The following is a 72,089-nucleotide window of genomic DNA, read 5'->3' on the forward strand; positions in this document are numbered from 1 at the left end:
GCAAGGGTTTTTAGAGGGGTCGAAGTCAAAGTCTGCGAACTTAGACCCGAACAATCGTTTCTCCATCCTATCTACGTTCTCGGATGTATCAGAAGTATATATTAAATCCAAATCTGAACATTTTTACATTCCGATCACGTTGAAGGGAAAGAACCGACAAGCAGATGTGAAAGCACTGGTAGATTGCGGTGCATCAACATTATTTATTAGCGAAAAGTTTGTGAAAAAGAACGAAGTCCGGTGCCATAAATTATTAAGGCCCATTCCGGTTAAAAATATTGATGGCTCGTTAAATGCCGCTGGATCGATGACTCATTACGCAGAATTAGGTCTAAAGATCGGTGATCATGTTGAGGATCAAGCAGCCTTCATGGTTACAGACTTAGGAAGCGATGATGTTATTATTGGCATAGATTGGCTAAGATATCACAACCCGGAAATAGATTGGAACGCTGGACGTTTTGCACTTTCTCGTTGCCTGGTTAAATGTATTACTAAAAAAGAACAAAGACAAAAAAATAAAGAAAAAAGAAAAGAACAAAAAAAGATAGAAGAAGTGCCAGATCTGATTCCCACAGAAGAGGATGACGAAGAAGACATGGCGATGAAAAGGGCGACAGTTGAGGAAATAGAAGACAAAGAGTATCCTGGAGAATGGATCAAATATAAAGCCTCGGTTGCCACGGAGCAGAAGGTTGCAGAAGAAGCAACAAAAGTGAAGAAATCGGTCGAAGAGATGGTTCCCGATTGGCTTCACGAGTACCTGGGAGTTTTCTCAGAAGAAGAATCTAAGCGCTTCCCTGAAAGAAAGAAGTGGGATCATGTGATAGATCTTAAAGATGATGGCGATCTTCCGCCAAATGCGAAACCATATCCCTTATCACCCAAGGAGATGGACACTTTGAAAGATTGGTTAAAAGCCGAGACTGCACTGGGACGTATAAGAAATTCACAATCTCCAGTGGCAGCACCTTTCTTCTTTGTGGCCAAGAAAGATGGCAAATTAAGACCGGTAATGGACTATAGAAAGCTCAATGAGAAGACGGTTAAAAATGCATACCCGCTACCGAGATCTCAAGATTTGATTGATGCTTTAACCGGTGCCACGATGTACTCCAAGATGGATGTAAGATGGGGGTACAATAATATTCGCATGAAAGAAGGAGATGAGTGGAAGGCGGCCTTCAAAACGCCGTTTGGTCACCATGAACCAACTGTGATGTACTTCGGTTTAACAAACTCCCCTGCCACGTTTCAAACCATGATGAACGAGATATTCAGAGATTTAATTGATGGAAAGACCGTAGTTGTCTATATCGATGATATCCTCGTATTCACGAATGGCAATAGGGAGCAACACCGAAAAGTTGTACGAGAGGTACTAAAACGACTAAAAGAGAATGATCTGTATCTGAAGCCTGAAAAGTGTAGCTTCGAACAGACAGAAGTCGAGTTCCTCGGGTTGATAGTGGAAAAGGGTGGTGTTCGAATGGACCCTGTAAAAGTAGAAGGAGTAATGAAATGGCCTGTATCTAAATGCGTCAAAGATATCCAAGCATTTATGGGCTTCGCCAACTTCTACAGAAGATTTATCTTCGGGTTCTCAGACATCGCTAGACCAATGAATGATTTACTACGGAAAGATGTTAAATGGGATTGGATGGAGAAACAGCAAGATGCTTTTGATGAACTGAAGTCAAGGTTTACATCAGCTCCGATCCTAGTAATGCCTGACGTTGAGAAAAAAATGAAAATAGAAACCGATGCTTCTGATTACGCAACTGGAGCGGTTCTATCTCAACTGATGGAAGATGACCTATGGCACCCCATAGCGTATTACTCTAAGTCAATGAACGATGCAGAAAGAAATTATGACATCCATGACAAAGAGTTACTCGCAATCATTCGAGCGTTGGAGGAGTGGAGGCACTATGTGCAGGGAAAGCCTCACCATGTGGAGATCTGGACGGATCATAAGAATCTTGAGTACTTTATGACGAGCCAAAAGTTGACAAGAAGGCAAGCCAGATGGAGTTTATTCCTGGCGGAGTATGAATTTACGCTCCAACATAAGCCTGGTGTAGTCAACGATAAGGCCGATAAGCTTTCTCGGAGAGAAGACCACAGAGGGGGGGTAGAAAACGACAATTCTGATCGTATTTTGTTAAAACCGGAGTTTTTTACTGTAAAAGCTGCTAAAAGAGGTCAAGTTCTAGTGCAAGGAGAAAAAAAATTGCTGAGAAAGATAAGGCAATGCACAGAACGAGAGCCCGAAGTCACTAAAGCACTACAAACGCTAAAAGCAGCACCGGTACAATTGCGTAGAGGAGTTGAAGAGTGGAATGTGGAGGATGGATTGGTGTTATTCCGAGGACTGGTTTACGTTCCAAACGATAAAGAGATCCGCCGAGAGATATTGGAGTTGTTTCACGACTCTCCACCGGCTGGACACCCTGGACGTGCCAAAACCTTAGAATTGATTTCCAGAAATTATTGGTGGCCTTCAATGACGAAGTATGTCCACGATTACGTAGATGGCTGTGATAGATGCAGAGCAACGAAGATTCACCCAACGCAACCACATGGTCCGCTTAAACCAAATGAAATACCAGCAGGACCTTGGCAATCAATCACTTGTGATTTGATAGTAGATTTGCCTAAAAGCGAAGGGTTCAACTCTATTTTTGTTGTCGTCGATCGATACACGAAACAAACGCACATCATGCCTACGAAAAAGGAAGTTGACGCTCGAGGAATCGCGAAACTTTTCCTAGATAATGTATGGAAACACCATGGAACTCCGAAACAGGTGATATCGGACAGAGGGACACAATTTGTTTCCAAATTTATGGGACAAGTGTCGAAACGCCTAGGCATAAAATGGAACATGTCAATGGCTTATCATCCTCAGACAGACGGACAAACAGAGAGAATCAACCAAGAAGTAGAGCAATATCTGAGAATGTTCACGTCTTACCGCCAAAATGATTGGGTAGACTGGCTTCCGATAGCAGAATTCGCTCACAACAACTCTGTCACTGTAACGGGTCATAGTCCATTCAAAGTACTCTACGGATACGATCCAGAGTTTACTTTTTCACCAATTTCCAATTCTAAAGTACCTGCAGCTGATGAACGAGTGGATGTAATGAAAGAGGCGAAGGAAGATGCAGAAAGTATGCTGCGAATGGCGAATGAGCGGATGAAGAGATTCTACGATAAAGGAGTAAAAGACGCACCACAATTCAAGAAAGGAGATCTGGTCTGGCTCAATGCCAAAAATATCCGTCAAAAAAGACCAAATAAGAAACTCTCCGATCGACGACTTGGTCCGTTTGAAGTGCTAGAGAAGACGGGTGATGTAAATTACCGCCTGAACCTTCCAGCAAAATATCAGATTCATCCGGTATTTGCGTAGAATTACTCACTCCGCATTCCCCCTCGACCTTAGTCCAAAGACCTCCACATCATCGTCCGCCGCCAGAGATCTTATCAGAAAGCGATTCCGAATGGACAGTACAAAAAGTCCTAGACTCGAGACTGCACAGATCAAAACTCCAATACCTAGTAGAATGGGAAGGATATCCGATAGAAGAAGCGACATGGGAACCTGAGGAAAACCTTGAGAATGCACGGTTGAAAGTTCAAGAATTTCACCGGCAAAATCCGAAGGCATTAAATCCCCGCAAAATTAATAAATCGGTGTTCGAAACCCAAGAGTTTTTGGAATGGCGCAAGAAGTTTATTCGTCCTAGTTTCATTCGCGATGACGCTCATCCTAGAGAGGGGGTAATGTCACGAGTTCCAAATACAAATCATTATTCGTTCCTTAATTCTAAGTCCTTTAAGCGCCCAGTCACAGCGCCTGTTCCTAAAAATGTATTTACTGTTGAAGAAGTTCCTATTATTGCGTCTATTGTAGAATTACCAGAGTCACGTGATCTATCGGACAATGCCGAAGATGTTGATGTCATGCCTCGCGATACTCTTGGAATGTTCCAGAGTCTTACTGCGGCTGCGGCACATGTTATGACATCATAGTTATATATAGAATCGTACGATACCTTTAATTATTCTGATTGGTTAGTTAGTTCATACTCAGTTTCGATCTCAGTTTCAATATGTGTATATAGGTAGCTCGTCGTAGTCAGTAGTTCTTTAGTTCAAACCTCTTGTATCTCCAAGTGAGCAATACCAAGACGTACCTGCTGCCTACTTCCTCTGTGTGATTATTCTTTGTTTGAGTCCTAGTCTCTGCCCAGCGTTAATTCGTTATTGGATTGTGACAATGCTCTTCATTGACTGCCATCAAAAATACAACCCACAGAACCTACCAATGCATACACACGAGGAAATGGTGGCACAGGGATGCGAGGTTCAATTGGCACTGACAGCTGCTGAAGCTGAACATCTTGCCAAGTCATATGGTGTCAAGGGTGTTTCGATTCTTACTTACCTCTCCTCAATTCCATTTCCAAAATCTTTTCCTCATGATTTTATGCATCTGATCTGGGAAAACACCGTTAAAAACCTTATTCTGCTCTGGACGGGGGAGTTCAAAGGCATTGACACTGGTTGCGAGTCATATGAGCTTGGTTTAGAAGTCTGGGAAGCAATTGGGAAGGCAACAGCTGCTTCAGGAGGGACTCTTCCTTCTGTGTACTGTGCTCGCCCACCAAATCCAGTAACAGAACGGTCAGCATGCACAGCTGACTCCTGGTCCTTTTGGACACAATATTTGGGTTCTGTCCTCCTCTGTCAAAAGTTCTCAAAAGCAAAGTACTACAAACACTTTGTGAAGCTTGTGAAGATACTTCGTGTCTGTCTCCAATTCAAGCATTCAGCACAAGATGTCAAAGATTTGCGAGTTGGATTTGAATCTTGGGTCAAAGAGTTTGAAGAGTAAGTGTGAGTTTGTTCTTACATTATTTAAGTATATCTAACTATGCAAGATAGAATATATTACCAGAATGATCCTCAACACGCAGGAGTATGTCCGATAACCATCCATGCCCTCCTCCATATTTCCAATAGCATTGAGGAGACAGGCCCCGTTTGGACATCATGGGCATTTCCAATGGAACGATTTTGTGGTCATCTTCAGCCCATAATCAAGAGCAAGCACCATCCAGATGCATGCATTGCACGATACATTGTTGAAGAGGCCCAGCTCACACAGGCATCACTAATTCATAACATGGCAGAAGAACTCTCGTTACACAAGCCACTGAATGGAATGGTGGCAGGGCAGTTCACACACGAGTCCTGTGCATGATTACATGTGTTTCTGTTCATGTGTTTGTTACTAACATTGTTGATTGGACTAGATCCTACCTGTGTGCTTCTCCTGCCACAACAAAAGGGGCCCGATGTCATAGATGATTCACTTTACAGCAAGATCATCAAGGCACTTGCAACACAGTTGGATACTACTCCCACTGTCCTCAAACAGGTCGTTTTTCGCAAACATATGGACCAATGGGGAAAAGTTCATTGGCTAGAGGGAGGAGACATTATGATATGTGCAAGGCTTGTTAACAAGCAGGTGGATTCGCGTGATGCAACTTTTGTTCGGGTGAGCACATGCATATGATCTACTTCACTGTTAAATGATTCAATGGCACTGTAGTATGAATCTCTCGTGGATAGAAATACTCGTCAGTGAAACATGCCATCAATCTTTGAGAAACAAACATTTTACGGTCAGCTCCAGTACTTGTTTGTCGTCAATGTGCCTGCCAATCCAACTATTCACCTCGACGCACCCTTAACAATATTCTTTGCTGCATTACTTCCCTGTCTTCTGACTGCCTCATCAGCTCACCTGGATGTGCTCGACATTCACTTCTACTTGGCAATGGGAATATCTTTGGATATCGTAGACATTGTCTGCATTCAATGTTTGGTAGGACGGGTGCCACTCAATGACAATGGTCGAAGCTGGGCTATAATTGACCGCAGTGGTGATCTCGCTCGTGCAGTATTCGAAGACTAACTTCAAGAGGCAGAATGTGGTCTTCATAGCTTAATATTCAATTTGATGTAAAGCTTGTAATGTGAACAAATACAGCCTCTAGGAAACATTTATGCATGAGGAAAGTTTTTTACCTCCAGGAGTTAAGCCTTGCACTGCGCATCACACAGTTCCTTCTGAGCTTGCCATCGTGCCATCACGATGGAATTGATAAAGTCTTCTGGTACCTGGAGCATTTTGACCAGCGGAGAGACTCGGATAGCAGCCTGCTCGTGCTCAGCCTGTTCGGCGAGGATGGCAAGGTATTCATCACCTATGGAGATATCATTGGTCACTTTGTCATTAGTAACACCCAAGAATGTAAGACATACTGAATTCAACAGATTTGGAGGCATTGATTGGTAATGTATAGCGTCGGAACATCTGAGGCCTGAAAACAGGCATTGATCAGCAAATACAAAGAGGAATCATGAGAATCACTCACCATTTTGGTGCACTGGGAGGATTTTCAGATGCCTGCTCACCACCAAAGACATTTTCATTGCTCGGATCAGTGAATTGAGGTGTGGGTAACTCAGTCTGTTCACTTGTGATTGAGTTGGAGTCAGAGACAGTGCAGGCAGTAACGGAGGAGACAATTTGTATGCTTACCGTTTGGCTGTTTGCAAGGAGGCTCGTGGTGTGGCCATCATGATCGAGTGTTGAATTGAGTAAGAGTCAGTTAGAGTCAGCTGAGGATCATGATAGTTAGAGCTGTATTGGCCACAGAGCGAGTTGGGACTTACTTGGTGTACTATAAATACTGACACACAAAGAAAGGTGATGAGGTACTTAGCACTAGTACTAGTACTGGCGATACCAGTGCAGATAAGCCAAAAATTGTCATCAGTCGACAAAATTAGAAGGTGTTGAAGGCCACTAGCAGAGCCGGTGATGTTCAACTAGCATCTCGCAGGTGTAAGGGTAGTGTTGGTAATCACCTGACAACACAGTGTTGCAAAATCACCTGTTAATCACCTGTCACCATCTCATTACCTATTTAGTAGGTGAAACGGACATTTCACCTGTGGAAGGGGTGACAATAACCTCCTTCTGGTTTCATAGTGTTCATGTACTCATGATATGGTGGTCTTCATACATGTCATTTCACACCAAGTAACATATATTTACATGCTCCCTTCACAAGCACTTTGGCTCTGCCTTGTAGGAGCATGTTTAGTGAGGCATATGTGCCTCTGTTTCTGGTTTTGTAACTTAGCTTTCCACAATGCACTACCACTATATGGTTCATCATGATGAGCCATAGATAGTAGTGATTGGAATATAATAATCAAGAAGTTGATAGAAGAACCAAGAAGAAAAGTCAAACTGGACATCTGTATAGTTTTGTAAACTATAACCACTTGTCTGAACACAACTCTGACAAGCTTGTAAGCAAACTGACCATGAGCATATGTAAAGGTGTGGTTTTATAAAAAATAAAATATATCATTAGTAGGTTTCAAACCTGCACAGTCCAAGAGAAACAGATTTTGATTCTGTCGTATTAACTGCTTGGCTAAGAACAATTAGAAGCATCTTTAAAGAAAACATTCAGAAGTGAATTTGCAAGACAAGTCCACTGTTCTCTGTCACTTACAATGTTTCCCTCAGCTAAAAAGATGAATTAAATATAGACTGCAATACAGCACTTTCAAAAGCAAGAGGATAGCAACATGATGATGAAAGGCTCTTAAACACAGTGTACCTCAACCTTATACATGAGCAAATAGTGGTCAGATGGCTCTTTTGAATCTTTGCCTTGAATCTCAGCCTTGACAGATGTGTATTCTTCCTCATTACCCAGGTCATTGGAATCAAACTTGAAAGTTTGATGTGTAATCTGCTTTTCTTCTTCAACCAAGTCAAGACCTTTGGAGAGAATTAAATTGTTCTTGTGCTTATCATTCTGAGCTTGCATCAAGACTTTGGTTATATATCAAACTTTGCATCAAGGATAAAAGAATAAACAGTGACTATGCTATTGAAAGAACTGACAAAATGCAGATGAATGTGCCTTAAGGATTCACTTCTGAATGAGTTCATTAGAAGTGCATCTCACTAGTCTTAGTCAAGCAGTTGATGTGACAGAATATAAATCTGTCTGTGTGGGTTCGAAGTCTGCCAAGGATCAAATTGCCAAGTAATTACCAGAGTCAAAATCTGTTTTTCTTGAAATGTGCAAGTTTAAAACCTGCTAATGATAATATTTTTATTCTATGAAATTGCACCTTAACATTTCCTCATGATTGATATATGTTTTTTTTTTCCTGTTAGAACACACCTTGATATTGACTCATGTGTACTTTCCTGAGAGCTTCATATCACTGGTCTTAGTCAAGTAGATGTTGCAACAGAGTCGAAATCTGTTTCTTTCAAACCATGCAGGTTCAAAATCTGCTTGTAAAATATTTTGCAGTGTATAGATTCTCAGAGACCCAAGTGCAAGAAAATAGGGACAGTTAGACATTTTAAAGTATTCATCAAAGTGATATCATTCATGTCTGTTTTATCTTTTCGATGCAGCCCAGTAGTGACTGCTTTGTACTAGTTTTGCAGCAGAATGTAGCAAGAATGCTTCGCTTGCATCTATACATTGTGGTCTGTAGCTGAGAGTATCCTTCAGCATGACATAAAAATAAAATGATGAAAATATACTAGCAGTATTGGATTAGACAATAGATGGACGTACAATATAGGGCGCACACAAAAATGCAGTGCTTGGTATGGGACAGGTGTGATTTCATGAAATAAAAATGTCATTATTAGCAGGTTTCAAACCTGCCTAGTCCAAGAGAAACAGATTTTGAATCTAATGATCACTTACAATTTCATCTTTGACAGGTTTTGAACCTGCACAGACAGATTTGGATTCTGTCATATTAACTGCTTGGCTAAGACCACTTCCAATGAATCCATTCAGAAGTGAATCTCCAAGGTGCATTTATCCTGCATTTTGTCAGTTTTAACATTAATTTCTAACATCCCCCTTGAGTCCGACCATATGCAATCCTTCCATTGTCAGTTGTCACTCAACCTGCTGATGATGATATTTTTATTCTATGAAATTAAACCCTGGCATTTCCTCATGGATATATCGTTTTCTTCAAAACCATTATAAATTCTCTTTTTCACATCATTGCCACAATAGATTCAAAATATGTATGTTTCAATCAAAGCCTACAGGTTTGCAATCAGTCATAGCTCAGGAGTTATAAAAGTCAAAATCTGATTTTCCTGGACTGAGCTGGTCAAAAACATGTGTCACTCAGCATATTTCAAGTATGCACAGTCCAAGAGAAACAGACTTTAATTCTGTTGTAATAACCACATGCCTAAGACTGGTTATAACGAGTTTTTGAGACAACCATTCATGAGCAAATGTTTGAGGTATATTTCAATGAACAATAAAAAATGCAATTATATAGGTTTCAAACCTGCTTAGTCCAGGATAATCAGATTTTGAATCTATTATGGGAATAACATGACCAAGACCATTCAAGATGAATTTTTGAGAGAACTCTTTACAAGGAAATGTCAAGGTGTGATTTCATAGGATAAAAACATTATTATTGGCAGGTTTTAAACCCAATAAATACATTCAGTAGTGAATCCTCAAGGCACATTTATCTGCATTTTGTCAGTTCTTTCAATAGCATGATCAATTTTTTTTATCCTGCTCAAACCCACCAATTGCAACATTTGTTTTGTATGAAAACTATGCTCTAACATTTGCTTGGGCACAGACATTGATTTCTAACATCCCCATTGGATTCAACTGTGCAATCTTTTTATTGTCAGTTTTCACTCATGAGCCCACTGCAATGGTCTGCCATCTGCACTTTTTCAAGGAAATTGTTAGGTAAATAGGTCTTGAAGTCAAGAGCCCCAGCAGAAGTCTGTGTCTTTTGCAATAAGAGCAGTATACAAGAATCAATGGTGACCATACTATTCAAAGAACTGACAAAATGCAGATAAATGTGCCTTAAGGACTCACTTCTGAATGGGTTCATTGTAATCAGATCCAACTGCTCTTAGCCAAGCCATTAGTGCGACAGAATTAAAATCTGTCTGTATGGGTTCAAAACCTGCCAAAGATGAAATTGTCAAAAGATCGCCAGAGTTAAAATCTGTGTGTCATGGACTGTGCAGGTTTAAAACCTTTCAAGGATAATTTTCTTTTTCTATAAAGATGCACCTTGACATATGCTCATGATCGGTTCACTTTAAAGCCACTGAGACTAGTGTTTAGCCAAGTGGTTGTCATAGCAGAATCAAAATCTGTTTCTATTGGAGTGCAACAGATTTGAAACTTGTCAAATGTCACATTTTTTTCTGTAAAAAAATGCCTTGAATATTGAATCATAGACGGTATCTCAGACACTTATCTTCATTAGTCTTAGCTGAGTTATTGCCAGAGTCAAAATCTGTTTCTCTTTGAACTGTGCAGGTTTGAACCCTGCCAATGATAATATTTTTATCCTACGAAATCACACCTTGACATTTCCTTGTGAAGAGTTTTCTCAAAAACTCATCTTAAATGGTCTTAGCCATGTTATTGCCATAACATCCTGCACAACACTCATAAACCTTCATCACCTACTAGTACTTCCCATTATGCAGCTCACCTTTTCAGCCACAGCCAAACAAGTTATCAAAATGACTGGGAAGGCCAAAGCTGCTCTAGAAGAGCAGACTATCAGAACTTTGTTGAAGAAGCATAAAAACAACAGCAGTGGAGATAGTGGGAACATGAACCTGAAACAGGCCAAAAAAAACCCTACTGCCTAGTAATACTCCCACCAATAGCGCAGGATCTATGGATGAAGATGAGCCAGTTGAAAAAAATGGGCCTCTAACAGCACCATTGTCTCTATGTCCAGAGTTTATTTCTGGTCAGCAGGCTGTTGTGTGTACTGAGGAAGAAGAGAATGCATCGTACAAAGATGATGAGACGACAGAAGACAAGCTCTGTATATGCAATAACCTCAATGCAAATACCATATCAATCAAGTACACAACAGAACACCCTATGAGAGATTTGAACTCACTGGTCTACGCATTTTTTGATCCAATACCACAGATTATTGAAATGGATGGCCACTGTGCTCATGAATTCAAGTGCCAATGGCAAAGAGAAAGTTATGTACTCCAACCATCAACATTCAGGGATAATGGACGAGGTATGTGATGAAGATAGATTTGTTGATGAGGCTGAGTTGTTACATGAGGGTAAGTGTGTTGCATCACACTGAAGAAAGGGATTAAACCAGTCAAGTTAGTGCTTGTCAAGGTAAGTGCATGCAAGACAAGAAAACTCATCATTAAATTCAACTGATTCCTCAGGTGCGCAAGCTTGCATGAAAAAAAAGATCGATGTCTGAGATACTGTTTGTGAGCAAATATGAAAGCCATGTTCTTATAGAAAAAATGTGATGTTCAACAGGTTTTGAACTTGTTGCACTGCAATAGAAACAGATTTTGACTCTGTTGTGACAGCCACACGGCTAAACATGACTTTGATCGTTGTAAAGATACAACAATGCTTGATACTATACAAAGTAAGTATCCAGCAATATAAAAATGATGTAGTGGTCTTGCACAGCCTAGTGTGCTATACTTGCTAGACAAATGTGTTTGACCTGAGGGGTTTGCTATTGGATTAGTCTGTATTTAGTCAATTGACTGTCAAAAATCCAAGCACAAGAAACAGAATCCGAAGGTATAATTACGAGTCTGATGCCAAAGCGCCAGCCAAATGTTTTCGGGTTTAGCAGATTTGTGTCAGGTTAAGAAAGGAACATCAGGTATAGCGAGTGGTAAGTGGATTAGTGACAATGGTAGGTGTTTCAGATAGAAAGAGCGGTAATATTCACAATGGCAACTAAGAACTACAAAATATTTGGTTTGACCACAAAGTGTCGGGAAGTGGCTCCCTACTACTTGGATGATGAATCTGCTATGTGGAAACTGATATATATATATATATAAGTATGTAGAAATCCGGAACCCAATAGGCAAAAGTAGTGGCCAATAATTTTCAGGTCTGATGTATATGTAAATAAACATGAGGCGCTGTGGACTATGGGAAAACATGTAATAGCACTGGCTACGACATGAGTAATGTGCGAAATAATCAACTACTCACCTAGTGGGGCTAGCTGACAAGAAGGGACACAGATAGGACAAGAGTGCAGGAAAAACATCGGGTCCGATGTGGCCAATGTATTGGGTCCGCTAGTCAAAGTGTTGGGTTTGGCAGATATGCATCAGGTTGCATCAGGAAGTGGATATCGTGCGACGGACATTTGATGTGATGCGTGAAATGGCCGAATATGAGCCTAGCATGAGCTCAAGTGCTACATCATTGTAGAAACAACAATACAGCGAGGCGCTGTCTTCTTAGATAGATGATCTATAGATAAACACCTATAAAAACAAATATCTCCACGGTCAGCGATTCAGACAAATACCAATGACTGATAACGTGGTCGTTCGTGGGTGGCTAGTTGTATACTACCCAAGGTATGTTCAGCTAAGGATACTTCTGCAAGATCAGTAATACGATGGTCAATCCAATCTTTGGACTTGACAGGAAAACAAACAAACAATGGTCAGCCCGACAGTATGGCGATGACCAAAAGAATATACGGGTTTCTTCCTCAAGTTCCCTTTCAACAACAGTGCTTCGTACCAACTATACTCCAAAGAAATGGTGCAGAATTACAATGATAAACCCCCTCAGCACAAAACAGGTAGAATCAAAGGTCAAGACTAATCAGATGCTTTATTGTAGAACTCTTAGCTCAATATTGAACCTGCTGTCAAGGAACTCTTCTTTGAGTATTCAAACAGACTCAGGAACGGACGTCCTTGGGTTTACTACCAAGTCCCCTCTTCAACGGCTAAAGCCTAGCAGGCACAGAATATCTTGGCTCAGTATCACTACTCAGATGAGTGAGGTCAAGCTTCACTATCAATTCCTAAAGTCTCCCCACTATGCTACTTCTGAGTCTTAGGTGGACGTAGAGACAACACAAATATTTTGGAAATATATTTCTGGACAAAGACCACCAAAGGTAGGTGAAAGTAAAAGAAAAGAAAAAGAATAATACAAAATCAGAATAAAAGTGTGGCTGTACCTTGCTTGCTGGTTGTTGCACACAGTGAGCTCACAGCGGGTCGTTCAGTATGATGAGCTTGCAGTATTACTGTCTCTTGAGAATGTTCCTCTCAGTCTTGAAGCAGTTCTTGACACTGGTACTGACACTTATCACACCTTACTTCACAACTTAGTGTTAGTTGGGCTGAGAAACACCCTACTACCTGCTGGTATCTGCTTGCTTTTTTTATTTCAAAAACTGAGGTCATTATATACACAATAAATGTGGCTGTGCTACTAGTGTATTCAAGAGTCATCAAGAGTCATAATGAGTCATATGTGCAAGGTGAGTCATAGTGAGTCATAGTAAGTATCTAGAGTGAGTCATAGTGAGTCATTGGGTATTTGCTAAGTCATGTGACCTGTCCAACCCCTGATGACAAATCCAGAAGGAGAGTAGGAAGTGTCACATGATATGAATCCTGTGCGTGGCTGTCTTTGCTTTGCCTTGTTTGAAGGGTGAGAATGACGCGAGCCTAGTATTTAGGGGTTTACTAATGTTTTTCCAGGACAACATATGTGGGAAATATTTTTCACAGTCACCTGACATGTGTGGGATTTTGTCTGGGTCATCACCATGGCTGACTAAGCAAAACTCATCGCAGAATTAAATGTACTAAAATATTCAGGCTGCTGGCATATAAACTTGAAAAAATAAAAAGAAAAGCAAAAAATATTCCCTTAGCCTCAGTCCAACTTCAGATAAAAGGGAAAAGGGTTTCATAGTGGTATTTCAGGGTATTTGACTCATGAGAGAGTATTGGTCGTCCATGCACCGAACCGGTTTGGTGCAGGTCAGCGCAAACAAGGCTCCTGACTGTATCTATAAATGTTGTAAGGTTGCGTGTTGCCTAGTCTGCTATACTTGAGACAACAAGTGCATTTGACCCTAAAGGGGAAGCAAGTGCAGCAAGGATCTAGAAGTATGCACTGAAGCAAAGCACAAGAAAGTGCAGGTGTGTGTGAGGCATGAAAGTGCGGGAATGCGTGGGAAAGTGCGTGCAGGTATGCGGAAATGAGAGACTAAGTGCTAGTTTGCTTAAGTGATGATAAGACACTAGACAAGAGATGAGAGATGCAAGGTGCCAAGGAATGGATTTCTACTATGTTCTGCTACACCACCAATTGACATAAGCATAGAATCTATGTTTTTTTTTGGCAAGATAGTAACTATACATACACAATGCCGATACCATAATTTTCATTGTATACACATGCTATACATTTTCTCAGTATATGAGCTATATCTGAAACTGTGGCGCAGACCTTGGCAAATAGGTATATACATGAAAAGCATAAAAATCAACAGGATTCAAACCCTGGGCTTCGCTTTGTGTAGGGAACACCTTTATGACAGCACACAAACCACTGAGCCATTAAACCATTGAAATGCACTGTAAGGAATAATATTTAGCAAGCTACCATGAACTTGGAGAAATTTCGTATTGCAGCTGTAGGGCCCAGCACAACAGCTACTATGCAGTACTAATGTCATTATTCTAAAGCTTGCCGCATAACTCATATATTAAATATGTCTATCTTAGTGAATATCACCACTGGTCATGGTGTAGGTGGACTGTGGTATGAAGACCTTGGAAGCTGTGAGATAACTCAATATATAGATTCTATGTCTGGGCGGCATCCACTATATACAGGACCAGTGATTGTAATGTAATTATATCCTCTTACCTCACCATTGTCCCAGAAGATATACAGAAATTAAAAAATTATCAGTATGTACCAGACCCTGTATATGTATAGGTTTTATATTGATACTACACATCCAAATTATTTTCGTCAAATATTCAATGTGTGAAATTGACCATTGGTGGTGTAGGTAGATAGTGGTAGCCAAAAACTAGTTGGTAAGTTGGTGAGTGTAGAGTAAGTCCATAATAGTATGTACTGCTGGCATTTATATATGGCACCTAAGCACTGTCATGCAGAGCCGAAGCGCTACTGAGTAGGGTATTTAAAGATATATATAAGTAAGGGTCCATGATAAAAATAAAGGTGGAACAATATGCAAATAAGGGAAATGGAAATATATGCACTAGAGAACTTGGTGGACAGTGGATGGATGTGTCTGGATCGCTGGCACTATAGGGCGCTCAAGTGCACTCAAGTGCATGCGCAAATACATCGTGAAGTGCGGTGTAGAGACTCATGCCTCTCATGGTGTGATATGGCACTTTTCACTAGGGAGTACATAGCATGAACTTGCAGCACCACTCTGTGTGCTATCCACAGTTATTCCTATATGAGGCGCAGCTTTCTCGCGCAATGTGCGCCATGCGTGCACCATTCCCACGCTTCGCGATGTATACGCGCGCGCGCGTTCCCATGCTTGAGCGCCCTATAGTGCCAGCCATCCAGAAGCATCCATCCACTGTCCACCAAGCCCTCTAGTGCGTATATTTCTATTTCTCTCATTTGCATATTGTTCCATCTTTATTTTTATCATGGACTCTCACTCATATATATCTTTACATACCTACTCGGTAGTGCTTCGGCTCCGCATGACCGCGCTTAGGCGTGTTATATAAGTGCCAGCAGTACATACTATTACTTACTTACTTTTCCTACCTTTTTACTTACCTTTTCACCCAACTTTACTTACATACTTAATACCTAGAAAGTCACAGTAGAAATCTATTCATTAGCACATCGCATCTCACATCTCTTATCTTGCTTTATATCATCACTTAAGCTTAGTCTCTCATTTCTGCATACACACGCGCACTTTCCCATGCTTCATGCAATACGCGCGCGCGTTCATGCCTTGCGTGCACCTGCGCTTTCTCGCGCTTCGCTTCAGTGCGTACCTCTAGATCTTCGCTCCACTCGCTTCCCCTTTAGGGTCGAATGCACTTGTCTCCTCAAGTAACGCAGACTAGGCAACACGTGACCTTACAATTATTTACAGATACAGTCAGGAGCATCATTTGTTCCTCTCAGTATTGTTGTTTCTACAACTGGAGCCCACTGCGAGGGGAACAGTCAGCAAGATCTAGTTCTGCGCATCTTCGCACTTAGCGCCAATTAACACATACAGGTCAATCTCTTTGCATATCAAAAGCTAACCATTTTCTAGTCACGCATTCTCGCGCCTTGCGCGCGCGCGCAATATTCCATTCACTTCTGAATGGGCTCATTGGTAGTGCATCTAACTGGTCTTAGCCAAGCAGTTGATGTGACAGAATCCAAATCTGTCTGCATGGATTCAAAACCTGCTAAAGATGAAATTGCAAGTGATTGTCAAAGTCAAAATCTATTTCTTTTGGACTGAGTAGGTTTGAAATCTGTCCATGATAACATTTTTATTTTATGAAATCACACAATCAGTGAGATGGTGCTCTCAGAAAAGTACACATGTGTCCATTTTGAGGTGTGTTTTAACAGGAAAAAAACATATAGATCAGTATCTGAGATGCTGTCTATCAGGAAATATTCAAGACATGTTCCAATAGAAAAAAATGCAACATTCAACAGGTTTCAAACCTGTTGCATGCCCACAGATACAGATTTTGATTCTGTGATGACAACCACTTGGTTAAACACAACTTTGGTGAGCGTTGAAGCAAACCAACCATGAGCATATATCAAGGTGCATTTTTATAGAAAATGAGAATTATCCTTGGCAGGTTTCAAACCTGCACAGTCCAAGAGAAACAGATTTTGACTCTGGCGATCCCTTGGCTATTTTTCATTGGGTAGGTTTTGAACCCACACAGACAGATTTAGATTCTGTCATATCGACTGCTTGGCTAAGACCAGTGAGATGCACTTCCAATGAACTCATTCAGAAGTGAACCCGCAAGGCACAAAAGTTCAATGTATGACAAAGTCTTGATGCAACTCGGAATGATGAGTACAAGAACAATTTAATTCTCTTTAAAGGTCTCGACTTGGTTGAAGAAAAAGAGTAGATTAGACATCAAACTTTCCAGTTTGATTCTAATGACCTGAGGAAGTTCTGAGATAAAGCAGAAGTATTTAGACAATAGTGCAACATTCTGCGCTTAGATGCTTTCAAGCGCTCAGTGTCAAATAGCAGTTATAGCGTATTTTAGCCTTTGAGTCCCACAATATACAAGATGGTGATGGAAAGTTGTTCAGAGTCACAAGATACATGGTGCTATGTAAGTAATTCTAAGTGTGTTCTCAGTGTGCAGAAGCAAGTCAGGAGCGCAGCAAATAGGCAAAAGTATGTAAGTCACTTCTGAATGGGTTCATTGGGAGCACATTCAACTGGTATTAACCAAGCAGCTGATACAACAGAATCTAAATCTGTCTGTGTGGGTTCAAAACCTGCTAAAGATGAATTTGCCAAGTGATCATTAGAGTCAAAATCTGTTTCTCTTGGACTGCTCAGGTTTAAAACCTGCCAATAACAACATTTTTATTCTATGAAATACAAAATGGTGGAATGTGATGAATCATGAGGTAATGCAAAAGATACATCATTATATAGATTACAAACCTGCTTAGTTCAAGAGAAATATATTTTGACTCTGGCCATCACTTGAATAAGCACAATAAAGAATCTCAGCTTTAATAGATTTGTGTTTTTCCTAATTCCCCAGGTTATTAGGATCAAACTTGAAAGTTTGATGTGTAATCTGCTCTTTTTCTTCTTCAACCAAGTCAAGACCTTTAGAAAGAATTATATTGTTATTGTACCTATCCTTCCGAGTTTGCATCAAGACTTTGATGATATATTGAACTCTGTGTCAAAAATACACTGTGTGATCCTTTCATTGTCAGTTTTCACTCATGAACCCACTCCACTGCGTGACGATGGCTATGAAAGACTTGCAAAATGCAGGGAATCCTGCTAGCCACTGGCAATGTTTCATGTGGACAATGAATTCCTTTTGTGCTATGATGGTCAGTCGGTTTAATTTGAACTTCAGCCTGCACTGATAGTAAGACACTAGAGTTCAGTATCTACATCAACAAGCATGGTGCACCTAGTCACAACACAGCCACCATTAAATGGAAGGACATGGCTGAGTGCATGGTAATCCACTTGTCTTACATATTTCTCTCTCTTTATTAAAGTCAGGTACATATTGACTGGTCTACTCATGCAGATAGTTCCTGCCACTAATGACTCATGTCTTGTATATCCTTGCACTATTTACTATAATGGCAGGCTTGGTGGTCTGCATACCTTATTTACAGAGTCTCAGCAAGTGCAAGTAGAGTGGAAGCAGAAAACCAAAGTCTTCAAGCTGGAGCCGCTCAGCACAAACACCTTCCTCATGTTGTCCTATACTACAGTGGCTCAAAAAAGTGTCCTAATATTTATAGCTTTTCATGTAATTGCTATATCTTGTGTCAAGATGTGGGAATATGACTAAGCCATAGGGAGGTTTTGGAAAGGTCTACTTCTCAGCTTCATCTCAGTTCCCTATACTGTGGGAAAATAATGACATTGTGTGAAGATATGGTTATTTTAATTTGATGACTCATTGGGACACTTTTTTGACTTTGAGTTTAACTAATGTAATCTCTATAATTCTAGTATTTTGTGTGACCTCCTTTTGCCTTGATCACTTCTGTCACTCTTCTAGACATATTCTCTATCAATTTTGGGTATTCCTCTTTGGTATTTCCATTATACTCTGCTGGAACACTGTCTCATAGTTGGAATAGCCCCTATGGTGGATCTTGATATGCTACAAGCAATTTCTTGAGTGATTCTCAGGGGTATTCAATAGGGTTAATGTCTTGGGTCTATGCTGAACATGATAGAACAATATTATCATGGTCTTTAAGTTATTTGGTAGCTAATCTAGAAGGTTGCTCTATAAGACTTAAGATCTCTTAATTACTATATTCTAATTAGGAAGGCTGCTGATGTTATTCAAGTGACTCAATTGATTATTTCCATCATCTCTATGACTATCTCTACTTGAATAGTCAGTCAGACTCTCAAGACAGCCCATCTTAAAGCTATAATCAAGAAAAACAGATTCTTCTGTCTCCAACCTATAAAAAAAAAGACAAGATGCTGCTTTGAAGTACAAATACTGGACTGCTAATAGCTGAAAAAGGTTTATCTAGTTAGATAAGGTTAAAATCAATAGGATGAGATCATATGACCAGGAATTTATATTAAAATAGATAGGACAACCATTAAGATAAAGAAAAGTTGAATGAACACTTAAGTTTCAAGAAGAAAACCTGATGGTATAGGACTATACGAGATAAAATGGAGTGGGAATTCTCTATGAAGCAAAGGGGAGGATGAATACAGAGTAGTAAATGCTTATTTGACAGGTGTGTCTGCTAAGAAGCATGCAGGAGTTATGAGTTAATGAAGAAGATACTGTTTTGTGATTAGGGAAACGCATAGGTACGGGTAACACCGTGGTTTTTCCTGACAGGTTTCATGGGTACAGGTACAGTGTTGGATATTCATACCCATGACCATACCGCGACCCTTTACCACAGGTTAACAGTGTTCAACAGGTATGACTTACCAAATCAGGAACCTTGACAGCCACTGAACACCATACTATAAGTCTCCGTGTCAGCTTACTCTGAGTGATTGAGGATCACAACCCAATGCTATACTGATTTCTATCATGTCTTTCGTGCCCCTGTGAATCATTCTAGCAATTTATCGAGCTGACACTTTGCCACAGAGAAGCTCGAGTCGCTACCATAAAGTCAAGGCAACAACTTGAGACCCGTAAGTCTACCAAATTGTCTCCCCATGAAAACCAAGCTCACAAAGAAGGCATCTGATGTCTGGTCTATGCAGTCACACTCATCATCTAAGTCTATCTCGTCATCCATCTCCAATAAGGCCAAGTCACTCAAAAAGGCCATCGCAAAGGGTCCTAAGGCCCTGGTCTGCCCCTTAAAGAAGGTCAAACAGTCAATTGCATCTCAGTCTGCTCGATCGAAACCCACAGAAACTGTTGATCTCACATGATCAAGTACTGATTCGCTGGCCAGTGACGACAACAAAACAATGACAGGTGCATCTGATCCTGATCCTGATCCCACTGCAGATCTTGGTGTGTTTCTTTTCATCGATTTTTGCATATCTGATTAGGTGATGATACAGACGCTCTCCAGAAGACTTGGCGGTCACCTATCTATAGCTTCTTTTCAGCTGATGTTACAGTCCAATACCACAATGGCTGCTTGTGTCATTTTTTCCCATGTGGTGCATGGAAGTGTAAGACAGCTTTAGGTGGTGTGCACCATTATCAGGATACAAAGGATAAGTCTTTGACCACTAATCTGAAGCACCATGCCATCGGATGCTTTGGCGAGGATGCTGTCAACAATGCCATGAAGGGCAAAGATGCTGGTGTTAATAGTGGCTCTGTCTATGCAGCATTTGCACGCCAAGGCCAACAGCCAGTCCATTACTCCCATCGGACACACAAAAATCCGGAAGTTTGGTAAATGATCTAAATCTGTGTACTTTTACATGCTAACAATGGTTTCAGTGCTTGTCTTGTGAAATGGATCACTGAAAGTAATCGCCCAGTCAATATAATCAATGACTGTGAACTCCGCGAGCTTCTTTGTGCAGGTCACTCAAATATTGAACTTCTATCACCTGATGTACTGTCCCACAATATTAAAGTAGCAATTGAGAAGTGCAGTGAACACATCGGACAGCTTCTCCATGTAAGCCTTTTGCTGATATCAGATATTTGGCTAACACAATGGTTAGGATCACCCTGGACGCTTACACTTTGCCACAGATGCTTGGACTTTATCCAACCATTGTGCCTTTGTAGCGTGGACAGTCCACCTCGAGTATGAGGGTAAAATGTTTTCATTTCTACTCGACATCATTGAAGTTGCCAAGGTACGTTGCAGGCCATCCATATCAAATGCTCCACCAATCTTCACATCTTAGTCACATACCAGTGCTGCGATGGCAAAAGCCTTTCAAGCAATGCTTGAACACTTCGGGCTAACAAAGAGAGTAAGCTGATTCTAAATATTGCAGAAATCATGCTAACTTGAAGATTACAGATTCTTGCAGTTAATGCTGATAATGCGACTGCAAATGATACTCAAACAATGAAGCTCGCAAGCCTTGATAACCCATTGATCGCATAACAAGTGATAAAAACCTCAAGCGAGCTAAAAAATATGAATTGGATGACAATGAGTGGAAAATTGTTGCTGACCTCATCACAGTTCTCTCTGTAGGTCTTCCTCATCATTCATATTTCCTTGTCTCACTTATTTCGATCCTTTTCGATCCACTAGCAATACAAGAAGGCTACCTTGTTCTTCTCTCAGGACTCAGCGAGCATTGCAGCTGTGATACCAGCGATGGACAAACTCGATAGCAAGCTCAATCAACCACATAATGCAGTGACATATCTCCCTACCTATAGGACAGCCCATGTTGACAATGCTCCCTAAAACTCGGGCCAACCCACCATGGGCCCACATATGGAATTGTACCCCAGTATAGTGGGTGGGCCAGAGGCTAAAAATAACTGAGGCTCAAGGGTGGGCCTACTATATATATATTATGGAATACAAAAATATATAAGATAGTGGTATTATGATGCATAGGCTATGTCTGGTAGGTTCTACTCGATGGTGAGGGGTGGGCCCATAAACACTCACTGACAGTTTTGCATATTTTGGGATCACCACAGGAGGGCAGCTGTGGCACTGCTGAAACTAATGTTGCAGGGTGATTGCCCCATGCTTCCATAGAATACCTCACTATGCATGCATGCCGGTGACATAGTACAAGGCCTGTGGCACTGCCAAACATAATACTGCAGGGTATGGATTGTCACCGGCAGCAGCTGACCCATGCATGAATATGTGGCGAGGGATCACCTGGTGAGGTATGTTAAGGAAATGGTGTTAAACAGCTGCTACTCTGCTTTGGCCACAGGCACTGTTTCATTGTTGAATACTGGCTCTGCAAATTTACAAATATAAAGTTGCCGGCGACACCAGGCACTAATTGCGGCGGTGCTTGCGCTGTGACCTTGTCAAACACCAGCTCGGCAAGCATGTGGCACATGCATCTACAGGATGACCACTGGTCCCCTTCACATTTCACTGATTTCATTACATATAGGGAATTAGATCAAGACAATGCACAGTATGCATGCCTCCTTATGTTGATCCTCATGTTATCAATTTTGTTAGTTGATATGGCAGTCACTCTTTGTGTATTTTATGTAACCGATGTGCCGCCAGATTTATGTAACCAGTTTGCTGCCAGACATATATAATCACAATGCCTAGTACATTATATAGAAGCCATGATTCATATTCCTCCTGACTGGGCCTTGGCCACAACCCATATTGCTAGTGAATATGTCTCTCGCCAGTTCCTTGCACTGATCAGCGGATGGCCCAATGCTATTCCTCCGCTCGAACTAGATTTTGTCATGCTCATGGCATGCTCAAAACTGGCTAGTACCCTAGCCGATGCCTATCAGAACCCTGGTATGACTCTTTCAGCAGCGCCTTATGTGATCTTTAATCCCATTAATATTAGTCACTATCAACTTGGATGTAACCAGAGCCCCTTCAGTGACAAATTCCGTATTATATGGGCCACCCAACCTCCATAATATCCCGTATGAGACGGGCCAGCAGATCATGGACCCATGTTATGTATATTCTCGATGATGACGGATGGGCCGGGACACATATTATTTCTGATGGAGATGGGTGTGCCCATGTATGCCAATGATATATATATCCTTGATGTTGACGGATGGGCCGGAGGAATATGATCATTCATGGAGATGGGTGGGCCCATCTGGGTAATATGTAGAGTAGGATATTATAGACAGCTGGGCTGAAGAGAGATGTAAGGCAAATATTGTTATATAGACAGGCGGGCTGACAAGGGGAATATTACATAGATGGGTGGGCTGATGTGGGGTGTATTACATATACAAGTGGGCCGACATGAAAAGTATTACATATACAGGTGGGCCGACGAAAGGGATATCAAATAGATGGGTGGGCTGAAGGTACGATAAAATATTTATTACATAGACAGGTGGGCCGAGGTGGGGTATAATTATATAGATGGGTGGGCCGACGTAGGATGTATTATATAGATGGGTGGGCCAACATAGGATGTATTACATAGACGGGTGGGCCGAGGTGGGGGATAATACATAGATGGGTGGGCTGACGTGGGGGAATTGTACATAGATGGGTACATATATGGGTGAGCCTAGATATGTTCCATCAAGACATACAGCTGATGTAGCCACCAGCGAATCAAACACATAGGATACATGTACACTATAAGTGCATATACCTACCATTGACCACCAAGTCTAAACCCCTAAGCACAAAAACATGAATCGACCATGTGTGGCATTGAGCAATAATCGAGGACTGAAGTGGAAAAACCCCACACCTGAACCCTGGTGTGCAACATATCCTATTTCTAAGCATGGACACCAGAAGCACAACACTCACAAAAATATATATGTCAAATTTTCAGTGCCAAACCCCAAACCGAGATGTACCAACCCCCGAACCCCGAAACCTGAGACTGCCGGGTCTTGGGTTTTGGGGAGATCAATAAAATTTGATTGACAATCGAGTTTATTAACAAACACATTGATTTACCCATTTTTAAAAAATATTTTTGTTCTACATACCGGGTTCCGAGTTCTGGACCCCCGAACTCCGAAACCCGAGACCTGGCAGTCTCGGGTTTTGGGGTTCAGGGGTTGGTACATCTTGGTTTGGGGATTGGGGGTTAGTAAAATGTTTACAGATATACGTAGGTTGATTTAAACATTGTCTGAGAGATGTTGTTCATCTCAAATGTCAAATCCTTAGTTCCGAATTTCGGGACTCAGCACCCAGCACCCGGGACTCAGGGTTCGGCACTGATAATTTGACATTCAGGTGTTTAGGTTTTGGGTGATATCTACCTCAATCTACAGTTTCGAGTTCTGGATATCGGGACTGATCATTGAATCATTCAATTGTGGCATAGGTAACATGCATTGAAAAAGATTTATGTACATCTATCACTGAGCAATTATGTAGCCATTTCAACCTCCTCACCAGGAAGATCAACCTTTCCCTCAACATCCATCTCCTCATCAGAAGAAGCATATTCTGGCAGGAGGTTACCTGGTTCATTAGGGACCACAATATCGCTGGAGGATTCTGGCAAGAGGTTGCCTGGTTCATCCTGGAGCACAATTTCGCCGGAGGATTGTGGACCCTCAGGCTGAACTTGGGTGGGCTCAACCATGGGACCTACCATAGCAGATCCATGCTCAGGCGTCAAGGGTGTGGGTTCCATCACTGAAATGTTCAAATCAATGAGGTTGGAAAGTGCAGAGGGGAGGGGTGACATGGACAGGGGGGACCTCCTTGATCAAGCAACATTGATGCATCGGCCGGTGTGTCCCGAAGTGAAAATGAAGGGTGCTGGTCGATCACTGTGCGCTGGAGGCTCTCATGGAGGCATTGCAGGGTATCAATCTTAGCATCCTGCTCCTGCACCCGAGCCTCAAGAATCGCGATGCGAGCTGCACCATCCCGAATTGCAATTGCCATGGAATGGAGATCCGGCATGGGAACATCGAGTGCTGCATGAGACACTGCAATGCTGGAAGACCTGACTGCTAAGTAAAAAATTAGGTCAGCCGGTCATCAAAGGTTTGGGTGACTTACCAGCTGGCGCAGGTGCAGGGACAGGTGCAGGGACAGGTGCAGGTGCAGGTGCAGGTGTCTTCTTGATGGTGATGGTCTTGCTGTGACCACATGACTGCACCTGGGGTGTAGTTGCAGCAGGGATGGCCGGAGGTCGGGACGGGCCATGAGATTGACTATGAGTTCGGGCCCTTGACCAGGAGGGAGACGGAGCATTGGATGAAGCAGGGCAGGTGTCTTGGAATGCATCTGGCCGGTGGTAGACTTCCCTCGGATCTGTTTGGGTGGGGATCCCAGAGATGCAGGGTTGCATCTGATCTTCTTGGTGGAGCAGCAGATGCAAGACAAGCAGGGGAGACTGGTCCTCTTGTCCAAACAAGTTGCACAGGGCCAATTCTCCTTGACACAATAATGGCAGGGGTTGTTCTGTGGTATCTGTTAGTAGATGGACGAAGGGGAATTAATTGGAGTACTCACTGGGCCGGGAATGGTGATATCAAATGTGGTATTGGCCGGCAGGTCACCATCCGAAGCACTGGAAGTATCTTCAGAGGGCTCCTCAACTTCCTGACGACTGCCGGAGGTTGTCTGACAGATTGTTAATACACATTTGAGTTTCTGGAGAACTTCTAAGACTTACCCGAGCCTCCGGATGACTGATGGGAGATGGACGACTGATGGGAGATTTCTAATGTAATGGGAATGAGTGACAATTATACATGGGAGGTCCAGACAAGTCCAAATGACTCACCATGACCTCCGGACAACTGCTGGCAGTCAGCTGTGGACACATGAGCATATATTTAAGGTCCAAACAGATAAATCAGACTTACCGAAGCAGGCCCAAATGATTGCTTCTTGGGGGAACCAGGTGACCGAGGCGACTGGGGCTTCCTTACAACAATGGTGGAGCGCTGGGGAAGGATGACCTCTGGCACTCCACACGAAATTGGCTGCAACAAATTGAGAGCATGTCACAAATAAGCCAGAACACATACCTGAACAATTGGGTCTTCATCATCTTCCGACTCTACAAACGGCTTCAACTTGGGGAGTTGAGTTGACTTGACACGCTTGTGTGCCTTCATCACCAACTTTGGAGGTTGGGAGGAGTGTCCAGAAATCATTGGAGACTTCCTCTTGTTGCTCCCCCAACTTCCGGCTCCAGGTCGATGGAGGTGGCCTTGCCTTTTCCTTTGTCCCGGACCTCGGAGGTCGTCTTGCCGGAAGGTCCAGCGATGACCGGAGGTGAGGGAATGACAGGGGTGGGGGAAGGGACAGGTGCAGGTGAAGGGACAGGTGGAGACGGAAGGTTGACAGTCAGTGGGCCAGTGGAAATGTTAGGAACAACAGGGAGATCACAGGAATTGTCACCCAACGCCTCCCAGGCACGGACTTGCTTGCGCCAGGCGTGTCTAGCCACCCAGGGGTCATCATGGCCAATGCTGTGCCAGTTGGGCAATGCCCGGGGAGTCATGGAACGCACCCTCATCAGCTCCTTAGAGCAGGACACCACAATTCCAGGGATGTATTCCCCTTTCTCATAGGCCCGGATGATGTCAGCCTACCCAGACATTAGAAACATTAATGCTACACTAATTTAATGAGTTCAACATACCAAAAGAGTGGTGACATGCTTTGTCAGAGCAAGGTAAACGTCCACTGAGCTGGCCGGGATGTGCAAGGTGCCAGCAATGATGCCCACAAGTTGAGTAGTGGATGCCTTGAGGTTGGCCAATGAAGATTGAACTTGAGTAGACATTTGGATGGAGTTGACAGATGTGAGAATGTTGAAAGCAGGGTGAAATCTGTTATCACTAGAATGAAGTTTCAAAGAAACAATACAATTGAAGGACAATGTTGAAAATCATTCATTGTTTGTGTTTTTTTGGTCATGGTTCAACTTTCGGCAATCGCCGGCCATCTGTTGAACTTCGATGTTATCAGTTATCAATCAGTTCATCAGTTCATCAGCTCATCAGATATCATGAGCTCTCAACCTGGGGTCAGATTTCATGACCCTCCAGTCACTGAATTCACTTCAATGGATGTGGATGAGTCCTCCCAGTCCCAGATGTCCCTTGGTATGTTTTGTTTTTTCTGATTTCAGTCAATTTATCTGACATGGTTTAGATCCATTAGATGATATATACCTTGGGCCAGATGATGAGTTAGACTCTGATTCTGGGTCGTCTGGTGGTTTGGATGTGTTGAATGGGATTCCCAGTATGTTTTCCAATTCAAATGTACATATTCCACATGTGCAAATTCATCACATACTTCCAGATCCATCATCTCCAGCTGTGGCGGATGGACTGGCCCTTTACGATGACCCGGACTTGTATCTTGGTCCGGAGGATACCTTGATTTCGTCTGATGATGCTCCAGTTGTATCCGATTTTCCTATGGCTGGTGAGGTCATTCTTTCTATCCCATGTTCACCTTTCATGGCATTTCCCCAGTGAATGAATCGACTCCGGAGCCTCATCCGGCCACTTCGGTTGTACCAGAGGCACCCATGCCTTATAGGTATAGTCATATCATTTCATGTTCTTTACTCATGTTATCTCCCAAGCTATTTCAGAAACTGCCGAACATCAATTGCCTGAGCCGGAACTCGACAATGAAGCACTGCATGCCATGGTTCAGGAGTTCATGCCAATCGGATCTTATGATCAAGCTGAAAGTAAGTATGCAACATTTGATTATTTATCTCTGCTAATATCCTGCAAGTTCAATCAATTGTAGATCGCCTGGGTGATTACCAACAGCGTCATGGAGATCTTCCTGCCCCTACAGTAGCACAAATTCTTGAGGCTGACAGACCATTCAGGATGGCATGGGCTGAAACATGCGACAAGCTGTGGAAAGCAGATGCTGACCTCCAGAGGATGCAAAGGGTAAGGGAGTCAACCTCCAAAATGCTGAAGGTGTTAGATACCCTCATTGAGGCCTTTGAGGACTCAAGTAACATGTAAATATTGATCAATGTCTGATAGTAGACACATTGCAGTATACTTTACCTGCTAAGTACTTAACACTTGGTACTTGTATACTGTACCTACTCAGTAGGTAGTCCTTGGTACTTATATACTCTACCTACCCAGTACTCGCTGCCCGGCTTGCTGTGCTCGGTCCCGGTGCTCGGTGCTCAGTACTCGGTACTCGGTACTCGGTACTTGGTACTTGGTACTTGGTACTTGGTACTCAGTGCCCGGTGTTTGGGGTTCAGTACTCGGGGTTTGGTACTTGGGCCTTGGTACTTGAGATTTGGGATTTACAATTAGGTCATTAGTACTTTGACATATACATAATAGCACATATGACATTACACATGAGGGCAGGAATATATATGTACATTAAGTGCGTCCCCATGCTCTGTTACTCTATGTGTACTGTCTACTGGCATTTGCAACTCACTCTGGGTCGTCCTGGTGGATGGTTCAACAGTGACTTGAGTGCCCCGCCTCCTTTTCTGTGCCGGCGGCGTGATACTCTCTTCCATTTCAACATCATCTCTAACCTCGCCCGTCACGTCTTCAGTTAACCCAGCAAGGAGGTCTCCCATTTGTGATGTCAGTAATGCACCTTTTTTGGCCGGCTTGGCTGGGCAAGGCTTTGGAATTGCACATGGGACTGCCGGCCCTCTGGGTGTAGGACCTCCTGTCCTGTGTTTCTTCAGTGGAGGTCTCCTGTCAGCCAGGTCATCATCCACATCATGCTCCATATGATGAGTAGCACTCTCCTTATCACTCTCAGCTTCTGTCGATGACTCCCGAGGCCTTTGGATGGTAACCCTCGGCTGCCTTCTCACTATACGAGTCTGAGGAGAGGGCGAGTTGCCAGATATGACAGATGGTATCATGTCCCCATCTTTGTTCTTCCATGCTTTGAACAGAAATGTGGGACCTTTGCCTGTTTCCTGCCGAGTGCGCCAGAAATGGAGCAAGGTAGTGGTGTCCCAAATTTGCAGCTTCGAAGGTTCCTTCAAGTCAACATCCACCGGAAGATATGTCTGGGCCATGAAGTCATCCTGACTTTGTACAATGACACTCCATGGCACAACCGCCTTGTCCTTCCCAGAGCATATCCCTTTGTCCATGCATTGAACAATCTGTCAGGTGATGTGACAACAAACTCACGATAGTGCAATGTAAGAAAGGCCCTCACTATGGCCTTCTTCTCCTCAAGTTTGGTGTCGGTGATGTCTGGAAGGAGTGGCATACCCTCCCTGTCCATTTTGAGTTCGAAGGCTAGTTTTCGAATTTGTTTCGACCTCCCTTGACCTGATGTCCTCCATCCCGTGCCCTGGTGCCTATCATCGTGATGCTCAACATTTTCAATCTGGTAGACATGGTTCAAACACTCACCAAACTGTTCCTGTGCATACTCCTGCCACACTGGCTCGATGTCCTCCCAGTCCTTCATCTTCATGAAGCTGTCCCCATCTCCTAAGGCCTCATTATCATCATGCCTGCATGAATATTTTGAGACTAAAGATCTCCATCAATGGATAAATGTACTCACATCCTGAACAGCACCTCACCCTTTTCATTCTTCCAAGCCGACATCACAAACACTCTCATCCCACATTGCCTCCACATCTTGTTCGAAAAGTGCTCCATATATGCCGGACCCTTCTTACGAGCCACTTGTGCTTGTATCTCCGGAGGCGGACAGTTGTTGGACCACTCTTCAGCTGTTTCTTTTGCCTTCTCCAACTTGTCATCATCCAATTCAGCCATGACTCTCTTCACCGCTGCCTGATAATGTTTGAACATACCAGGATCTCCTGGCTTTACCCCGGACTCGTCCTCAATCCTCTTCAGCACCTCTTCATGTTTCTGCTGGTAGACCACCATCCTGGGAGTCCATTTCCTCCCATACTTGATCATGTCCTTCCTTTTCTTCTTTTTCTTATTGTTGAACAACCAAGTCTTGTACACCTAAGAGTTGATGAAAGAATGTGATGTTGAAAATTTAGTTTTTCCACACAACAAAGAAGCCTCACCTGCTTCCTCTTTTTCCATTGTTTTTGGTCCAACTTAGGAGCAAACAACCTGGCTGCCCTTGCTATGGCAGTGAAAATTGCTCACTTCTCACTCCTTTCGGCAGCAGTCCACTCAGGAAGGTAGTTCTTCAACTCCAAAATCTCCTTGTCCATGAGCTTCTGAGACTGTGGTTGACGCATCCTGTGTCTTCCGGAAGTTGTGTTGGTGGAATGACCTGTTCTTGCCATAGTGAATCAGAATGCAGAAATGGCTAAGGATTTGCAAGATGGAAGTATTAATGAATTGTGCAAAGTTGAACTTCGAGCAAAGCCTAATGATAGGTTAATCGGCCCATATTGGACCCAAAGCCATTAATGGAAATGAATTTGTAATGCGCCAACAGGACTGCACCACATCATATTGCAATAACAATTCATTACACCTGAGCTGATGCCTTGCTTGCAACATTAATAAACAAGATGAAGATAGGTAGATGCACCCCAGTGCAAAAATCTCATAGGGTGGAAGCAAGGGGCAGCAAAGGTAGGAAGACTTGGATCAAGGTCCCACTTGCAAGCACGAGGTGACATGCCTACAGGTCCATGCCTAACTCTCCCCCAGAATCACCAACAATTCAGCCTGTTGAGGCACCACCTCCTTAGGAAGACTTTCCTGACAATACTTACGAGCAGGATCAAGGCTCATTTGAGCCTTTGCAACTCCCAAAAACCATGGCAAGTTCATGTACAATGTTGGAGTGTCATTCAAACTATGGCTAAGCATTCAAAAATACAGAGTCAAAATGACTACCTCAGGCAATGGCTGCCAAGGCAGGAATCATATCTACATCACCTTCTTGATCGAGAAGCTCCACCAGAAGACAGGAGATGCATCATCTGCCAACAGGATGGGGTGTACAAATGTCAAGATTGTCTTGGCAAGCCACTCTATTGCACGTGCTGTTGCAGGAGTCAACATCATAGCAATCCTTTCCACTGGATCAGTCAATGGAATGGGTGATTCTTCAAGCGGAGTTGTCTAGCTCATGTGGGACTCATTATATACCTTGGCCATGATGGCAAACAATGTCCGGCAGTCACCAATCGGTGGAATTTGTTTGAAGAAGATGAACCCGAAGACCTGCTCGAGTCTGAAGATCTGCCATTTGTGTCCGGACCTGAGTTTTAGCCAAAGGAAAACACCATGGTCATTGTCAACAAGTCCGGAGTTCATTGCATGGAGGTTCGATGCTGTGAATGTCTGAATGCCATGAGTCCGGACATTCAAATGTTTCGACACAGATTTTTCCCTGCATCTTTTAACAGGCCAAAGACTGTGTTCACCTTCAGAGTGCTCAATGATTTTCTACTGGACAGCCTTGAATGTGGCACCTCGGCGATGAACTATTACAGCAAGCTCCGGCAAATGACCTCCAGCATGTTTCCACACCTTGTTCCGGTAATGCCTTACCCTCTTCATCTACTGGACATCATATTGACAAAGCATATTGCAAGGACCGATACAGAGAGCTCATGAGGGTCGTTTGACAGTGAAGGCAGTTGAAGACAATGAAATGGCATGGCTTTGGCCATCGTTCTGATAACCTGAGCACAGGAGAACTCGCATTATTTTGCCCGGCATGTCCTCAGCCTGGGATTGATGTGCTGTTGTCAGAGGATGAATCTCTTGATGAGTGAGTCCTATTCTCAACCGCTGTGGCCTCCATAATAATACTAGCGATCCAAGCTGGAAATACATCCGGTCATTTGTAATGGATGGAAATTTCAAAGCTGAACATCTGCATCCCATTAAGCCATTCGATGAAGTTTGGCTGTCCGATGGGCTTGGATTCATGATAGGAAAGGACAGGTATAAAATGCATCTGGCAGAGGCTGCTGACACAGTGGAAAAATCAAGCTGCAACAATCACCGGGCAGTAAATCAAGCTAATGCTGCTCAGCACAAGCTGGAGTCCACCAGTATCGGGGGAGTTGCCTGTGCCAGACACGGTTGCCTTGTCCCTCACTCCATGGTGGATTTTCAGAAAGGCGAAAGGCAAGCCACATCCACCATTCCCCATTCACGAGTTAACCATGGGTCACTTGCAGACAAATGAACATGGACTACGCCCTTTGTGAGGCTTCCCGGCACAATATGGAAGGCATCACCAGGGCTGTCACCTTCTATGATATTAATTGTCAATACAACAAACACTTTCGGGTTTGGGTGGATTGATGTTGATTTCTAGAAATGGCACCACAACTAACCATCATTCCCGGAATTGGGTTGTGGCACGTTCATGACCATCAGGACAGCTGCTATGTCCAATATGCTTCTAACTTTATTGAAGGCATTGGTTGGATCGATGGAGAGATCATGGAGATGCTATGGGCATGGCTCAATCTGATCTCCCCTGCTGCTCGGGTAATGTCATCTCCCCACTGAAAGGAATGCCTTGATTATCAGATGAATGACTCCAATTTCTGCAAGATGATTTGCATGAAAAGGACTCTATGCCGGAAATACAAACTGGCTAGGAATGGCATCTCGGAAAGTGGAAAGGCATTCGACAGACTCGATGAAGCAGCACCCTCACATTTGAAGACAGAATGGTTAGCCAGGGAGAGGATAGCTCAGTCAAGCAGATTGAATGATCCTTCAGCCATGGATAAATATGAGATCAATATCAAAAAGGGTACATTGAGCTCCATTGTCTCCATCAAGGTCTGAATTAATATTGCACTCAGCACCTAGCAAAAGGAGATTGAGCTTAGATTGTTAGAGGAGGGTAACACCCACAATGCAGCACCCTCTCGCAGATCTGTGGCAACATGGATATCAACAGGGTTAGCAATTGAAGAGGCTCAGATTGCATTGCTCATTGAGGTCCGAAGGATCGGAAGAAGATCCACCAAGACACAGAGATTAGACATTGCCCATCAATGGGATCGGCTCCAAGGCCAGATAGATGGATTTGCTTGGTCTGCTCTAACACATCTCGGGGAGGGATTTGATGCAGATGATGAACCTGAGGACTTGGACATAGACATTCTAGATTATCTCAATGATGACCTGGCGTATTTCACAGAGACATCTCATACATGGACAAACTCTCCCGAGCTCACTGTAATCCCATTGCCATCAAACCTGGGAGTTGATAGATGCAGACGATGCATGGCAGAGGATCTGATTCCCCTGGAGATGTCGCTTCGTGAAGGGCAGGCCAATGATGCCCTTCACAATCTCCGCATTTACCTTTGCAACAAGGCGATCCTGTTCTGAACAACCATTAGGCAGGCCAAATCCCAGGCCCTGAAAACTCGAGCTTGGTCCCAGGTGACGTTGGTGCAGCAGGCAGTCTCCCTCCATGCCAGCATATATACAAAGACAAGGAAGCAAATAATGAAACTTGAGCCGGGGCAAGACCAGGTTCAGAAATACAAACCCCTGCTTCGCGAGCAACTCAAAATCAGCACTGCAGTGGGTGACCCAAATGCCCGAGGTCAACGAAATGAATCTTTGGCTTGGTTTTGGTCTGTTGAAGTCGACCTCAGGGGTCCTGATCAATCGTGGAATGAGGAATGTGAGTTTCTGCTTGCATGTCATATCCAGTGGTTACCTGACTGGACCCATGCCAAGTTTACCAAGTCCATTGGCTGAGGGCAAAGGCACTATGGGATCGATGGAGGGAAGAAATGCTATTGGTCAAATTGGAGATGGATTGGACATGTAAGTTCTTTTTGTGGAAAACAACCCAATGGGGCGACCACATGCAGGAATCATTGGAGAAACACCTTCCGGGTCATGGATGCTATGCTGGAAGGCAATCCCAAATGTATTCATTGCTCGCACAGGATGCGCAGGCAGCTTTTCAAGACCTACAAAACGTGTTGATAGAGGCTGGAGATGAATGAACATTGTTTTCTCATGAAGTCCCTTTTTCCACATACACAATTGAGGCCCAGGAATTGTCCGGGTCAGCCCATATCGCAGTTTGAATTTTGTATCCATCCATCAGTGATTCTTATCTTCACATCTTTACCATCTTTCACTTGTATTGCCAGCGCCATAGTCCTGTATTAGCCATGTCTGCAACTCCTGCATCCACCTCTGGCACTCTGAATGCCGGAAGCCATTACCGACCCCTGAAGCTGAGCCTTGCAACTATTTCCTGCACATTGGCAATGGCTGGATCGTGTGTCCATGCATGCATCTCTCAATATTGGATGGAAGCTGCCAACAATGGTGTATCTTCTGACCGGATCAAGTATTTTAAAGCTGGGCTGCAATGGGAGATGAATGTATGTTACCACTGCCCTGATGACTTTGTTGGTCAATGCTAAGAATTTGAGCAGACTTTTGTCACACCACTCCTGCAGTACTCCACTTCACAGAATATTGTGTCGGTGGTTCCGGTCCCTGTCGCTTATATCCTTAAGTTGTATCCCATGCTAACCTGGAACACGGTTCCGGATGACGTCTTTTCATTCCACCTCCTTTCATTTCATGATGAGCCAATTGCAGGACATTCGTCACGGATTGTGTTCGCATATACATGTCCATGGTGGATGGGAAACACCACAATCCCTGATCAACCATGGCAGTGGGATGAAATAATGGCTTCCTGCATCTCTCACTACCAGTATTGGGCGGTAAGATCTTAGCTGAATTACCTTGATTGATGACTTATCTGTTTCAGCTTAATGTTGAGGATGATGCTTTGGTTCTTCCAGAGAAGTTGAAAAACACTTTGACTCCACCACTTATGGGACTGAGGTTCATTAAAGGACGCATGGAAGCATTGATGGAGGAGCAAGATCAGGGCATCAAAGCCAAGATGGGAGAGGTGAAGATGTACACTGACATGTTAGAGAAATTGAGGAAAGGCAAAGGAGTGTAGTCCCATTCAGTCTTCATTGTATACAAGATGTAACATATTCTATGCATTCAAAAATCTCACATCCGAGTCCTGGACGCCCAGGTCCCGAGTCCCGAATTTCGGAGGTCGGGGTTCAGAGACCCAGAGCTCAGCAACTGTGTTGGGTGTCAGGGTATCTAGAGCATTGGAGATAGCATGTGTCAATATTTTGCATTTCATGGTTCATGTTTCGTGGTTATGGAATCGGGCATCAGGGACTCAGTATTGAGAACAGTGTTGAGTCCCAGGTCACGAGCTCCAAGTCCCGAGTGCCGAACCCCAGGTCCTGAGTCCCAAATTTCGGAGGTTGGGGTTCGGCGACCCGGAGCTCGGCAACTGTATTCGGAGCATTGGAGATAGCATTTGTCAGTATTCTCCGTTTCATGGTTCATGTTTCGTGGTTATGGAATCGGGCGTCAGGGACTCGGTATTGAGAACAGTGTTGAGTCCCAGGTCATGAGCTCCGAGTCCCAAGTGCTGAACCCCGGGTCCCGAGTCCCGAATTTTGGAGGTCAGCACAGTTGCCGAGCTCCAGGTCGCAACTCGACACTGTTCTTAATACCGAGTCCCTGATGCCCAATTCCATAACCACAAAACATGAACCATGAAACACAAAATACTGACACATGCTCTCTCCAATGCTCTGGATACCCTGACACTCAACACAGTTGACAAGCTCTGGGTCTCTGAACCCTGACCTCCGAAATTCAGGACTCGGTGTAGAAACAACAATACAGAGAGGAACAAATGAAGCTCCTAACTGTATCTAAAAATGTTGTAAGGTCATGCGTTGCCTAGTCTGCGTTACCTGAGGAGACAAGTGCATTCGACCCTAAAGGGGAAGCGAGTGCAGCGAAGATATAGAGGTACGTGCTGAAGTGAAGCGTGAGAAAGCGCAGGTGCACGCAAGGCGCGGGAACACGCGCACGTATTAGCGCGAAGCACAGGAAAGCGTGCGCGTATGTGGAAATGATAGATAGACTAGACTTAAGTGATAATATGATGCAAGAGATGTGAGAGTGCGAGATGTAAAGGGATAGAGTTCTATTGTGACTTTCTAGGTAGTAAGTACTAGGTAAAGTGAGAGGTGAAAGTAAAAGTAAAGTAAAGTGAAAGGTAGGAAAAGTTGGAAAGTAAGTCCCTAGTACTATGTACTGCTGGCGCTTATATAGCGCGCCTAAGCGCTGTAATGTGGAGCCGAAGCGCTACCGAGTAGGTATGTAAAGATATATATGAGTGAGAATCCATGATAAAAATAAAGACAGAACAATATGCAAATGAGAGAAATAGAAATATATGCACTAGAGGGCTTGGTGGACAGTGGATGGGTGCTTCTGGATGGCTGGTGCTATAGGGAGCTCAAGCGTGGGAACGCGCGTGTTGCGCGGGAAAGCTGCGCCTCATATAGGGATAGCTGCGGGTAGCGCACGGAGTGACACTACAAGTTCGTGCTATGTACTCCTTAGTGAAAACTTGTCATATCAGACCATGAGACACACAAGTCTCTACATCGGGACCTGGGCTTCCGGGACTCGGTATTCAGAACAGTGTCGAGTCTGGAGTCCACAATGTCAGGGCTCAGGGTTTTGTCAAATGTGTATGGCAATAACAAATGTTAATTTGAGCGTATTTATACATCTTCCCCCAGTCTCAAATATCATGTGCTGAGGTCCGGGTGTCAGGACTCAGTAACCCAGCACTCGGGACTCCCACAAGTCAAGTCCCGAGGTCCAATTATCAAATACCGAGGCTTGCATCCAAATTATTCAGTCCCACATATCACTTTGCAAATGCTCAAAATTGAGTATTGAGGTCTGGATAACTATTGGTACATGGTATTCATTTGTTGGAATGTATATAGGTCACAATGCTTGCTCTTTGTTTGATCTTTCACACGCTGTATGGACCATCCACACTAGCCCATCCACATGATGGAACACCAGTGTAAATGTGAACAGCATCCCTCATATACCATGCCCAAGCAATCTGATCCCCTTCCACATCATAAACTCCATGTCTCACAATCCTTCCAGAAAATGCAATCATACAGCCAGAATTGTACTTGAACTCCAGCTGAAGGCTTGGCATTGTCATCCAAGCATTAGAATAGTTCCCCACGGTGGTGAGAATGTCGAAGCATTCAGCAATGGACATGTGGTCTCGATGATGGGGGGTTTCCCGATTGGAAATGATGGAAAGGGTGTTAAACACGGATGCCCAGTACTGCAGGGCCTCTGGCATCTGTGGCAGATCCTTGCTTACTGCTATATTTCCAAGGTTTGACAAGGTTCTCAATCCTGCCCAGTACTGCTCAGGATGCATGACTCTGAGTGCCGCAGACGTGATGGCTGCTGGCCTTGCAATGGCTTTGAGGATATTCTGGCAGGAAGGTCACTTCAATGATGCAGATACCTCCAGATCTGACACATTCTTTGGGATTGGTGAGTATGACTGCCAGAATCACCATCTCATCAGATCCTACCTCGTGTCCCTGTTGAAACCATGCCGGAGATAGATTGATGCATCCGGGAGTTGGTCCAACATCTTCCGAGCCCCAGTTGAACAATGTTTGATTAGTTCGCCAATTGCCATCAGCCCTTACACTTTTTTCGAGGCTTGGAGCGAGCAAATCGGTGGCCTCCCTGATTTCCTTCTGTAGGTTCCATTAATATTCAATATCCATTGAGTAACAATGTATATTACACACCTGGGTGGTGTCGGTCAGGGTGTCTGGGAGGTACCATGCAATGATGGCACCGGATGCATTGACAGTTGTGGCAGGTTTGTCGACCAACCTTTTGCCTTCATGGCCAGGAGGACACCTCTCAAGCAACCTCGCCTCTCTATGTTCATTATGCCCGGTGTCCTTCGGGGAGATCAATTTGCTATATCTTGCAATATCCATCTGCATCTGAACTGTCATGCAGGAATTTGAATGATAAAATGAATTTTCCGAATCTGCAGGAAGACCCACTGGGATTTTTATATGCCTTTATGAGTACATCAGCCAAGTGATCACACGCCATCACCAGATCAGTGTCTAGGTTGAGGGAAGGTATGACTGGGCCTCCTCCAGTCTTCTCTGCCTTGAATTTATGTTCAGTATATTCCCCTGCTTCATAAGTCACAGTCAGGGCCCAAGTGCGCCAGATGTTTATGCTATCAGGAGGGGAAGGGGAAGAACCGTTCATGCTGGATGTTAATCTTGAGAAATCAGATGCTGAATGCTGGATGTCTGGACTTTGATGTTATAGGGGGTGGAGATAGAGAGGATCAGATAAGGGAGCCTGGGATAATTTTGGCTGTCAAAGATGTATTATTATCCATTGCTCAATGAAATACTACCTGATTGGAAGTGTGCTGGTCATCAGATATTCATTTGTCAACTCCCAGGTCCCGGAACTCAGAACTCGGTACGGTCAACCCATATTTGGGTGGTCGGAATTTAGTGTCTCATAGGGCAACACAAGCTTTGCACAGCCATGTCAGGAGATCACCTGCTGCTCTGGGAACTCGGTAACTTTGATTTATTACCTCCTCTGAGTACGGTTGACTCACATTTTGGTGGTCGGAACTTGGCTTCTTGTAGGGCAACACAAGCTTCGCACCCCGTATTCCACATTCTGCAAGACAACCTAAGCACCATCAAAGGCCATGTCAAGAGAGCACCTGCTGCTCTCTTCAGAAACATCTCAACTTCGGTTGGCCATTTAACATGGAAAGTATTAACTAAATTATGTGTTGAGTTCTGGGTCCCGGAACTCGGAACTCGGTACAGTTAACTCAAATTCTGGTGGTCAGAACTTGGCTTCTCGTAGGGCAACACAAGCTTCGCACCCCGGATTCCACATTCTGCAAGACAACCTGTGCACCATCAAAAAGTATTAACTAAATTATGTGTTGAGTTCCAGGTCCTGGTGTAGAGACTCGCGTGTCTCAATGCCGAATATCCGGCCTTTACCCATACATTCCTATATGCTACAGCTCTAATCCTAAGGACCAGTCTCGCGCGCGCCTTATCCGTACTCGCGCGCACTTAGGTGCACCTTACCTGCGCACGCGCTATGCGCGCTTCGCGCTTCGCGCGCCTTCTCCTAGGTCTTCGCGCTATTGTCCGTCCATTCGTCCCATGTCCTTACTGATTCGCTGGTGCATTATTCCTATCTTGTCCATTGAACTAATAAAATCTTCAGTCCGACGTCCGCGCTACATATAGAAAGTCTATTTAAACTTAGTTATAATTAGAGTTGATATGGTTACTCGGTTCGGGAGCGCGCTCGGAAGCACGCCGCTTAGCGCAATCTCCATTCTTAAATACAGAAGGGTTTCCTTTGGTTCTGGTACTTACTTTCCCCTTATCTTTGTGTACTGGAAAGTGTATAGATCACCTCCTCACTTGTTATAAGATCTTACTCTCCTGTCAATCATCCATCTGGGCATTCACTCCTCAATAGGACCTTTCCCTTAACACTCAAGGCGCGCCTTCGCTTCGTGCGCGCGCATTCTCGAACCTCCCGTTCATGCGCGCATCTCGCGCGCCTTCGCGCCTGTTAGCGCCCGCCTAGCTCATAGAGTTTCCCTCCACTTTATTTCGAGGAACTTCTCTCAGTGGTTGTCCCTTGGGTCGAGTCGTTGTCTCGTATCCCGGTCTTGCTGTTGAGCACCCTTTTGTTTTAAGTGTTTTCACGTATAGTCAAGATTCCTCATCTACACCAGAACTCGGAACTCGGTACAGTTGACTCAAATTCTGGTGGTCGGAACTTGGTGTCTCGTAGGGCAACACAAGCTTTGCACCGCCATGTCAGGAGATCACCTGATGCTCCGGGAACTTGGTAACTTTGATTTATTACCTCCTCTGATTTGGTTGATGTACAACTACCTCAGCTCCATCATGTCTACAATTATGATACACATGGGCCCACTCATCTATATTTTATACCACCCTCAGCCCACCCATATAATACAATATTTTATAATACCCTCGGTCCACCCATCTAATTTAATATGTGTCTGGGCCCACCCATATAATACAATATTTTATAATACCCTCGGTCCACCCATCTAATTTAATATGTGTCTGGGCCCACCCATGAATGTGATAACAAGTACCTACCCATCTATCTCATACACATCTACCTTAATACACCCATCTGCATAATATCCAGCTACCTCGGCCCACCCGTCTACCTAATATTCATGTACATCGGCCCACTCATCTACTCTATATATTCCCTGCATGGGCCCACCTGCCTCCATTGGGAATAATTTACCTCCCAGCCCATCTGTCATAGTCGAGGATATTGTTATCCTGGGCCCATGGTCCGCTGGCCTGTATCATATGGGATATTATGCACGTCCATTCCCTTGTATTATACAGAGATAGGTCACTGTAATATGTGTACTACTTTTGCCTATAGCACTCCGAAATTCTACATAGACACTATATATTTTGCATACCTCCTTCTTACTTATCATACCTTTCTACCTCCGAGTAGGAGGAGGTCATTAGATATCTGTAGTTCTTCACTGAATTCAGCAAATATCATCCATATTTATCCGAAACACTCCGAAACACCGACAGTATTCCGCCGTTCACTATCCCCAACATTCTTTTCCTAACCCGACACTAACCTGATGATATCCGATGAAACCCGCCAAAACCCACTAACCCAAACCCAAAAAACATCAGACCTGATGTTTTACATTCAGATTTGTAATTATACCTTCGGACTTTGTCTCCTGCGCTTCGGACTATCTTCCTTTTTGTATAACTAATTATTCTACTACCAACAGTTAACCCCTCAGGTCGAACACACTTGTTCTGCAAGTATAGCAGACTAGGCTGTGCTAGACCACAACTATTATATTTTGCTAGACACTCACTTTGTGTAGTGTCCAGCAAAAGTTGTTTACCTACAACAGCCTCACGCAGATGCAACAGTTCAGCTGCCTTTTCAGGTGTCAGGGTATTGAGGCGCAGAGTCTTTGTATGTAAGTGTCATCATAGAAGTAGATATAAAGTCTAATAAACTAACCTTGCCGGTCGAAGAAATCCTGCTCAGTGCAGGTGGCACCACACTTTGACATGCAACAAGTCTTGAGTCCCTTACAGGGGTTGAAACAGTCTGGCTGGTAAACTGAATGAGAACCCTGTCAGTTGAATTGATGTAACAAGAGAGGCAGACACATACTGCAGGATCATGAACCAATGGGGATGCAGATACTTGAGACGTGGAATCAGTAAGTGCTAGTGAGCCATCATACATTGCAAACATCAGCATTGAGGGTGACAACATGAAATAAAAACAACCTGCACATCCGTGAATCTTGTATGCTTCATGTTCTGATGCTTGGCTGGCCTTTTGTCGAGCCTTCTCTTGCTGTTGCAGAGCTTTGTTGGCCTGTTCACGCTGACAGTTTTCTTCATCCTTATGAGTCTCAGCTTGCAAATGATATTCAATTAGCTACGATAATGAGAAGAATGAGAAAGGATCACTCACAAATATATTGTGCCCTCTCAGTAGGATGGCGATCAGACTTTGCGACTGATGACATTAGTGTAGGTTAGAGTTGAGAGGATAAGCAAGGAATGAGATCAAAAGTGAAGAGTGCACCTTGGTCCTGATTTTGCGATAAGGTTGGTGCCAAGAATGTCTGAGGCCATGACGGGATGTCTCAGAATGTCAGAATCTGAGACACATGTTGGATTAGACACTCAATCAGGGCAAACAAATAATCTACATACCTTTGAAAACCAAGTCCCCCATGAAGTTCCACATGAACAACAAACCACACTGCAATTTTTGTCTCAAAGAGCTTGCCAGACACAAAGATGTTACCTTACATATCCAAAACACACCAGTGTGTCGCCAACAATGGGATCTCATGGTCACTCAACAAAACATATCCTGCAATGAACGGTCAGGCAAGGAGTCAGATGTTGTCACACCCCCCGAATATGACTATGACATACCTGATAATATTGACTATGAATTTCCACAAAGGAGGGCCTAAGTTGATCCCCATGAGGTAAATGAGCACCATTCCAAAAGGGCCAGAATCGAGGAGATAGCAGACAATAATGAGCCTGGCAGATTTGCCGAAGTGTACCCAGGGTGAGTTGCAGATGTGTTGTGAGTTGGGAAGACCAATTTGAAGAAATCCGGGCGAACCAGATTGATATGGGCCTGGAGGGGAGTCCATGGTATCTATTCAATGATGAGAAGGAGTGGGGACTTGCAGAGTGGATGATGAAGAGTGTTAATAAAACTGCTACAGATGAATTTCTCAAACTTGCCATTGTAAGTCCCAATGATGTCTCCTCTCCAAAGCACCTAGTAACAAAAAACACCTTAGACTAAAAATCACACTCAGCCTAGTTTTATGAGCACCTACACATTTTAGAAGAGACTTGACAAACTTCCAAAAGGTGCTGGCTGGACCAGTGACATCGTCACATCAACAGGTGATCGAAGAGATGGCAATGATGAGCTACTCACCAAAAATCATGAACTTTGGTGCCAGGACCCTGTAGAGTGTGTGCGCAAGCTGATTGGGAACCCTGCATTTGAGGAGTACCTTGGATATGTGCTGGAGAAAGTGTTTGCCGATGCTGAAGGCAAAACACAAGTCTATGATGAGATGTGGACAGGTGATTGGTGGTGGAATATGCAGGTTAGTTGAGCAAAAGTTTGAAGATAGATAGCATTGACTAACCATAAGTTATAGCAACATCTTCCAGCTGGTGCTGTTGTGGCACTGGTGATCCTTGCATCCGACAAAACAAACTTAACCTGTTTTCATGGGGATAAAGCTGCCTGGCCGGTATATCTCACTGTCAGAAATATCCAGAAGGATGTCCATTGTCAGCCATCAAAACATGCTACAGTGCTGATAGGATACTTACCTATCTCCAAAATGCTCCATTTCAAAGATGATGAAGGACATCAATTGGGTCACTATCGACTATTCCATAACTGCATGCATTTGGTCATGGAACCACTCATCGAGGCTGGTCATAGTGGAGTTGAGATGATCTGCACTGATTGGAACATTCATTGGATATTTCTGATTCTTGTGGCATACATCGCAGATCACTCTGAGCAATGTCTCATTGCATGCTGTAAAGAAAACCACTGCCCCCATTGTGTTGTAAGACCAAATCAATGAGGAGACCACCACAATTCACCTCTCCAAAATGTTGATAAGACTCACACAACTCTCAGATGCCATTAAAATGGAGAAGACCCTCACCTCTTTGAAGATCAAGGCCTTCATGCAATCCATTATCCTTTCTCCCACACACCAATATTTTTTCATGCATCACTCCCGATATCCCCCACCAGTTACACAAGGGAGTGTTCAAAGATCACATTGTTAGCTGGTGTGCTAGCATTATGTCTGACTCTGAATTTGATGCACGGTTTCAAGTGATGTCTGAGTTCCATGGACTATGTCATTTCAAGTGGGGAATTTCAACCATCTCTCAATGGACTTGCACCGAGCATAAAGGGATGCAGCATGTCATTTTAGGTGTCATTGCAGGTGCTGTGGAACCCCACATGTTTCAGGCTGCATGCACTGTCCTTGATTTTATTTACTATGCACAGTATCAAGCCCACACGGACATGACCCTCATGTGAATGCAAGATGCACTAGATATTTTTCATGCCAACAAGGAAGTTTTTGTTGAGCTGGGCCTGCGGGAACACTTCAATATTCCCAAAGTCCATTCTATGTGCCACTATGTGCAAGCTATTCATTCTTTGGGCAGCTTGGATGGGTTCAACTCAGAAAGCCCCAAACGACTACATATTGACTGTGTGAAGGATGCTTATCAAGCAAGCAACAAAGTTGATTATATTGCACAGATGACTCACTGGCTTGAACTTCAAGAGGCCATATTTCACCATGGTATCTACCTCCAATGGACTGCCTCCCAAAGTGACCAACCATTCGACTTGGATGCACTCAAGGATCAGGATGAGGACCACGAGGCTGCAGGCTTGGAGAGTGGGACTGCAGACTCATTACTGTCTCAATTTATTCCATCTGGTTTGCTTACCTCACATGGCTACCATGTTGCCAAGAGCTGCCCTTTTCCAAATGTGTCCGTTGTAGAGACTAATATCCCTGTGGCCTTGCAGGGATCTAAAATCCCATTGTTAATATCACTTCCTGACATAGCGTGACTCATATCTCACACAGCGTGCTCAAGCACTTCGTCGGCTGCTCGCAAGCGCCAGTGCTCCGGTCACTCCTTAGTCGCGCATCGGCGCGCGCATCCTCGGTTCCATTGCACGTCCTCCGTCCATCCATTCCATGTCCGTTCGGTTCGTCGGTGCATATTCCGATTCTATTTTCATTAATTCTGACATATCTCCGGCACTTATGGCCATGTTTCGTATGTTTTCCGTTATGGACCCTTATTACATATTATCTCGCTTCTCGGTTCGCTTTAGCGCTTGACAGCGCTTAACATTACTTAGTATATATAGACGCGCATAAACTGTGTAATGACTATCTTTTTCTGCCCACACATTGTTGGACTATAAGTCTAAGTTATCCTCTAAAAATCTAAAGTATCTAAGTACAATACGAGCGCCGCTGCCGTACATTACTAGAAACTCTGTCCATTAGTATTCTGACTCATTAAGAGTTGCTGCGCTCCACCACCCGCACACGCACCGCTTCTGCTTAAGCGCACGCTTCCGTTATAAGTTGCTCGTCGATATCTATTGTCGGCCGCTATCGCTCATCGGCACTCCACATCGCTTTTGCTTGCTCGCGCTTCGCTCATCGTCGCGCGCCTTACCAGGCTTGATCAAGTGCCTGGTTCAGTGTTTCCCTCCGTTTTATACACTTAGAGGAACCTTCTCAGTAGCAATCCCCTTGGGCCGACATATATCTCGCTCACCGAGGACTACTTGAGTTATCTCATACCACCTATATTCACCCACTTCCCATTCCTCTTCTACACCATCTCATCTGCAAACCATTTTTGGTGCTATCGACTTCATACCTGCACTTCAAACTTTCCTCAGCCATCACTTTCCCTGTTCTTCTGTTTCTGCCAGCAACTATGATTGGTTTGATGTGTTCAAATCAATTTTACTTATCCTACCTAAGAACAGTCATGTCAGTGACCTCAAACGGTTGAATCATCTTCAAGCTCATCCACCTATTCCCAATCATGAACATTGCAAACCTGCTGCACCTGCACATTTTGATGTTGCTTTTGTTGTCAAAGATTGTGATGCATGGAAGAGTGGTACAGGACTTGATGGTGCATCTTTCATTTTATGCTTCAAACCATTATGCTTAGACACTTGCAGGCTTGCAGGTTGCACAGATACATGTGATCTTCAAATTACCATCTCACTATGGTAACTTCACTCACCCACTCACGTATATCAAATGGTTCTGCCCCCTCCGTGACCCAGAACCCACAACAAATCTTTATCAGCTAGTACGTTCAACTCATAACCAACAGTGTTTTGCATCTGTCGTGAGCGTGCAAGATGTTTTGCAAGCGGGTCATCTGATGCCCAGGTTTGGATCAGGCAAGGTAGACATGTCATGGATCAATGGTGATGTTCTCAAGCTTGCTGATGAGTTTTATATCAATCTTTACATTAATTTTAACATATTTTATGTTACAATCACTGTTCCATTGTTGTCTATTTTCTTGTACTTATATAAATCACTTACCATTCCTGGTACTGTACCTTATTTCTCATGATTGTCTTGGTCTGTGCACACATATTGGCCTATTTAAGCACATGTATTACACTGTAGAACTTCACTTTAATCTTACTAGGTTTTCCCCAGAAACTTCCTTCGCTTAAGACCTCCAATCTTAAGTCGTCTGATACCTGACTCTTAGTAGAAGCACTCCTTCGACTAAGCCTTGAACTCTCTCTCTTCTGAGAGACTTAGAATCTCAACAACCAGGAACCTCTGTCAAGCTTTCGTTGTTAGAACTATCCTAGTTCGTAACATTTGATATAATACAGCATTTATAATCTACTTGTTCTAACATCGCGGCACAAGTGTCATGTCATTGTGCTCATAGTTCTGTTGTTGTACATAGACTTGCACATGGTTTGATTGACTACCTACAGCAGTATAGCATTGGCATGGCGCTACCAGTCCAAACACTTTTTCCTGATGTGAACCAAATTTATTTATGATGAGCAAAAAAAAACATAGGTAGGACGCCTACTCATAGCTACACATCCAACAAGACAGCTGCTTCTGCCTCAACTGTCACAGAAACATGGACATTCCTATATGCCACCTTTAACAACTGTAGCGAGCCAAACGTGGATGACAAAGCAACAAAGAATATAGGTGTGACTATCGACAACAGGTAGGACAAGACAAAGTAGTTGCCTTGCTTGAGTTGCTGATTATATTTAGGTCAGCTGGTGTCCGAATCAGCATGACGAGAATAAAACTCACTTCTTGAGTCCAGTGCTGATCAGCGTGCAGCCAACATATCATGCTCAAGCCAGACATCAACATTGCAATCATGGAGAACATGAGTGATATAAAGAGTAGACAATAGGGAACAGGTGACATGTAGTCGAAGTAAGACACAGGAGAACCCATGCTGATGAAAACACCACTTATAGCGAGGAGGACACTTGCCTTATGAGAGCATGTCAGTGTCGGCTTCAGTTCACAACAGGTGCAGAGTTGGATAGCTTACCATGGTGATAGTGCTTCTTGCAGTTCCTAGTGGAAGTGAAAACCTGGTCTGGCAGTTGATTGGGGTAGGGTTCTTGGGCGAGGGCATGAGACGAGGTGCTGGAGCCTGGTGCAAGATATCATAGTGGGCATGTGGGGAGGTACGAGCATGGGCTTCTGGGTGTGTGCATGAGACTGAACTAATGTTCTAGTCTTTGGGTTTCGATGGGGTGACATTACCAAACACTCTTTCCAGTCTGCTTGTTTCTGCGACGTAGCAGAGAAGGTGGGGGACATCCTTTGTGTGGCTGAGGAGGGAATGGAGATTGTTACTATAATGATTCCTAAGTTGTGAAATCATACCTGAGTGGAATAGAATGAAGCCATGGCGTGAAAGTTGAAACAGAATAGGGAAGAGAGAGACTAATGCTCATAGTGAAAACAGGGCTCCCTGAGGCTGAGGTGGATCATTGAAGGCAGTATCAAAACATGCTTCAACAATGTGACAGAACTTCTTGCAGTTCGGGGAAGGTTTGAACCAACATAGAACCGTTCGGGCAATGGTGGACTGCGAACCTCACTCAGGTCCAGTCCGCCCCAATTCTTGGACCATGGACCATGGTTCTGGACCAAACCATGGCAGCACTAATGAACATACCCTCAGTCGTAGAACAACGAAATGAGGGAAGAGAGGTAGATGAGAGATAACGGTTATATAATGGTTTGAATTCCTACGTGACACTCTGCTGAGCCACATTGTGTTGTCACGTGCGTCATGCGCCAATATGTGACACTGTATACTGTATCATTTCAACCTTAGGTTCGTCACACCATCACAAGCCCGATGAACCAAACCTATTTTTTGTGACAGTCACAGCTGTTTTGGGTCAACGAACCTAATTTTGTGACATAACATATGATATGTTTTTTTTAGATATGTTTTTTTATGAAAACATTTGTCTAACCACTTTTTTTTCCCTCCTTATTGTCATTTTTGAGCCATACTTTGTGTAGAAAGTACATAAATTATCCTACTGAATATGAACCTTATGAACCTATGAACCTATTGTAAGTTTGTCACAGCTGTCCTTGAGAGACGAACCTGTCACAAAACCATTAGGTAATGCAGTGCCGACATTCCCACGAACCTAAGGTCGAAATGATACAGTAATGGCGTTCAAAGTAAATTTCACAGAGCTCGCTAAGCTCTGTAAAGCTCGGTAAACTCGGTCAAAAATAAGATTTGTCACACTACGGCTTGGGCCGGCATCGATCGGAGTCCCAAAAGACATGCCTGCCCTATGACCACGACTTCGTCGCTCTGCGCGACTACATATACAGTCTCAAATCATCTCCCTGCGACGTTGCAAGACCGGGCTGAAATTTATGGAGCCATCACCAGCTCCTCCTGCACGGGGAAAGGGAAAATGCAGCATAGGAGGTAAAGATAGAGCTACTACTTCTCCTACTATCTCTATCAGCTGGCAAGCGGTTCCCCAGCGGACCAATAGGCTGGTTGACTACCTCATTGGACACCCACCAGATTGCCGCATTCTGTTCGCCAGTGAAAAGAAGAATCCAGCCAACCATGAAGCTGAGGGCCGCCCCTCAGGCAAAGACAAAAACGAAATCCATGCTGTCATTGCAAGGGTTATTTTCTCCGACGATCCTCAATACGCGGTGCTCTATGCCTCGAATCCCAACAAATTTCGGGACTCTGTATATAATCGCATCGTGGCGTAAGTGATCCCCCCCTATTTTTATAATCACCAATGCTGATCGCTGATCACAGCCTCCGCACTAAATTTCGTGACATTCGTGCTGAATTTGAGTCCACGGGTGCAGGCATCGTGCCCATCGATTCAAAGACAAGCGTGAATTTGCATCGTGAGTCTTCTCCTCCCTACACAAATTCTTCTAATTAAATTTGTAGGTAAATACGAGAAGGACTTTCCCTGGTACGATCAGCTCTACTCCATCTGGGGCTCCCATCCATCATTCTCCACCAAAATGTCATCGTCAAAGCCGGGCGTTGATCACGCAAGTGATCTCTTTTCTCTCACCCGTCCTTCGGGTGGCTCTCTTCGTCCCCCTGCTTCCTCCAGCACTGATCCCGGCTCTCCCATGCAACTTGGCAACACGCCTCTCCCCAATGCTCCAGCTGGCGGCATTGCTGGGTCGTCAACTGGACCCACTTATGACTACCTTCCTCCAAACACTCATGCAGGTGGTGCCGCAGCCGCGGCACCACCTACCTCCCCCCAATTTTATCACACTCCCCCTGCTCCAAACGCTCATGCAGGTGGTGCCGCAGCCACGGCACCACCTACCTCCCCCTTTTGTCACACTCCCCCTGCTCCTGGAGGCAGTGGTGGTAGCCCTTCGCAATGGAACTATGTGCCACCACCCCCAAGCACTCACACCAACAGTTCTGCCGGGTCCCCTGTTTTTCGTTACCCACCGCTTCCCTCCGGTGCTACATCTCACGACGGTACTTACTCTCCTGTCGCTCATTCCCCTACTGATGATTATAATTTTGACGGTATCTACGATGACAACCCTCTTGCAGGTGAGATGGAGGATCTTAATATGGATTCCCTGGATGAAATTACTCATGACGACAGCAACACTATCAGCCTGGACAGCCCGCCAAGACGCAGGGCTGGGAAGAAGCGCCAGGAGCCCCCTTCCCCCCCCCTCCCCTACTACTACCTCTCATATGCAACAGGTGCCCCCCGCACTTCCATCCAGCATGATCGCGCTACATTGAGCCCCTTCAGTGACAAATTCCGTATTATATGGGCCACCCAACCTCCATAATATCCCGTATGAGACGGGCCAGCTGATCATGGGCCCATGTTATGTATATTCTCGATGATGACGGATGGGCCAGGACACATATTATTTCTGATGGAGACGGGTGGGCCCATGTATGCCAATGATATATATATCCTTAATGTTGACGGATGGGCCGGGGGAATATGATCATTCATGGAGATGGGTGGGCCCATCTGGGTAATATGTAGAGTAGGATATTATAGACAGCTGGGCTGAAGAGAGATGTAAGGCAAATATTGTTATATAGACGGGCAGGCCGACGTGGGTGTATTACATATATGGGTGGGCCGAGGTAGGGAAATATTACATAGACGGGTGGGCTGACGTAGGGTGTATTACATATACAGGTGGGCCGACGTGGAATGTATTACATATACGGGTGGGTCGACGAAAGGGATATCAAATAGACCGGTGGGCCGAGGGTGCTATAAAATATTTATTACATAGACAGGTGGGCCGAGGTGGGGTATAATTATATAGACGGGTGGGCCAACATAGGATGTATTACATAGATGGGTTGGCTGACGTGGGGGATAATACATAGATGGGCGGGCTGACGGGGGTGTATTACATATATGGGTGAGCCTAGATATGTTCCATCAAGACATACAGCTGATGTAGCCACCAGCGAATCAAACACATAGGATACATGTACACTATGAGTGCATATACCTACCATCAACCACCAAATCTAAACCCCTAAGCACAAAAACATGAATCGATCATGTGTGGCATTGACCAATAATCCAGGACTGAAGTGGAAAAACCCCATACCTGAACCCTGGTGTGCAACAAATCCTATTTCTAAGCATGGACACCAGAAGCACAACACTCACAAAAATATATATGTCAAATTTTCAGTGCCAAACCCCAAACCGAGATGTACCAACCCCTGAAACCCGAAACCCGAGACTGCCGGGTCTCAGGTATCGGGTGTCTGGAACTCGGAACTTGGGAGAATTTGGGGAGATCAATACAATTTAATTTACAATCAAGTTGATTGACAACACATTGACTTACCCATGTTTGCAATATATTTTTGTTTAGACATACCGAGTTCCGAGTTCCGGACACCCGATACCCGAGACCTGAGACTGCCGGGTTTCGGGTGTCGGGTGTCCGGAACTCGGAACTTGGGAAAGTTTGGGGAGATCAATACAATTTGATTCACAATCAAGTTGATTGACAAACACATTGACTTAACTATGTTTGCAATATATTTTTGTTTAGACATACCGAGTTCCGAGTTCCGGACCCCCGGACCCCGAAACCTGAGACTGCCGGGTCTCGGGTATCAGGTGTCCGGAACTCGGTATGTCTAAACAAAAATATATTGCAAACATGATTAAGTCAATGTGTTGTCAATTAACTCGATTGTAAATTAAATTGTATTGATCTCCCCAAATTTCCCCCGAGTTCCGAGTTCCGGACACCCGATACCCGAGACTGCCGGGTGTCAGGTGTCGGGTGTCCGGAACTTGGAACTTGGGAAAATTTGGGGAGATCAATACAATTTGAGTCTCGGGTATCGGGTGTCCGGAACTCGGAACTCGGGGGAAATTTGGGGAGATCAATACAATTTGATTCACAATTGAGTTGATTGACAAACACATTGACTTACCCATGTTTGAAATATATTTTTGTTTACACATACTGAGTTCTGAGTTCTGGACCCCCCAACCCCAAAACCCGAGACCCAGCAGTCCACAATTCTGGGGTTCAGGGGTTGGCAAAATGTGTATGAATATATGAAAGGTTGAATGAAACATTTTTGAAAGATGTCTCATATCAAATGTTAAGTCCCGAGTTTCGAATTTCGAGTTTCAAGACTCCAGGTTTCGGGACTCGGCACTCCCGAAATCCAGAAGTTGAAACTCGGGATTTGACATTTGATATGAGACATCTTTCAAAAATGTTTCATTCAACCTTTCATATATTCATACACATTTTACCAACCCCCGAACCCCAGAATTGTGGACTGCTGGGTCTCGGGTTTCAGGGTTCGGAGGTCCGGAACCCGGAACTCGGAACTCAGTATGTGTAAACAAAAATATATTTCAAACATGGGTAAGTCAATGTGTTTGCCAATCAACTCAATTGTAAATCAAATTTTATTGATCTCCCCAAATCTCCCCAAGTTCCGAGTGCCGGGACCCCCGAACCCCGAACCCCGAGACTGCCGGGTCTCGGGGTTCGGGGGTCCGGAACTCGGAACTCGGTATGTAGAACAAAAATATATTTTAAACATGGGTAAATCAAATTTTATTGATCTCCCCAAATTTCCCGAGTTCCGAGTTCCGGGACCCCCGAACCCCGAGACCTGGCAGTCCATAATTTCGGGGTTCAGGGGTTGGTAAAATGTGCATGGATATATGAAAGGTTGATTGAAACATTTCTGAAAGATGTCTCATATCAAATGTCAAGTCCCGAGTTTTGATTTCCGGGTTTCAGGACTCCAGGTTTCGGGACTCCGGGCTTCGGGACTCAGCACTCTTGAAACCCGGAAATCAAAACTTGGGACTTGACATTTGATATGAGACATCTTTTAAAATGTTTAAACCAACCCTTCATATATCCATACACATTTTACCAACCCCCGAACTCCGAAATTGTGGACTGCCGGGTTTCGGGGGTCCGGGGTCCCGGAACTCGGAACTCAGAATTTGGTATGTAAGACAACAAAAATATCTTTCAGGGTTCAGGGGTTAGTGAAATGTTTATAGATATACATAGATTAATTCAAACATGTCTGAAAAATTTCGTTCATCTCAAATGTCAAATCCTGAGTTCCGGACTTCGGGACTCAGCACCCGGCAGTCAGGGTTGGGGGTTCGGCACTGAAAATTTGACATTCGGGTGTTCAGGTTTTGGGTGATATCTAAATCAACAACTTCAAGTTCTGCCAAAGCATGAAACTTGAAACCCAGTGTGCAACATGTTGATTTTTCATTTATATCACACAAATCATCAAGTTCCGAGTGCTGAGGGCTGAGACCCAAAGCCTGAGACCTGAAAATATGTACACAACATGTCCATTTTTCACTCACTGCACAAATCACCAAGTTTCGAGTGCCAAAGCGTGAAACTTGAAACCCAGTGTGCAACATGTCCATTTTTCATGTACATTACACAATTCATTGAGTTCCGAGTGCCGAGGGCCGAAACCCGAACCCCGAGACCTGAAAATATGTATGCAACATTTCCATTTTTCACTTGTTGCACAAATCACCGAGTTTCAAGTGCTGAAACCCAAAACTCGAAACCCGGTGTACAACATGTTCATTGTTCATTTACATTACACAGATCATTGAGTGCCAAGGGCAGAATCCTAAAACCCGAAGCCCAAAAACATTTATGCCACATGCCCATCTACTCATTGCACAAATCACCAAGTGTCGAGTGCCGAAACCCGAAACCCGGTACTTCAAATCAGTAGTCGGGTACTTGGTACCCGAGAATCAGTAGTCAGGTACTTGGTACTTGGTTCTAATTCTCGGTACCTGGGAATCAATAGTTGGGTACTCCAGCCAATAGTCCCGAGTCCCGAGTACTGATATTTGGTATTCGGTAGTCAGGTTTGGAACTTGGGTCTTGGTTTGGTTATCATTTGACTGAGATATTGGTAGGAAATATTGGCACTCGGAGCTCAAATACTGACTATCAACTATCAAGTGTCGGGACTTGGTAATCGGTAGTTGAGACTTGGTGCTTAAATGGATATTGCATATATACATAAAAATACAAAATATGTTCCTATGTGTTCATTTCTAGGTGAACAGACTTTGGAATTATATCTCAATCATCTATTCAACAATAGAAACAATGTATCAGGAGCTCAGGACCATAGGGTAATCCTTTATTGTATAGTGTACCTCCCCCTCTTCTGGTGGTTCACCCGCTGGGGGTTTTTCCCTGTAAAGCTGGACCTCAAGGACTGTAGGGAGTCTATTCCTGAGCATATTCGGAGTAGATATATCATATAACCAGCCCAGGACACACAGGATCCTTCTCCAGGAACAAAGCATAGACAATTGCACTTGTGACATTTTTTCACAATTTTCAGTATCTTGCCCTTGCATCCATGATCCAACCTTTTAATATATAATGAGCATAGCTTATATTCTTGCTTCTTATGACCAAGATCAGCTCACAATAGGCTGGAGTTTGTGAGCTAGTGTGCATACTTGCCATTTTGCCTGATAAGGGGCCCATGCCTTCAAAACATTGAATCTTCATAATCAGAAACCTGGGGTACATTTCAAATATCTTAAGTATCATAGACATAAATTTACAGACAAATCAACCAAGAATTGAGTACTGAGGAAGTGAAATGGGTAAGAAATTGAGTGTGGGAAACTTCAAAGACCCAAAGCATCGAAAATGGTTAGTTGAGCAGTGGTAGGACTTTAATGCTGGGTCAACTCATATTTTCACTATATCCCTTCTACCCACCCCCTACCCTCAGGGCAGTAGGCAGTATGGGTTCCTTGGGTAGTTTACAATCTATCCTACATATTTGTAATGATATTTTTGGCCTGAATCATATATAAATGTGACTTTGTATAAAAGATGTCTACTGTCACTCTCCACACATCATTTTGCCTATCATTACATCAATCCTTCATGAATATTTCTAAGCTTTTAAGCTATTATAATGGATGTATATGGGTGTTATTCCAGGTCTCTGATCACATCACAGGCTTGTCATGTTGGATATCTCGACATAATGTGCAAGTCTTGCTATTAATATTCATTCTTTATCTTTAGACTCACTTACTGCACACATGTATTTCATTTGTCATTATTGATGTTTTGGATTTCTTTAGCTTATATCTTGGTCACATGGTAACCAATGGACGAGAAAAGACTACAAATAAACTCACCTAGACTCGGACTACAACCTTGATTAAGCTGACTACTGATTCCCAGATACTGAGTATCAAAACCAAATACTGAGTACCAATTACCATGTACCAAGTACTGCGTAATGAGTAACAAGATAACCAATTGACAAGAAAAGACTACCACTACACTCACCTGGACTTGGACTACAACCTTTGGTAAGGAGTTAAGCATAATAACAACTTTCATTTTTTCATTATTGCTGATGTTTTGCTGAATGACAAGGAAAGACTACCAAATCACTCACCTTGACATGGACTACAACTGTCATTTTTCATTATCATTTGCCTATATTGACTACCAAGTCTCGAGTACCAACCACTGACCACCAATCACCGAGTGCCGAGTACTGAGTACCGATAGGGAATAGTGTGGGTGAACCCCGGGGTATGAGTAGCACTACCCCCACCCATACCCCATGATATACCCACACCCACCTTGTGGGTGTGGGTTTTTTGGTGGGTATCAGGGAGAAACTACCGAGTCTTGAGTACCAACCACTGACCACCAATCACCGAGTGCCGAGGACCGAGTACCAAGTACCGAGTCCCGAGTCCCGAGTCTCGAGTCCCGAGTCCTGAGTCTCGAGTCCCGAGTCCCGAGTCTCGAGTCCCGAGTCCCGAGTCTCAAGTCCCGAATCCCGAATCCCGAGTCCCGAATCCTGAGTCCCGAGTCCCAAGTCTCAAGTCTCGAGTCCCGAGTCTCGAGTCCCAAGTCCCGAGTACCGAGTCCCGAGAACCGAGTACCGAGTACCGACTCCCAAGTACCAACCACTGACCACCGATCACTGAGTGCCAAGTACCAAGTACCAAGTACCAAGTACTGACAAATACAATTCCCAGGTTATTTGAGCCCTACACCAATGGATAATACATACAAATACAATTTGTGTCCATTTGAAGTACCGGGTTTCAGGTTTTGACACTCGACACTTGGTGATTTGTGAAATGAGTGAAAAATGGACATGTTGTGTACATGATGTTGGGTTTCGGGCTTTGGGTCTCGGCCCTCGGCACTTGGAACTCAATGATTTGAGTAATGTAAATGAAAAATCAACATGTTGCATGCCGGGTTTTGAGTTTCGGGTTTCAGCACTCAAAACTCAGTGATTTGTACAGTGAGTGAAAAATGGACATGTTGTGCACATATTTTCGGGTCTCGGGGTTCGGGTTTCGGCCCTCGGAACTCGGAACTTAATGACTTGTGTAATATAATTGAACAGTGGACATGTTGCACACCCGGTTTTGAGTTTCAGGTTTCAGCACTTGAAACTCGGTGATTTGTGCAACAAGTGAAAAATGGAAATGTTGCATACATATTTTCGGGTCTTGGGCTTCGGGTCTCGGCCCTTGGCACTTGGAACTCGATGATTTGTGTAATGTAAATGAAAAATCAACATGTTGCATGCCAGGTTTCAAGTTTCGGGTTTCAGCACTCAAAACTCGGTGATTTGTGCAATGAGTGAAAAATGGACATGTTGTGTACATATTTTCGGGGTTCGGGGTTCGGGTTTCGGCCCTCGGAGCTCGGAATTCAATGACTTGTGTAATATAATTGAACAATGGACATGTTGCATGCCGGGTTTCAAGTTTTGGGTTTCAGCACTCAAAACTCGGTGATTTGTGCAACAAGTAAAAAATGGACATGTTGTGCACATATTTTCGGGGTTCGGGGTTCGGGTCTCGGACCTCGGACCTCGGAACTCAATGATTTGTGTGACGTAAATGAAAAATCAACATGTTGCATGCCGGGTTTCAAGTTTCGGGTTTCAGCACTTTAAAACTCAGTGATTTGTGCAATGAGTGAAAAATGGACATGTTGTGTACATATTTTCGGGTCTCGGGGTTCGGGTTTCGGCCCTCGGCACTCGGAACTTGATGATTTGTGTAATATAAATGAAAAATGGACATGTTGCATGCCGGGTTTTGAGTTTTGGGTTTCGGCACTTGAAACTCAGTGATTTGTGCAACAAGTAAAAAATGGACATGTTGTGCACATATTTTCGGGGTTCGGGGTTCGGGTCTCGGACCTCGGACCTCGGAACTCAATGATTTGTGTGATGTAAATGAAAAATCAACATGTTGCACGCCGGGTTTCAAGTTTTGGGTTTCAGCACTCAAAACTCGGTGATTTGTGCAATGAGTGAAAAATGGACATGTTGTGTACATATTTTCGGGTCTCGGGGTTCGAATTTCGGCCCTCGGAGCTCGGAACTCGATGATCTGTGTAATATAAATGAAAAATCAACATGTTGCATGCCGGGTTTTGAGTTTTGGGTTTCGGCACTTGAAACTCGGTGATTTGTGCAACAAGTAAAAAATGGACATGTTGTGCACATATTTTCGGGGTTCGGGGTTCGGGTCTCGGACCTCGGACCTCGGACTCAATGATTTGTGTGATGTAAATGAAAAATCAACATGTTGCATGCCGGGTTTCAAGTTTTGGGTTTCAGCACTCAAAACTCGGTGATTTGTGCAATGAGTGAAAAATGGACATGTTGTGTACATATTTTCGGGTCTCGGGGTTCGGGTTTTGGCCCTCGGAGCTCGGAACTCAATGACTTGTGTAATATAATTGAACAATGGACATGTTGCATGCCGGGTTTCGAGTTTTGGGTTTCGGCACTTGAAACTCAGTGATTTGTGCAACAAGTGAAAAATGGAAATGTTGCATACATATTTTCGGGTCTCGGGCTTCGGGTTTCGGCACTTGGCACTCGGAACTCAATGAATTGTGTAATGTACATGAAAAATGGACATGTTGCACACTGGGTTTCAAGTTTCACGCTTTGGCACTCGAAACTTGGTGATTTGTGCAGTGAGTGAAAAATGGACATGTTGAACAATGGGTTTCAGGGTCTCGGGTTTGAAAAATAGCATAATAACAACTTTCATGTTTTCATTATCATTTGCCTATATTGACTACCGAGTCTGATAAGAGACCCCTTGGATGATTCATTGCTCAATGAAATACTACCTGATTGAAAGTGTGCTGGTTATCAGATATTCATTTGTCGACTCCCGGGTCCCGGAACTTGGAAGTCGGTACGGTTGACCCAAATTTGGGTGGTCGGAACTTGGCATCTCATAGGGCAACACAAGCTTCACACCCTGGATTCCAAATTCTGCAAGACAACCTGTGCACCATCAAAGGCCATGTCAGGAGATCACCTGCTGCTCCGGGAACTCAGGAACTTTGATTTATTACCTCCTCTGAGTACGGTTGACCCAAAGGTTGGTAATCGGAACTTGGCTTCTCATAGGGTAACACAAGCTTCACACCCCGGATTCCAAATTTTGCAAGACAACCTGTGCACCATCAAAGGCCATGTCAGGAGATCACCTGCTGCTCCAGGAACTTGGTAACTTTGATTTTATTACCTCCTCTGATTTGGTTGATGTACAACTACCTCAGCTCCATCGTGTTTACAATTATGATACACATGGGCCCACCCATCTATATTTTATACCACCCTCGGCCCACCCGTCTAATACAACATCCCATACAACACCCTCGGCCCACTGGTCTAATTAATATGCGTCTGGGCCCACCTGTATAATACAATATTGTATAATACCCTCGGCCCACCCATCTAATTTAATATGTGTCTGGGCCCACCCATGAATGTGATAACAAGTACCTACCCATCTATCTCATACACATCTACCTTAATACACCCATCTGCATAATATCCAACTACCTCGGCCCACCCGTCTACCTAATATTCATGTACATTGGCCCACTCATCTACTCTATATCCCCTGCATGGGCCCACCTGCCTCCATCGGGAATAATTTGCCTCCCGGCCCATCCGTCATAGTCGAGGATATTTTTATCATGGGCCCATGGTCCGCTGGCCCGTATCATACGGGATATTATGCACGTCCGTTCCCTCGTATTATACGGAAATAGGTCACTGTAATATGTGCTACATTCAAGTCGCATGTTAGCCAGGTGATGATGCGTGAAAAGAGTAAATCGGGCTCTATGGCATCATCAGGGTCGCACTCTCGAAAGCCATCATCATCTCACGAGCCGTCATTGCAACAGTCCTCCCCAACAGCGCAAACATCTGTCTCGACGACGCCAGCAAGTTCAGTCTCCAAACGTCTCCGGACGGAGATTCACGAGCAAATGGATGCACTCAACGACGACCTGGAAAGTATTCACTCTGACAAGCTAACCTTATATCAGCTGAAGAATGAGCGCCTTATGGTGAAGCTCAACGCTAGTCGCCAGGACAAGGAGCATCGTCTGATGCATGAGGAGCATATGGATGAGCATGCAGATGCTGCCATAGTCCATCAGCGCATGAAGGAGGCTAAAGAGGTAGATATTCACCTACATGAAGCGGATGCCGCCACTTTTGCCTCGGAAGCAGATGTTCTACGCCTCCGGATTCAGTGGGCCCAGCTCAATGCCCAGGGTGGCAAACTTGCTGGTACCTGACTTCTCGTGTCGTCATCATCATCACGTTCTTGCGCTGCCATCATCATCATCATGTTCTCACGACGTCGTCGTCATCATCACCTTCTCGTGTCGTCGTCGTCATCATCATCACCTTCTCACGTCGTCGTCATCATCATCACATTCTCGTGTCGTTGTTGTCGTGTTCTCGTGTCATTGTTGTTATGTTCTCGCATCGTTATACTCTTACATGTCTTGGCTGTTATATGTCTTGTTATGTTTGCATGTAGTGTTCTCACATATGGCCACAAGTTGATCACTAGTTGTAAAATTTAGTAGTACATTTGTTTAGCTATACACAATGTTACTCTGCTTGTTTGCTCAATCTGCCTGATGGTGTGCTTGTGAATGAGGGCTATCAAACAACAAATCCATCAGCCTTGCCCTGTGAGCTTGACCTGGAGTGCCTTCATAAGACCTATCACTCACTACTTCATCACCATCTGGTCCTTCATCCTCATGGCGTATAGTATTGTTCCCCTCTCGAACAGCCCATACAAGTGTGGATTTCTTGCGAATCTCCTCGAAGCGGATGATCATATTATGAAGGATTAGGCAACACCTAACCCAATGCAGAGTGACCTGAAGATCCTTCTGGTTCTGAAGTGGGTGCCTAAGTTCCTTGAGAGACTGGAATCGTCCTTTCAAAGCTGCAAATGCATGTTCAACATGAACACAGACCTATATGAATAAAAAATCAGTGAAAATTGCAAAAATCAGCAAAAAAATTAGAAATACCCAAGAGAGGTTAATATTGAAGGATTTCTGGTCCCTGGTCAACCTCCCATTACGTGGCTTCTTGAAAGGGGCAATGCACCACTTCTCAAGTGGGTAGGCACTATCTGCCCAAATCCAATGGTCCTCTGGAAGAAGAGTGTCATGCTCCTGATAAACACGAGTGGATTTGAAGGCATAAGCATCATGTGTACTGCCAGGGTTACCCAGTGAATAATCAACTATGAGGAGGTTATGGGGCATAATTATTGCCTGAATTTTTTATTAATTTCTGACTGTTAGAATAAGAGAAAAAAAATACCTGACAGTTGAGGGAATAGTTAGACTTCCTGTCATAAAATGCCTCACCATAAAGACCAGGTTTTTCATACAAATTAATGGCAGAACCATCAATTGCAAAAATACCATTTCTCCACTCAGGGCAGGACCTAGCCTCAACAAATTGCCGAGCATGCTCAGCATCTTCGGAGTCAGGAGTAGGAAATTGGATGAATGTGTCATGCAGATCAAGGAGGGCAATCATGACACGGTTGCTGCAATTGATTACTGACCCCACACTAACACCTGCCCATTGACCCACATCTTCTGGGGAAATGGCATTGCCATAGTGCCCAGCGCGGTTGAGAAAAATGGCTAGTTGAATAGCAACTGGAAGCTGGGGGTTATTGGACTGATTAGTGAAGATGGAGTGACCTGAGATGTGATCAAGGATATCGTCAAAGATCTCTGGATTGACGTGTAGTTTCTTCCGGAAGAGATGAGTGCGAGATGTCCCAAAATCATGAAGGAGGTGAATTTGAGGGGCCCGCATAGGAGGTGCATCTGGCTTTTGAAGGACACATGCCCTTGAGACCTCATCACAAAGGGAAGTGATAGTGTCATGAAGGCGGTCGTAATGTGCAGCAACATGGGTGCTTTCATCATCTGAGTCTGAGTCCGAGTCCGAGTCCGAATAGTCAGATAATTGTGGGGTAAGAGGAGATGGAGGAGTGAGGACCATATCCAAGTCAGAATCAGAATCAGAGTTGGAAAAGTCAGATAGGGTCATAGTATGAAGTGCATGCTTGTACTTGGAAATGGTTAAGGCTAATTCTGCCTCATCCAGTTCATCAAGCAGCTGGTTGCGTAGGGAAAGACGGGGCATGATGAGGTTCAAGAGACACCAATATGAATATGCTTATCGATCCTTATCAATCAGCTTACCACTCCATGTGAATGAAATCCAAATATGGGGTCGGAGTTTAAATTTTCCTTTTGTGGTAACAAGCACTCTGGTGCAGCACCGGCACCATCAATGACAACGACACTCTAGCGCCCGTTTGGCATCTCTCACACCACCCTCATCATGTTCCTTTGCCGTCCACCAGGGGAGTCAAGGACGGATCTCATAGTGCTGCCCATCATCAACGTCCTCAAACTAACATGCCGCTCTCGAATCCAGTTGTGTCCGACTGCAGCTCTCACGTCTATTCCTCTCCATGCAGCTCACCCATTTCAAACAAAGGCAGATCGTTTGAGGTTCCTGTCCGCATCCCGCCAAAACTCACAAAAGACCCACAGCGACCCGCTTTCATTCACTACCTTCACAAACTTCTTCCTTCCTCCTCCCGCACGAATGCACTCCGTCCTATTCGGAACCACGAATCTCACAATCCGCTGAACGTATGTTTCTTCTTTCTGTTGCCTTCGCAGTCGATTTGACCCTCACCTTGTAGTTCCCTGCTACGTTGCCCTTACCTCCAAATTACTCTCCCTCGGGGCAGGCCACAACTCAGGTGCATTCATATATGGATCCCGGCGATACAAGTGTTCACCGTCGTCATCACATTTTCAGCTTACATTTTTAGTCTCGATCCGCACGACTAGTACCACCTGCCCCTCAGTCCAGTCTTACAATTCGCATTTTGTCATGAGAGACAAACGTTCGCAGGCTTACGATCCTCTCTGAAACGGTCACTATGATAGTTCGTATGTAGCTTATTTTGTACTTAGTACAGTAATCCATCTGCGCATCTGCGCCTCTTCACCTTCCCAAACACTAAGTCTCTCTTCAAAGTCCGACCGCGATGCCGAACGGAGCCGTACTTGTGTTAACGTTTTTCAGACCGATTTAACTGACGTTTACCGAGCTTTACCGAGCTTTACCGAGCTTTACCGAGCTTAGCGAGCTCTGTGAAATTTACTTTGAACGCCATTAGTATCTAGTGTTGTTGGCAAAACTCTGCAGTTTTGTGAAGCAGTCCGACACAAGCCACGTGATGGTGTAATCTCTCAGTTGAGCACTCGGAAAAATTCATGCAAACCTTCGACACTATCTTCAAGTTCTTTGGGCTGGGCATTAGTGATCACTGATGGCTATGATGCGAAGAGTGCCGACGTCTCTTTCATAACAATTCAGATGACAGCTGATTTCCTGAAGGAGTTATCCAACATAACACTATGCATCTAGTGGTCTGACACAATCCACGCGACGGTGTAATCTCTCAGTTGAGACAAGTGGGCAAAATTCGTGCAAACCTTCCACACCACAGCGCCATAAAAGGCGCAGCACTCGTCGTCGACATGCTCACGTGTACACTCGTGAAGAAGCTAACATCGCTGTCGAGACTGCACAGGATCTTGAAGCATCTTTCGCATGGGCACCTCCGCTCTCGACCGAGCCTCGTGATGCAGATCACCTTCTTGTTGGTCTCGTCTGACGACATCATTGCTGTTGAATTTTGCACCTCTCGAAGAGTCGAAGAAGCCTGAAAAAGTTCAGGATATTAATGAAGTCAAAGTGCTGAAAGGAAATGCTTTTGATTTTGCATATAGTCTACATATCATCAGTAAACCGGTGAGTTCTTGCTGGGGATTATGCTGATTATGGTGCTTTTACATGGTCATATATTGCTTTATATCACTTTATATTACAATGTGACGAAAACCTTTCCTATATATTACGATATATAACGATATATGACGATATCTTCTTCTCACAGGTTCTCTGATGATAGCCTGTAGTTTTACCCCCTCCACTATATACATCACTCAGCCTTGGGCGATGTATATGTCGTCCCGCTCGAATCCGTGTATATGGTTTCAGTAGCCCGTGTGCATTGCTAGGATAGCGCTGAAGCCGGTGACCATGCGGAAGATATCACCATCAATCTCGCGAAGGTAGCTGAAGTTAGGACGCCGGCGGTAAACAGGAGTCGTCAGTATCAGTCTCGCATGAAGCAATGGAATCAAGTTTACGCCTAGGTCTCACGGTGGTGAGCAAAATTCAACAATGCGAATAAAGTAGGGCGAGAGTCGTTCAGAGAAAATGAGTCCTGTGAGCCGAGATCGGCGAGACAGTTATGGTGTTGTGTCCGTGTTTGAAGGCGCCCGAGCTGAGCCATGCAGTAGAGCGTTTAATAAGAATGCATGTTGGCGCATGTACTTTTTAAATTCATCGAAAGACCACTGACCTGCTACCTGAATGAGATCTGGTGTCATTCCCGAAATAGCGAGTGCTATGGCGCCTCCAGCTCTCACAGGATGACCTGACGTTGCCGTCCCGCGATGTTCACGTAAGCGTCGGAGGAACGTATGAATTTGGCACTCGCCAATCACAAAGTGGGACGAAAGACAAACGCAGTGTCTCGGTAGGTAAAATATTGTCACAGCAGTGGCAATGGATCAAGTGCAATCACAGAATTTGACACGATGAGGATGGTCGTGTGAGTCCCGACTCCCCAAGCTGTCGTACTTCTGGCAGTGGCTAGTCGTCGCTTCCTTATCAAGCAAGTTGTATTATTATATGAATTTTTGAATGGCCTCGACTTCGCTTTGGAACTTACGTGGCACCTTATCAAGCGGATAGCAGTACCGTGTAAGTCATAGTGCTGTAAGTTAGTCTTCTGCTATGTCTCCTGGGGCTAAGCTGTTCTCTAAAGACTCGGGGTCATTTGCATGGTTGATCTATTGAAGCTACGGTGACCAATAGATGTTGAGATATTTGCAGACCCTAAGCGTGACGATCAGTGGCACCAAGTCCGAATTCGGCGAACCCGGCTTTGACAAATCCACTTCAAATTTTCGACTGTATATATTACTAGGCGCCTTCGCCGGCGATGACCTTGTTTTCGTTTTTAATTGGAAAGACGAAGGGAACGAGCGCACTCGAAACGGTATTTTGGAAGGACAGAGACTGGTCACAATATTAATCGTAGGAAATGAGCGAGGACTACGAATACGGAAAATGCCGTTGTTTGTAATTGTGGACGATTTGCAGAATTAACAGGTTGGCATATGACCGGTGACCTTGCAAGCAAGGTGACGATTAAGGCTACCTTCCCGCATCTTCCTACTCTCACTGTCACCGTCTCGCGGCTTTTTCGAATCCTGAATGCTCTGAAGATACAATTAATGGGGTTAGAAACATTCAGCCGCATGTATGCCCATTACGGTACGCCATCGCGGTTTTGTGACGTTGCACTGATACTCTAGCAGATTCTAAAAGCAATAATATTCTTCGTGGCGCATTTCGACAATGTGAATCAGGCTCAAGAGAATAATGATGTAGTTCCGCTTTGGGCTTCAAATGGGGGTGAGTTCAGCACGTTGGATTATGGGGTTTAACGTTTGTTGGCTAACACACGTTGATGTATCCAACGACTATCCAATACATTGAACTCACTGTCATTTCGCACCCTTGTAATATATATCTGCAGTGGCCAAATGACGGGAAAGTCTGTGTCAATCATGGTAAAATCCAAAATTCTGTATCGTACTCAGGTCTCGGATCCAAGGGACACCGTCACATCTCTGGACCCCGGTACGGGTAACACCGCTCAGTTTCGAATGTCGGGCGCTGGCGCAGTTGAGTATACCACCTGCTTTTGATAACCACGAACGAGGCTCGAGTTTTCCAAGTGGCTATATGTTTGCAGATCCCCAATAGGCGTCCTACCATTTCCTCCTCACTATCATTCGTTTTCTCGGTGCACGTTTACTTGTCTGCGGTATGATAAACCCAAATAACCCATAAACTTCCGCCATTCGTAAGTGGTGTGGGAACATGAATCGTCTTCTGTCGCATTTGCTACGATATTGACGTATTTCTATTGAATAGGTTGTACCACTTCTCAACGGGCGTCCCACGGCGGAGGCACTCGTGGAGTGCATGAATATGATAAACAGTTCCCCGTCCAAAAGCCCAGGTGCCACGTTGCATTTTTGTTAGCACCTGGTACATAAATTTCTCCTTCGCATATGGGTCTACTCCCTCTTTCTCCCATTGTGCCGTCAAGATGAACTTCAAAGATGAAGTCAATGTGGACGCTGTCGCCCGGGATAGTCTGGAGAAGCTAGGCTACAAGCAGGAGATGACACGGGTTTGTGCTTGTGCTTGTTCCTGTTCGATAAATATGTGATGTTCGCGGTCGTTGCTAGTCTCGAGGACTAGTACAAATATTGTTCAGTGAGTAGAGCGTTCCTTTCACTGCGTCACAAAAATTGAATGCTTCCAAACAAGTGACGCTAGGTCAGTCCACCGGCTTGAGCGAAACTGCCCACTGAACTGTTGACCCAATTATTTGATTAGCAATCATGGCAGTCCGTATGTCTGAGCAGCGATTTTTCTCAACGCCACGACTTACCCTCTGGTAGCATTCGGTCTTGCAACGCCTATAGCAACGTCGCTCATTGGAGGTGGTCCAGCGGTAATGATATGGGGGTAAATGTACACTTTCCACCTTATCTAGAACGTGATTTGACATATTGTAGTTGGATCCTGGTTTCAGTCCTGACCCAAACCCTCGCTCTTTCACTGGCGGAGATTTGCTCTAAATATCCTACATCAGCAGGGACATACTACTGGTGTTATCGACTTGCGTCCCCCCGCACGCGACTTCTTTTCTCCTGGATCAATGGCTGGTTGACGGTCGTTGGTAGTTGGACAGCTGACTTGAGTGTCAAATTTGGTATTTATCCCTGTGCTCCGTCACTATATCAGTAACGCATTTTCCCAGCAACTGCTCAACTTGCTGTTGCCGGAGTCGGAATATATTATTCTGAATGGGACGCGACAGCATTGCAAACATGTAAGGATCCTTCTGTGTAGCAATATTTGCGCTTGCTGACCGCTGAATTCCCCGATGTAGACATGATTTTCCTCGGCGTGACTGCTATTGCTGGCATATTCTGCATATTTTTCAACAGGCTCCTACCAACCATCGAGGTAGGTCCTCACCTGTCTATTGTTGCCGAGATACCCATAGCTTGCCAGATTATTTGTGCTTGCTGGACGGGTTTAGGCATCATCGGTACGTTTCACCGTGACTGTTCTTTGTCTGTTATCCTCCTAAATTTGGATGTTTGAAGTTATCTCGATATGCGTGTTAGCTAAGGCCGCAGTAGGCCGTCATCCGGCCTCTTTCGCGCTCGGGAACTTCGATCCCTCATTTTCAGGATGGACGCCTGGGTGGTCGTTCTTCATCGGTATATTGCCGGTACGATCGCTATTACTTATCACAACTCGCACTCAATATTACCACAATCTATCAAAACAGCCTGGTAAGATGTTAACGTTATTTATCACAGTGGTATAGGGAGCTGAACCATGTCTCAGCATATACATTCTCCGGTATAGGAATGAGTACGTCTCTAACAGCGGTCATGACCATATTCACCCGGCTGATATTCAAGAATCAGTCACAAATATGGCCGAGGAGGTTTATAACCCTTCTGAAATACTCCCAAAGGCTATCACCTGGTCCATACCCATTGGCACATTATCTGGCATATTGTTCCTTCTCCCAATCCTTTTCACATTCCCAGATGTCGACACATTGCTTCAAGGTTAGTTTTATGCTGAGGTAACTCGTGCTCTTCACGTAATATGCCATCCAGTTTCTTCCGGTCAACCTATTGGTGTCATGTTTACTTTGATCATGGGCTCCAGGGCCGGTGGTTTCGGGCTGGTGAGTGTCCATCTTGGCCTTTCGTCCGGCGCGCTGCATCTCTGATTTGGCGGGGTATCCAGTGGTTCATTAGTACGTTACAATTGGTCTCCACCACTGATTAGCCTAGCTTTCTCATCAGCTTCCAAAGTATTCGGTATTGGTATGTTTTGTTCAATGTCCACGTCGTGTATCGGTTCTCGTGCAACATGGGCGTTCGCACGTGACAAAGCTATTCCATTTCATCGGTGCTTCTCCAAAATCGGCCCTTACTTTGGAGATGTCCCCGTGAACGCGTATGCACTCTCCACCGTGATCCAAGTTCTCCTTGGACTCGTCTACCTCGGTTCCTCAGCTGCATTCAACGCTTTTGCAGGAGTCGCCGTCATGTGTCTTGGAGCATCTTACGCGATGCCCATTGCCATCTCGCTGATGGACGCCCGGCGAGACATGCATGATGCCCCATTCAACCTTGGTAGCTTCGGTACCATCATCAATGCAGTCGCGGTGCTGTGGATCATGTTTGTCACCGTGCTATTCTCGATGCCTGCTGTCATCCCAGTAACGATGTGGTCGATGAGTGAGTGGCTTTTTCTCGTGTGGGTGGGTTGAGACACTGAATGTGTCGGGGTAGATTATGCTTCGGTAGTGTTTGGGGGGTTCGGGGTGATTAGTGCAGCGTGGTATATGATCAGTAGGTTGTTTACTTGCTGTCCGGGAACTTCATGGGATTAATGTGGTTCAGACGGCCAGTTTTACTATAGAGGACCTCCAATCCAGGAAGATTCAACTAGCTCGTCCGGATCCTCGGACTCTGCTTTACATTGAAATAATTCCGAGCGACAATCGTGGAGATACTATCACCAAACGATGGTGGTCAAGATCAAGGTGTCAGCGCATGGTAGCTCTCGCCTTTCGGTCTCCCATGCATATGATTGTGGTTATTATAGCAGTTAAGCCATTGTGCAGAGTCTGTAGACATGATGTTTGTGTTACACTAGACTAGATGTCGCATGGTGAAAAACCCCATTTTTTTCAAAGCAAGAGCCTAGCACCACTCCAAGGGTGATTTTGTGGTTGCAAGTGCATTTGATCTAATGTCAGCAATACCCTGAGCTAGACCAGAGAGTTCTGGCGAAGCTCCAGAAGGAAATAATCAAATAGATAATTCTGTAGTGGTACTAGAACAGATAAGATAGAAGGCAGAGAACTAAACTGCCAAGAGACGTATCCTGATCATGCATTGATTGTCCGCTAGTCTCGGTAATAGACGGGCCGCTTGTTTCATCACAGGTGCCTGACTTTGTGGGCGCTCTTGTGCAGCTGTGTAAGCATTGAGAACGGGAGAAACTGTATGTTTGATTGCAAGCTGGTAGTTTCTTTCGGGCAGAAGCCCTGCAGGGGCAACCCGGCCCCGGTGGTTACCCGACCTGTGCAAAAGTGAGCCAAGGTGAGCCGCTATTCCTACATCAATGGGAGTGAATGCGACGCAGCGAAGTGAACCTCGAATCCCTAAACCATGGGAGCCGCAAAGCGACGCATCAAGGTGAGGCTAGATAAGGAGACTGTCGGTAACAAAGGTAGTAAGGAGGCATCCGCGTGAGCATAACTGTGGGCATCTGCTTCAATGCAGGTATCCATGTCCACAGAAGTACGCGAATCTATATGCACACAGCAGCAGGTGGATCATACTTTGGGGCCGCTCGTTTGCCACTGGCAGACAGTGTCACGTTGACTGGGTGGACGATTCCTCCCTTTATCAGGTTCTGTGGTGAGAGAGTTCACAACGGTGAACCTCCTACACGAGTAAGCGAGTAAGCTTGAGAGAGCAATGCTATAGCACCTTCGAGTGCTTTATACTTAGTATGGCCGACTTCCCCCGACTTGCCCTCATTGCATGCAGGTGGCACACAAGTTCGGACCTGAGCCATCAAAGCTCACCGAAGTTTATGGCAAAGAAAAACCGAAAGGCGGCAGGCAGCAGGGCGCCGGAGCTTGTTGGAGTATACCCTGGGTGCTGTGTGGTTGAAGGGAGAAGCCACATGCGTTATACGAACCCTAACCCTACACTCGTACCTCACTTCAGATAGAATTTCCAACTGTGTTGTCTGGCAAAAGATCCTTTCCTATCATATAATACTATCGGTTCTGCCGCCCCGTCCCTCAGACCGTATCATTGTTTACTAGTACACCATTAATGTGGTCACGAGGTGTAGTGGGACGCGAACAGAACTTTCACTGTAGTTCTTTTCACGCTGATGGATACCTTGCTTATCAGCCGCTCATAAGATTCTCCACAAGGGCCGCTGCGCATCCTGAACCGCATGAGTATGATAGGATATTTTTATTCCCAAGCTAGAGTTCTATTCGCATCCGAAGCAATATATGCGTCAGCCTTCCCCCATATCGGATGCCGTTACCCTTCACTGTGCTACCACGATGAGTTTGAAGGATTCAGTCGATGTGGACGCTGTTGCCCGTGTCGGGCTGGAGAAGCTAGGCTACAAGCAGGAGATGACACGGGTTTGTGCTTGTTCTTGTTCACTTTGATCCGCATCTCATGCCTTTGGTCGTCACTAGTCTAGAGGACTGGTACACATATTATTCAGTGAGTAAAGCGCCCTTCTCGTCGTGTCGCAGAAATTAATATACATTCCAAAAAGTGACGCTAGGTCAGTTCTTCAGTTCAAGTGAAGAAACATCCTGATCTGTTAGTTCGACGGTTCAATTAGCAATCATGGCAGTCCGTGCGTTTAAGCAGCAATCTCGATGAATACTACGACTTACGCTCCTTGTAGCATATGGTCTTGCGGCTCCCATCGCGACATCGCTCGTTGGAGGTGGTCCAGCGGTAATGATATGGGGGTAAGTTTACCCTTTATAGCTCGAACATGATTTGACACTGTGCAGATGGATCTTGGTGTCAATCTTGACCCAAACACTCGCTCTTTCACTTGCAGAGATATGCTCCAAATATCCCACATCAGCAGGGGCATACTACTGGTGTTATCGACTTGGATCTCCACACACGCGAGTTCTTGCCTCTTGGATCAATGGCTGGTTGACAGTCGTTGGTGTTTGGACGATTGCTCTGAGTGTCACATTTGGTATTCCTTCCTGTGCACGCCACTTCCGAGTATAACTGATGCAGTCTATCAGGAACCGCTCAACTTATTGTGGCTGGTGCCGGAATATACCATCCTGAATGGACTGCAACAGCGTGGCAAACATGTAAGGCTTCATCTATAGTCTATCAATATGGTTTTCTGACCAGTCTGTGACTCATTCTAGATATGATTTTCCTCGGCGTGACCGCTGTTGCCTGTTTGTTCTGCCTATTCTTCAACAAGCACCTGCCGGCCATCGATGTAAGCTCTCACTTGCGGATCTATCTACTCTGAAACTTATACGTTGCCAGATTATTTGCGCTTGCTGGACCGGTTTAGGCATCATCGGTATGTTTTGCATTGCCACTCGTCCCTGTGCGCTGAGTTGAGTTGTTTCAAGTAATCTTGATATGTGTATCTGTCAAGGCTGCGGCAGGACGCCATTCTATCTCTTTTGCGCTTGGACATTTCGATGCATCTTATTCAGGATGGACGCCTGGGTGGTCTTTCTTTATTGGTACATTACCGGTATGATCGCTGTCAGATATTAAAGCCCTTATTCAATACTCACGATGCATTTAACAGCCTGGTGAGACGCTGTTATTTATCAAGCTGTAAGACTCAGAGCTGAACAACGTCCTAGCATACACATATTCTGCTATAGGAATGAGTACGCAATATCTTTGCACCGTGTCCACCGACTTACACCTCGAAACCAGTTACCAACATGGCCGAAGAGGTTCACAACCCTTCTGAAATACTCCCGAAGGCTATCACCTGGTCCATACCTATTGGCACATTATCTGGCATAGTATTCCTTCTGCCAATCCTTTTCACGCTCCCGGATATCGAGACATTGCTTCAAGGTTAGTTTTACGCTGGAGGAACTTGTGCTTCTCATTTATATATGTCAATCAGTTTCTTCCGGTCAACCGATTGGTGTTATGTTTACTTTGATCATGGGCTCCAAGGCTGGTGGTTTCGGGCTGGTGAGTCTGTCACGACCTTTCGTCCGGTGCTGTATCTCTGATTTGGATTGGTGTTCAGTGGTTCATTGGTACGTTATAATTGGTCTCTGCCAAGTAACCTCGCCCTCTTATCTCACTTTTCGAAGTATTTGGTATCGGTATGTTTTGTGCGATCTCCATATCTTGCGCCGCTTCTCGCGCAACATGGGCGTTTGCACGCGACAAAGCCATCCCATTCCATCAGTTGTTCTCAAAGATCAGTCCCTACCTCGATGATGTCCCCGTCAATGCCCTGCTACTCTCCACCGTCATCCAGATTCTCCTTGGACTCATCTACCTCGGCTCCACGGCGGCGTTTAACGCCTTCGTGGGCGTCGCTGTCATGTGCCTCGGAGCATCCTATGCCATGCCCGTTGCGATGTCGCTCATGAACGCCCGGCGAGACATGCATGATGCCCCATTCAACCTTGGGAGGTTCGGTACCGTCATCAATGCAGTCGCCGTGCTGTGGATCATGTTCGCTATGGTGCTATTCTCAATGCCTGCTGTCATCCCAGTCACGAGGGTTTCGATGAGTGAGTGTCTTTGTCTTGCGTGTGTGGGCTGAGACGCTAAATAGAATCGGTTAGACTATGCTTCGGTAGTGTTTGTGGGCTTTGGGGTGATCAGTGCTGTGTGGTATCTGATCAGTAGGTGTTTTGTTTGCACTTTGACAACTTGCTTATCGTGGTTTAGATGGCCGGTTTCACTATACAGGGCCTCCCATCCCGGAAGAGTCCGCGGCTTCCTCGGAATCCAATCGGTCGACCTCCCCACTTCAAGGATGATTTAAAAAGTCGAAGGTCTACATGTCATGGTCTCCCTGCTATTACAGCATTACTTTCAAACTATGTACAAAATATCTTGAGTTCCCTGCCCTAGCCTTGATTGCAATGAATCACATTCAGATTCCTTCCTAAATAATGGTAACAGGTATTAGAGGGTATGAGATATCATGCAACGAGTGTCAGCAGCAGGAAACATGGTATAACAATAGCAATCAAGTGCAGTGAAATGATATGGTTTGAGGGAGCAGTCACGCCCGGTTTCACTACGCGCGTAGTTTCGGGATCACTTTGACCATCTGGTCAATGTTGATGAATTGTACCCAAGCCTCTAGATCTTTCGCGTTATCATGCCAGATGAATTTGGACTCCTTCGTACCCCTGAAGAACGCGCATGCACACTGATACGATTCCTCGAGCATGACCCCACCCATGCGTTGTACGCCGAGTTGAGCTTTGAATACGCGGAACTCCCATCCCTGTAGTGGGTGGTCATCGCCGCGCGCGGACTCGGAGGGAATGTTGAATTCGAGGCGTGACCAGTCGAAAGCGGTGCTCTGGCCAACAGCTTTGATGTATGCCGCTTTAAGCGAGAGGAGGATGGAGAGGCGCCGGAGGACGACTTCGTCCCCGAGTTCAGGATTGAGGAAGGTCATCTCTAGCGGGGTCAGCTGTGGCCGGTAGCTCGTTAGTCTTTGGTGATATTCTGTGACTGTCTTTTGGCTTACTTTATGTGCAAAGGATTCAGCGTAGGCTGCTACCGAGACACCCTTGGGCTCTACCGAAATCTGTTTAATGCCCAACCCGATGTTTATTACTTGGCGCTGCCGTCCCTGCGTCATCACCATGCCGCAGAGTGAGTTGTCATATGCGAGGTGGTATCCAATCA

At 44.6% G+C, this 72,089-nt stretch overlaps 4 protein-coding genes across 4 annotated transcripts; all 4 read left to right on the top strand.

The window, feature by feature from the left end:
* Window positions 1–33,226: 33,226 nt before the first annotated feature.
* F5891DRAFT_1198847 (uncharacterized protein) lies at window positions 33,227–33,738 on the top strand (the record flags this gene model as incomplete). Its single annotated transcript, XM_041368681.1, has 2 exons — window positions 33,227–33,407; window positions 33,464–33,738. The coding sequence occupies 2 exons, from the start codon at window positions 33,227–33,229 to the stop codon at window positions 33,736–33,738; spliced, it is 456 nt and encodes a 151-aa protein (XP_041217350.1).
* A 171-nt stretch (window positions 33,739–33,909) lies between these two features.
* Window positions 33,910–34,724, top strand: F5891DRAFT_1198848 (uncharacterized protein; the record flags this gene model as incomplete). The annotated part of the gene is made up of 3 exons (XM_041368682.1): window positions 33,910–34,125; window positions 34,180–34,476; window positions 34,524–34,724. The coding sequence occupies 3 exons, from the start codon at window positions 33,910–33,912 to the stop codon at window positions 34,722–34,724; spliced, it is 714 nt and encodes a 237-aa protein (XP_041217351.1).
* Window positions 34,725–47,819: 13,095 nt separating this feature from the next.
* Window positions 47,820–49,006, top strand: F5891DRAFT_987547 (uncharacterized protein; the record flags this gene model as incomplete). Its single annotated transcript, XM_041377921.1, has 4 exons — window positions 47,820–48,172; window positions 48,226–48,320; window positions 48,367–48,871; window positions 49,003–49,006. 4 exons carry the CDS (start codon window positions 47,820–47,822, stop codon window positions 49,004–49,006), a joined length of 957 nt encoding a protein of 318 aa, XP_041217352.1.
* Window positions 49,007–58,160: 9,154 nt separating this feature from the next.
* Window positions 58,161–58,622, top strand: F5891DRAFT_1198854 (uncharacterized protein; the record flags this gene model as incomplete). The annotated part of the gene is made up of 1 exon (XM_041368683.1): window positions 58,161–58,622. The coding sequence occupies one exon, from the start codon at window positions 58,161–58,163 to the stop codon at window positions 58,620–58,622; it is 462 nt and encodes a 153-aa protein (XP_041217353.1).
* Between the last annotated feature and the right edge of the window lie 13,467 nt (window positions 58,623–72,089).

Source organism: Suillus fuscotomentosus, assembly GCF_016647785.1.
Source record: "Suillus fuscotomentosus strain FC203 chromosome Unknown F5891scaffold_166, whole genome shotgun sequence".
Taxonomy (NCBI): Eukaryota; Fungi; Basidiomycota; class Agaricomycetes; order Boletales; family Suillaceae; genus Suillus; species Suillus fuscotomentosus.